At 42.6% G+C, this 72,089-nt stretch overlaps 4 protein-coding genes and 1 long non-coding RNA gene across 6 annotated transcripts; all 5 read right to left on the reverse strand.

Moving 5' to 3' along the window:
• Nucleotides 1-11,480: 11,480 nt before the first annotated feature.
• On the reverse strand, nt 11,481-12,515 carry LOC307001439 (gamma-crystallin M2-like). The gene is made up of 3 exons (XM_079617931.1): nt 12,393-12,515; nt 12,013-12,255; nt 11,481-11,813 (listed from the first exon to the last, which is right to left on the reverse strand). Exons 1-3 carry the CDS (start codon nt 12,399-12,401, stop codon nt 11,541-11,543), a joined length of 525 nt encoding a protein of 174 aa, XP_079474057.1. The 5' UTR covers nt 12,402-12,515; the 3' UTR covers nt 11,481-11,540.
• A 12,407-nt stretch (nt 12,516-24,922) lies between these two features.
• LOC307001786 (gamma-crystallin M2-like) lies at nt 24,923-25,890 on the reverse strand (the record flags this gene model as incomplete). Its single annotated transcript, XM_079618708.1, has 3 exons — nt 25,731-25,890; nt 25,383-25,625; nt 24,923-25,195 (listed from the first exon to the last, which is right to left on the reverse strand). Exons 1-3 carry the CDS (start codon nt 25,734-25,736, stop codon nt 24,923-24,925), a joined length of 522 nt encoding a protein of 173 aa, XP_079474834.1. The 5' UTR covers nt 25,737-25,890.
• A 5,549-nt stretch (nt 25,891-31,439) lies between these two features.
• LOC307001787 (gamma-crystallin M2-like) lies at nt 31,440-32,333 on the reverse strand (the record flags this gene model as incomplete). Its single annotated transcript, XM_079618709.1, has 3 exons — nt 32,248-32,333; nt 31,900-32,142; nt 31,440-31,712 (listed from the first exon to the last, which is right to left on the reverse strand). Exons 1-3 carry the CDS (start codon nt 32,251-32,253, stop codon nt 31,440-31,442), a joined length of 522 nt encoding a protein of 173 aa, XP_079474835.1. The 5' UTR covers nt 32,254-32,333.
• A 9,844-nt stretch (nt 32,334-42,177) lies between these two features.
• On the reverse strand, nt 42,178-46,128 carry LOC307001788. Of its 2 annotated transcripts, none has more exons than XR_013798324.1 (7): nt 45,995-46,128; nt 45,160-45,233; nt 43,991-44,218; nt 43,821-43,904; nt 43,452-43,670; nt 43,126-43,285; nt 42,178-43,037 (listed from the first exon to the last, which is right to left on the reverse strand). It is a non-coding gene; the product is annotated as an uncharacterized lncRNA (long non-coding RNA). The 2 variants fall into 2 exon arrangements; XR_013798325.1 differs by having other exon boundaries at nt 43,987-44,218.
• Nucleotides 46,129-64,223: 18,095 nt separating this feature from the next.
• On the reverse strand, nt 64,224-65,114 carry LOC307001784 (gamma-crystallin M2-like; the record flags this gene model as incomplete). Its single annotated transcript, XM_079618706.1, has 3 exons — nt 65,007-65,114; nt 64,680-64,922; nt 64,224-64,496 (listed from the first exon to the last, which is right to left on the reverse strand). Exons 1-3 carry the CDS (start codon nt 65,016-65,018, stop codon nt 64,224-64,226), a joined length of 528 nt encoding a protein of 175 aa, XP_079474832.1. The 5' UTR covers nt 65,019-65,114.
• Between the last annotated feature and the right edge of the window lie 6,975 nt (nt 65,115-72,089).

Raw genomic sequence — 72,089 nt, forward strand, 5'->3', positions numbered from 1 at the left:
CCATTTTGGATCTAAGACGTCTGAACAAAGCGCTAGCAAGGCGAAAGTTCAGAATGCTCACGACCAGAAAAATCCTCGCGCAGATTCGCCGAGGAGACTGGTTTATGGCGATAGATCTGAAAGACGCGTATTTTCACATACAAATTGCGTCACGTCACAGGCGATTTTTGAGATTCGCCTTCGAGGGCCGGGCATATCAGTACACAGTCCTGCCATTCGGCCTATCCCTAGCACCTCGTACATTTACAGTGTGCATGCGGCGCTGGCACCCCTGAGACTCCGAGGCATTCGAATTCTGAACTATTTGGACGATTGGCTGATTCTGGCTCAATCGCCTTCAGAACTCGCTCACCACAAGACACTAATACTCAATCACCTCGAGTGCTTAGGTCTGAGAGTCAATTGGGAGAAAAGTTCACTGTTTCCCAGTCAAAGGGTCTCCTTTTTAGGACTGGATCTGAACTCGCTGTCTATGACAGCACAGCTGTCATCACAGCGCAGGCAGGACACCCTGCAAATGGCGAAATCCTTCTGCAGCGGCCATTTAGTGCCGCTCAAGAGATTTCAGAAAATGCTAGGCCTCATGGCCTCAGCCTCAGCGGTACTGCAGCTGGGCCTGCTGCGCATGCGCCCACTGCAGTTCTGGTTGAAAGCGCGCGTACCGCGCCGAGCATGGTTGCACGGTCGTTATCGCCTCAAGGTCAATCAGGAATGCATTTCAGCCCTGACACCATGGAGAGCGTCAGACTGGTACCGGTCAGGTGTAAGCCTGGGGACTTCCTCGAGCCTGAAGGTGGTGTCCACGGACGCGTCCACCTCAGGCTGGGGAGCACTGCTCGACGGCAGACCGTTCTTTGGCCAGTGGCCAGAACGAGCCAAACTACCGCACATAAACTGCCTGGAAATGATGGCGGTGGACTTTGCGCTGAGGCGTTTTTGTCCCCGGATAAAAGGGCACCACGTCCTGGTCCGTTCGGACAACATGTCGGTAGTAGCCTACATAAACCGCCAGGGGGGCGTGAAATCCCGAAACCTATTCAGGTTAGCGGAACGCATACTGGTATGGGCCCAGCACAACCTGCGCTCGTTGAGAGCAATGCATGTGCCAGGCCACCTGAATGTAGGCCCAGACAGACTCTCACGGAACAATGTTCCGACGGGAGAGTGGTCTCTACACACACAGACAGTGCGTCTGCTGTGGAAAACGTTCGGCAGAGCGGAAATAGACCTGTTTGCAAACCAGGAAAACGCTCACTGCCCAGAATTTTTTTCGAAGAGCACGAACGCGCTGGCCAGTGTCTGGCCCCGCCGTCCGCTCTATGCTTTTCCCCCTGTCTCACTCCTGCCTCAAGTGCTGGAGCGGATCAAGGAAAGCGGATGCTCGGTGCTACTAGTCGCTCCATACTGGACGAATCAACCCAGGTTCCCAGTTTTGATGTGACTGAAGAGTACTGCCCCGTGGCCGGTTCCAGTGAGGAGAGACCTCCTCTCGCAGGCCAAGGGCTCGATTTTGCATCCTCGCCCGGAGCTCTGGTCCCTACACGTATGGGCCATAAACGGGTACCCGCTAACCTCCCAAAGGGAGTGTTAGACACGATCGAACAGGCTAGGGCTCCGTTCTACTAGACGGCTCTACGCTTCCAAATGGTCGGTGTTCTCTGGCTGGTGTTCAGACCAAGGTCTGTCACCGCTTCAGTGCGGGGAAACGGAGATTCTCTCCTTCCTCCAGGAACTGTTGGATAAGGGAAGAACCCCATCCACGCTCAAAGTCTATGTGGCTGCCATATCAGCGTTCGTTAATCCAACGCTTGGCCATTCACTGGGCAGAAACGACCTGGTGGTCCGTTTCCTTAGAGGAGCCAGGAGGTTAAACCCTCCAAGGCCTCCTTCAGTCCCCGTTTGGGACCTTTCTACAGTGTTGAACGCTATGAAAGGGGCCCCTTTCGAGCCTATTCACTCAGTTGACATGAAACACCTGTCTTTCAAGACCGTGTTTCTTCTGGCTCTCGCTTCAGTGAAGCGTGTGGGGGATTTGCAAGCGCTCTCAGTTAGAGCTTCTTGTATGGAGTTCGGGCCAAACGACTCTGTAGTCGTGTTGAAACCGAAGCATGGGTACGTACCTAAGTCCCTCAACACACCGTTCAGGGCTCAGGTCATCTCCCTGTCGGCCCTGCCGGCCTCGGAGGACGGAAATAGCTCCCTTTGCCCGGTCAGGGCATTGAGAGCTTATGTGTCCCACTCTGCTGTTTTTCGACAGATGGAGCAGCTCTTTGTTTCGTTCAGTGGGCGCTCTAAAGGGCGAGCCGCGACGAAACAGAGTCTATCTCGATGGGTAGCGGATGCCATTGCGCTAGCCTACGCATCTAGAGGTTTGGAATGCCCCCTGGGCATCAGAGCACATTCTACGAGAGGCATGGCCTCTTCGTGGGCTTGGTATAGTGGAATCTCGCTACAAGATATCTGTATGGCGGCAGGCTGGGCCTCCCCGTCTACATTTATACGGTTCTATAACCTAGAGGTTCCTGCGCTGCAGGCTAAACTGCTCTCGGTCTAGAAGACTATGTTTTAGTGTTCCTGCCCCACGTTGCGGCCCAGGTCACTTCAATGTTTAAGCATCACTCACTGACATGGTGTCCCATGAGCATGCTATTACCCCTCATATATATATTTAATATTTTCATATATATGTTATTATGCCCTTAGAGGCACTACTATAAAGGGATGATGCTATTTTAGCCGCTCTCCCTATACTTCTTGGGGTAGGCACTTGTATGCCAGGGCGCGCGCGCCCTTAGGTGTCTGTGTCGGTCCAAGAGCACGCACGGCGTTTTACATGGGGTTCCCGTAGCGTTCTTTCGACGCAGTACGAGAGAACTCTACGTAAGAGAACGTACTCGGTTACTAACGTAACCTCGGTTCTCTCTAGGAGAGGGAACGAGTACTGCGTCTCATGCCGTGCGTGCCCACGCTGCGTCGCTTTCGTGACGAAAATCGGTGTGTTAGACAGCTATGCTCGTATTTATAGACCTAGGCCACGCCTGTTTCGGCGGGAGATGACGCAGAATGGGCGCGAAGCGCCCTCATTGGTCAGCGTCTCTGGCCTCGCATAGGCTGTGCTTTTCTGGCGGAGCAGCCAATGGGTGAGCGATATTGCTCCGCCTAGGGTTGTATGCTACAGAAAAGCGTTTTACATGTTTACAAAATTAAGGATTAATTTTTAGGCTTCAATCTCGACAAAGAAATACTTTCCCGTAGCGTTCTTTCGACGCAGTACTCGTTCCCTCTCCTAGAGAGAACCGAGGTTACGTTAGTAACCGAGTACGTTTTAATGATCAGTAATGTTTCATATTTTTTTAATGAAAACAAAAAGCAGGGCTGTGTTTTTTATTTCGTGTTGTTATAAATATATGCAGTGAAGATAATTAATGTATGCGTTGCCTGAACCATGTTTATATGACCATTCATTTGTTTAATATTTTTTTAAGTAAAAAAAAAAAAAAAAAAAAAGCTGTTTTGCTTTCTTTTAACAGAATCCTTAAAGGGATAGTTCAAGTTAAAATGAAAATTCTGTCATCATATAGCCTACTCACCCTCAAGTTTCAAACCTGTATGAATTTCTTTCTTCTGCTGAACACAAAGGAAGATATTTTGAAGAATATCAGTAACCAAACAGTTAACTGGTCCCATTGACTTCCATGGTAGGAAAAATAAATACTGTGGCGCTGACGCTGTTTATTCTCTGTTATAAATATGCTTACTTGATTCACTTATTGTTGGGGGGAGGTGTCCGGGAGGGAAATGGTTAAGGGGGAGGGGCTTAGGGAGAGGCGGGCGGTTTTTGAGATGAATCTGACAGGGGGGAGAGAAAAGGGAGAGGAGAGACATCTCTGTTTTTGGGAACAGTTAGGACACCTCCTGATACCCGTGTTTTAGGTTGTACACGTTCAGGAAATAAACCTCAGCCGTTTGGTGCTTATAAACCGGATCCTCGTCTGCTGTCTGATTCTCTGGGAAAGTGCACGACGTCACACTGGTGTCAGAAGTGGGACATTAAAACCACAGCTTTCTACTCGTGATTCCCAGAAGACGATGGAGAATAAGCCGGTAAGATCGCTTCAATTATCCGCTGAGAAGTTAGAGCAGAACAGGGGAGAGCCCCGGCATGGGCGGGATGAGCGTAATCCCGAGGGAAAGCATCTAACGTTACGAGACGGAAGAAATGAGCTGATTAGCACACTATCGCCCAATAATCCTTTTCTGCCGCTTTTGCTGAACGAATGTGATCAAGAATATTCACTTAAAACTAGACCACAGACCCCCGCACCCTGTTTTATCATGTCTCGTGCTTTTGGTGAACATGATTTCATAGCGAGCACTCCGATCGCGGGAGGTCGCGGGCGCGGCCGGTCGGCTGACCCGGAAACGGAAATCAGCGAGGATCAAAACATCCGGTCTGTCTCGCGAATTGCGGAGAGAGAAGCTGGTAAACAGAGATGCTGTGTATGGGTCAAAGCGGATGAAGCCCTTTCTTTCAATCCTGAAGATTCAAGCTACAGTTATAATTATCCACAAACGAGCCATATGCATGTCAAAGAGGGGATTTTTGGAGAGAGATACAGCGCCGTTGGTAGCCGAGCTAATCCATTTGTTTTACCAGAACAGATTAATAAACCTTATTCAATCGCTCCCTCTTACAACGTTCAGTGGCCAACTGCACTGCCATATAACTTCCCCCACCAAATGAGCTGTGTCCACAAGCACTCTGACTTACCAATAATGAGTAATAGGAGACAAACAATGGAAACTCAGCCAGTGTGGGACATGTGTCCAACCTTATCAGCAACCTCTCCTTGCTGGCCCTTAGAATCTCCAGCCAGAGAACCCATACCCACTGGCTGCTCCTTTTCTAACCGGCCAATGCAGTCCGTCACACTCATGCCTGACCGGGGGTCTTGTAAAACCCGTAGCTGTCTGAAATTGGGGCGCTATGATGGTCATTCTTCTTATGAGGCGTTCCGGAAGAAGTTTGAGCTGGTGGCCAAGGCTAATGGCTGGGACGAAGCCGAGAGAGTGGGCCAACTCGCAGCGGCTTTAGATGGCGATGCACAACAGGTACTGCTGGATGTCCAGGGAAGTCAGGTGTATAGTGTTCACGCGTTGCATCAGGCTTTGTCTCGCCGCTTTGGGGACATTACACCCCCGCTGGCCTTACGGCAGCAGTTTCAGGAGCGGATTCGTCAACCAAAAGAACCCTTGGGTGTGTTTATGGCTGACCTGCGACACTTAGCCCATCGCAGCTACCCAACGTTCAGCGAAAGCGTGAGGGATGCATTGGTTCTGGACGCGTTTGTACGGGGATTGACCCCAGATCGGTTGCGACAGCAAGTACGAATAGCTCAGCCATCTAACTTTGACGAAGCCCTTGATCAAGCGCAGGTTATAGAGGGGATATTGGATGAACGGCTCAGCGGAACGTTAAGCAACAATAATGTTGGCCGCCCCAGGGTTTTTGCTGCATGTTCCGGGGAACAGACTCACCCGCAAACGGTTAAGGTGAATACGTCCGAGAGGGAACCTATGATTTGTTGGCGCTGTGGAAAAACAGGTCATTTGCGCCGGGAATGTGCGACCCTGGATGTGGCTGGGTCCACTATGCCGTCGGGAAATGGTCAGGGGCCGGAGTAGAGGGAGGTGCTCTCGGCCCATCAGCCATTTCAGAACCTCCCTGTGGATCGTCTGTTGCGTTGGTTAGTCCAGTAGAGTGCTGCCGAATTGAGGCCAAAGTGGATGGACAACTAGTGCGGGCCTTGTTGGATACTGGCTCTACAGTCACCATTATTCATCCTAAATTCTTGACAAGGAGGGTCCTTCAGCCAGCTCGTTTTCCCCTGGTCACTGTCATGGGTGAGAAAGCAACTTTGATGGGCCGTTGTGAGGCGGAAATCTGTGTGGAGGGACACAGTACAGTTATGTGGGTTTGGGCCGCTGAGATTCCAGAATATTGTCTCCTGGGTATCGATTTCCTACACCAGGCAGCTGCGGTTTTGGACTTGAGGGCAGCGACCCTAACGCTAGCTGGAAAATGTTCGGTGCCAATTCACTTTAATTCTATATGGATGGGTCCTCAGTCGCACTACGTGGGTCGTCTGAATCCTGGCTCACAAGCACAGGGAGTCCCGGGTCCAAACTCTTCAATTTTGTCACCAACGTCACAGTCTGTAGAGACACCATGGTCTGGCTCTGCAGTCGGGCTTCCCACCATTCCACCCCCAGCCGTCTCTGATGGTGGGAACTGCAGTCAAGTTGAGGAGAGCCCAGTTTTGATGCAAGCAGCAAAAGCTGTTTGGGAGAGAAGTAGTGAGGGTTTGGAAGAACTGCAGAAGCAGAAATTATGGCGAGTGATGAAACGCCATGATAACCTCTTTGCTGCCTCAGCCAGTGATGTCGGGCAGACGAAGTTGGTACAACATTGTATAAACACGGGGGATGCACCACCCATCCGGCAACGTGCGCGGCGGTTACCTCCCATAAGGCAGTCGGCTGCAGATCACTGCCTAGAAGAGATGAAAGCTTCGGGAATTATAGAGCCATCGGAAAGCCCGTGGGCCTCGCCGGTGGTATTGGTCCCCAAGAAGGACGGTGGCTGGCGTTTCTGTGTCGACTTCAGACGCTTGAATGAAGTGACTGTCAAGGACTCCTACCCGCTTCCGCGGGTTGATGAGTCTCTGGATCGGATCACTGGGTCCAGGTGGTTCTCTTCACTAGATCTGCGTAGCGGGTATTGGCAGGTCCCTCTCAGTGCTGATGCGAGACCAAAGACTGCCTTCACGACAGGGACAGGCCTCTGGCAGTTCAAGACTATGCCCTTTGGTCTGTGCAACGCTCCGGCAACCTTTGAGCGGCTGATGGAGCGGGTACTCCAGGGTATTCCAAGAGAGGTGTGTCTGGTTTATTTAGACGACATTTTAGTGCATGGAAAAGACTTTGAATCGGCCTTGAGTGCTCTCGATCTAGTCATGACCAGAATAGCCCAGGCTGGCCTGAAATTGCACCCGGAGAAGTGCCAGTTGATGCAGAAAGCCGTGACCTTCTTGGGCCATTATGTGAGCGCGGCAGGGGTGGCCACTGATGACCAGAAGACAGCAGCTGTTCGCGATTGGCCGGTCCCGTGCAGCCTTAGGCAGTTGCGAGCTTTCCTAGGACTAGCGTCGTATTACCGGAAATTCGTCCCTGGGTTCGCCACTGTTGCTGCTCCCCTCCATGAGTTGACAAAGAAATCACAGCGGTTCCAGTGGGGGCAAGAACAGCAGCAGGCTTTTGAAAGCCTGAAGGAGGCTTTGTGTCATATGCCCGTCTTGGCCACCCCAGACCCTAGATTGCCATTCATCCTGGATACAGACGCCAGCAATGTAGGTCTGGGTGCGGTTCTCTCCCAGGAGGGGGAAAAGGGAGAGAGAGTGATTGCCTACTATAGTCGGGCCTTCAACAGGGCGGAGCGTAATTACTGTGTGACCCGACGAGAACTCTTAGCCGTGGTGGAGGCAGTGAGCCATTTCAGACATCACGTCTGTGGTCTTCATTTCGTGATCCGAACAGATCATGCTTCCCTACGTTGGTTGTTGTCTTTCCGGGAGCCAGAGGGACAGGTGGCACGGTGGATAGAACGCCTGCAGGAGTTCCAGTTCACCATTCAGCATCGCAAGGGAGAAAATCACCAGAATGCGGATGGGTTGTCAAGACGCACCTGTATGGCATCCTGCCCACAATATGAGCGACTGGCTGGATATGTGATGCAGGGACCGGCTGACACGAAACCGGAGACGGGGATGGAGGCGTCTTGTTGTGCAGTGCTGCCTGATTCAAATGTAGCATGGGCCGCTGAGCAGCGCAAGGACCCCGAGCTCCAAGTAGTTATCGACTGGGTGGAAGCCGGGAGGAGGCCTACGTGGGAAGAGGTCATGGCTTTTGGACCAGTGGTGAGGGGGTTGTGGTCTATGCGGGATGGCCTGGCATTGAACTTGGGATTGCTGCAGAGAGGATTCGTGGAACCTGTGACAGGCGTAACCAGGTGGCAGACAGTAGTGCCTAAGTCCTGTCACCGCTCGGTTCTGGAAGCAATGCATGGACAACCGGGGGTAGGACATTTTGGAGTAAACAAAACATTAAAACGAGTTCGGCAAGAGTTCTATTGGCACACCTGCCGTAGGGATGTGGAGTCATTCTGTCGTCGGTGTGATGCCTGCACTGCTAAAAAAGGTCCGACGGGCCGGTCTCATGCCCCGCTACAACAACGGCTGGTAGGCTGTCCCATGGATCGTGTGGCCGTAGATGTCCTAGGACCGTTTCCACAGACCCCTCGAGGAAATCGATTTGTGGTAGTCGCAATGGACTACTTTACAAAATGGCCAGAGGCCTATGCTGTTCCCAACCAGGAGGCGGGGACAGTGGCGGATGTCCTTTTGGAAGGTCTGTTTGCTCGCTTTGGGGTTCCCTCTGAGATGCATACGGATCAGGGGAGGAACTTTGAGTCACATGTGTTCTCTGAGTTCTGTCGGCAGTTGGGTATCCGGAAGACAAGGACAACTCCCCTACACCCTCAGAGTGATGGGTTAGTAGAGAGGTACAATCGAACACTGGCCACTCAGCTAGCCTTGTGTGTGAGCCAGGATCAAAAGGACTGGGATCTTCAGTTGCCGATGGTCTTGCTTGCAAGTCGGAGTGCGGTGCAGGAGACCACCGGATGTACGCCAGCTCTCCTCATGCTGGGCAGAGAATTGCGAACCCCATCCCCCCTGCTGATGGGTCAACCACCAGATGCACCAAAGGCCCCGCCCGGGTTGGAGTATGCCCATCAGCTACAGGACCGGCTGCAGTCAGTCCATGAGTTTGCTCGTCGTCAGGCTTTGCAGGCGGGTATACGCCAAAAACGGGCATATGACCATCATTGTACAGGACGTGATTTTAATGATGGGGAGCTGGTATGGGTCTTTAGTCCGAAGAGGAAAAAGGGACGTTCACCTAAGCTGGATTCTGCCTGGGTAGGACCCTGTTACGTAGTGAAGAGGCTGGGAGAGTCTGTTTATCGTGTGCGGAAGAGGCCTGGGGGACAAGCTGTGGTGTTACACCGGGACAGGATGGCTCCATATTTGGGAGAACGGCAACCCTTCAAGAGCAGAGGACAATGGCAGACCGCTGGGGCGACCCACCCTGCGGACGGAGGAGCTGGAGACGCAGCGTCGGACAAGGGGTGGGGAACTTCAGCGGGCTGTGAAGAGGGTGACCTTTTGACCCAGGCTCCTGGGGGCACTCTGGATACTCTCGGAGGAGCTGGAGACGCAGCGCCGGGAGGGTCTGGAGTTCTTCTGGGGCGGTCTGGGTTGGGGGCGCCTGAAGATCGCACCATGAGCACTGATCATCGTTCGAACGGCAGCAAACATCGCAATGGAAGCCAACGTATCACCCCAGAGGTGGAGTACCGGTCGACTACCCCCTTGAGGCCTAGACTACCTGCCAGTGAGCCGCAACAGACCCCAAGAGCGAGGATGGGATCACGACTTCGGCCCAGAGAGGCACTTCGGGTGCCCCAGCATTTCATGGATTTCACCTTCCTCGGGGACGAGGAAACTTGAGGAGGGGGCAATGTGGCGCTGACGCTGTTTATTCTCTGTTATAAATATGCTTACTTGATTCACTTATTGTTGGGGGGAGGTGTCCGGGAGGGAAATGGTTAAGGGGGAGGGGCTTAGGGAGAGGCGGGCGGTTTTTGAGATGAATCTGACAGGGGGGAGAGAAAAGGGAGAGGAGAGACATCTCTGTTTTTGGGAACAGTTAGGACACCTCCTGATACCCGTGTTTTAGGTTGTACACGTTCAGGAAATAAACCTCAGCCGTTTGGTGCTTATAAACCGGATCCTCGTCTGCTGTCTGATTCTCTGGGAAAGTGCACGACGTCACAATACTATGGAAGTCAATGGGACCAGTTAACTGTTTGGTTAACGACATTCTTCAAAATATCTTTCTTTGTGTTCAGCAGAAGAAAGAAATTCATACAGGTTTGAAACAACTTGAGGGAGTATATGATGACAGAATTTTCATTTTAAAGTGAACTATCCCCTAGGGTATCGGTATCGGCTCCGATACTGCCATTTTGTCCGGATCGGTCAGACGAGGCTGATCCCAATCCGATATTGTGCGTATTCTGTCATGGTTAGTCCCACAAAAGGCACAAATACATTATAAAGCATTACAATTTTCTCGTGGATTATATTATAAATGTTGAGAAGCCATTCTATAGTCTAATATGAGCTAGAAAGGCATATTTAAGTCGTTAAATTCAAGTTCAGGTAAACTCTTCCCTCCGCTGCGGCTGTCATTCTCCCTTCAGCATCAAACAGCGCGTCGCGTTCGGTTACAACAGTCAACACGATGAAAAACTCTCTCCAAGATGATTCAATGTTAATATTATTATACTTGATCTGTAGATAAAGGTCTATGGTTTCGCATAAAATTACTTTATCTTGCTGGACTGTATGCTGGACTGTATGGCTGTACGAATCATGTTTCTACCGGGTGTCTCTCACAACACTGGAGTAGAGAGCACTGATTGATTCACGCGCACAGTAACTAAAATGTAAAACTGTTAAAAGACAAGACTGAATAAATTATTGCATAGATAGATAGTATTTAGATACTGTATAATACACTACGCATCAATGGGTCTTGACTCTGTCCTCAGTGCTTTGAACTGTTTACGGACTCGACGCGGCTGTGACTCATGTTGCTTCAAGCACACCATTCTGCATTTTTTTACTAAATGCTCAGATTTTATACAATTATTGTGCACTTGTGATTTTCTAGAGTAAATTTTACTGCTGAATTATCCACTAATCTAGTTTATAATAGCATTTTTTTAAATGATCATATATTTTTTTTCTGATTTGTTGTTTTTCTTTATAATGAAGTTGTCTGTATTAAGTAGCCTAGGTCGTGTTCAACACACAAAATAGTGATTATCAGTTCATCACAGATTCACACTTATAGAAATTCTACTTGATAAAAAAAACTGCACTGGTATTGGTATCCATAATCCCTAATATATTGTATTATTATTATTAGTTCAAGAATAAAATAAAAATATCGGATTGATATCGGTATCGGCAAATAGCCAAAGCTGCGGCATCGGTATCGGTATCGGAAGTAAAAAAGTGGTATCGGGACATTAACCACAATTGTTAAACTGTACTCTAAAAATTCTTGTTTTCCTGTATTTCTTGATACATGTGCCCACTTTTTGACTTGAAGGTAGTTATTTAATTTTTTTCTTAAGGGTTGCTGTTTCGGAATAAGCATGCCAATTATGCATTAAACTTTACTCCCTCTAATTGTATGTAAGTGTGAACTTGTGAAATAACATTTTGTGATTGTGAATTATCTCATGAGGCATTTTTGTGGGAATACAAATATTAATGACACTGAAAGAGTTTCATGAAATTGTTTGTTTTATTTTTATAGAGAAATTAATTAATCATAATGCTAAAACACTAATACATGGAATCCATGATGCGCCTCATGCTCATGAATCTCATGCCACCCATATTGCTGAAGCTCCTGTACTCTCCAGGCCTGAAGTAGGACATCTTGCCTCTGTAGTTGGGCTGATCATACATGAGCCAGTGGCCGTCCATCACATGACAGGACTGGCAGTGAGACATGCGGTAACGGTCCATAAGGTTGTCACAGTCATCCATCATCTCGTGCATCTGACCCATGAAGTTCTCCCTCTCGTAGATCCTCATTCTGTAGGATCCCCTGTGCTGTTGTGGAAGAGAAGTAATTTAAGTTTATCAGTTTTTACAGTAAACAACATCTAAAACAGTGTAGTTATGCCTCTTTGTAGATCACCATTGTGAAATGATCCTCTTTAAAAAAAGATTTAATCTAAAAAAATTTTTTTTTACAGTAATTACCCCAAGTTGATTTATTATGGACACGTTAAAATGCTATATAACTCACCATTGGGATCATACGGCAAGACCTGATGCAGTTGCTCATTCCAAACATAGACATGTAGTCAGCATACTCGCCCCTTTTAAAGAAATACTGATTTCCCATGTAGTTGGGATGATCATACATCATCCAGCACCCACTCTCTACTCTGCAAGAGTGACAGCGGTTCATGTAGGAGGAGAAGTCACCACTGTCGCCCATACACTCATAAGAGCGACCCTGGAAGTTCCTGTCCTCGTAGAAGATGACCTGAAAATTAGTCAAAAATTGTGTTAATTGGTTGTTAATGTATCCTGAAAGAATATTTGGAATTTGGCAACATTACAATTTATGTTTAAGGTGCTATATAACAATTTATAATGTAAATCAAAATGTTAAGAACGTACTTTGCCCATGATGACAGTCTGTCAACTGTTAACAAGTTGATATGGCTCCAATGCACTGCTCTTTGCGCTTGGCTACCTTTATATACCTGTCCCAGTTCAAAGACTGTATGTCCCCTATTGTATATGAATGCCTGACCCAGCATTGCAGTGCACTGGCCTTTTACGTAGTCAACTGTGTTCTACACGTGACTAGATCATGCTTTCCACCTGTTTCAATGGTTCCTTTTTTATTCCTTTTTTTCCCCAACAAGAATGATGGGAATGTTTTCACCGTTTTCCCCAATTCATTTTAAAATGCTTTTTGGCACAGAATTGGTTATTTTGAATGAATTTATTTGGAGGAAATGGAATCATCCAAAATATCTAGAGCTTAGTATCTGAGCTCTGTCATATTTTCATAATCCAATTACTAGTAATATCAAAATTCATTCAAAATTTCGTTACAGTCATGGAACTTAAAAGGGATGCAATAAGTGAAATTAGATATTGCCAATCTGTGTTGCATATTCCAGGATCCACCAATATGAATTATTAAAGGGTAAGTTCGGTATTTTACACTTAAAGCCCTGTTTACAGATCGTATCTGATGAAATAGAACGGTTAAAATTAAAATTTGGACACATGCTCCTGTCCCGAGAATTTTAGGTTTAGTTCGCTTCCCCCCCACACCCCCACAATGGTTGTCTATGTGCACTGGAAGATTCCTTCCTAAAACACATTAAACTTTCGTTTACAAAGACGTGAAACTCACCGAGTGGTCAGGGGTGTTCACTGGTATGTGCACTCAAAAATCGCTGAAAAAGATGTATTCCAACAGGTTTTATCGTAGTTTTTGTCCAACTCCATTAAGTTGTATTGGATTCGCTGTGTGAGGTAACGTTACAGTATTACTCCGCCGCGGGAAACGGAAATGGGGTTGTTTGTATGCTTTTTGTAGTCTTATGTAGTCGCGGACGCGGTATCGTAGGCTAAGCTATCTAAACATTTTTACAAGATCGAAGCTATCTGTGTCAACTTAGAAATGGATTCCGAGACATTTATATGGGAGGATGACGGTTTTGAGATCGATTTTGATGGATAGGGTTATAGGTTTGAGCCTGAATATTCAGAGGAGGAATTTCTGCAAAGAAAGGCAGAGTTTGAACGGCAGTTGACAACGGAGTCCAGTGTTACGCCTGTTGCCGAAGCTGCTGCTGTCTAAGGCTTACAGGCACTTGGTGGTGTTCCTTTTGCCACGAATCTTCCCGCAATTCGGAACTGCACAAATTCGCCACATTATTAGCTGTCTGTTTGTAATGCTTTCAATGAAGACAGCGATCTTCTGCTTCTTCTGTGTATATGCCCGTGGTTTGCTTGCAATTGGAAAAGGTGCATTATCGCCACCAACTGAGCTGGAGTGTCTATTATTCAATCTCTCAACGGAAGAATCACGGGTGTGACGCGTTTGGCAAAATAGGTCCACAAAAGCTAAATAAACCTAAAATTCTCAGGACAGCAGCATGTGTCCAAATTTTTATCTTAACCGTTCTATTTCATCAGATACGATCTGTAAACAGGGCTTTAAGTGTAAAATACCGAACTTGTCCTTTAAGCTGGAATGACAATTTGTCCCTGCCTATGGTCTGTTTTTAAAATGATACATTTATGTTTTGGTAGTCACGGTATAACACAGTAGAGAGTAACAGGAACATATTGAAATAGAAAGATGGAATATTATCTGGAAATTACACTGATTGTTCTCAAATCCATCATAGTCTAGAACACCATGACTCAGTTAGTGAACGTATACCATTGTTGAGCTTAAAATATCTTGATTTTTGTACTTTCGTTTACATAACAAATTGGGTAGAGTATGGACAAAACCCAATGTTCTTAAGTAAAAATTACATTTAAAGGGGTGGTATAATGCCTTTTCACAAGATGTAAAACAAGTCTTTGATGTCCCCAGAGTGTGTATGTGAAGTTTTAGCTCAAAATACCCCACAGATATTTTTATAGCATGTTAAAAAAATGTTTGTGTGTGTCCCTTTAAATGCAAATGAGCTGCTGCTCCCAGCACAGTGGGCGGAGCTACAACAGTTTGTGTCCTTTTACCTCACACAGACATGCACTGAAAATTTCAATGTTTATGTTCAAACCGGAGTCAGACAATGATGGAGAGACTCAAGAAGAAGTGACAACATGTAGAAGCAACAGGCCATTTCCGAATGGTTAGTTGATGAATTTATGTAGCTTATTGTGTAGTTATCTTCTAGTCATTGATTAGCATATTCTGTCATGATAATCTATAAATCGTGGGCAGGGTTTATGTCAATTTTAGGGTTCGTAATGTCACTAACCCGGGAGGAATGTTGTGTAGTCCCTACCAGCCATTTGTTGTAGTCCTTAAAAAAACAATTTCTTTAAAAGCAAATATCTCCCTTTGCTTTGAACTTTGAGCGTTGTAACTTTGCAGATGTTGTTTATGCTCAAACAGCAAAAAAGTTAGAAAAGTGAAATAATCAACCACCCCTTTAAAGAGATAGTTCACTGACTCAAACATTCTCTAAACAAAATTACACCCCACTGACTTTCATTAAATGGACAAAAATATATATTTTTCAAATGATCTTGGTCATAAGAAAATCATAGGATTCGGAATAATGTTGGGTAAATTACAAAATATGCATTTTCGAGTGAACTGCCCATTTAAGATAGTATTTTAAATATTGTTCCCTATCAAGGGAACTCCCGCTGCGTTTACGCAATGGGAACACTTCCAAGTGTCTCGTCATGAAGCACATGTATAATCAGTCCAATGAATGAGCGGGACGTCAGGTGACGTCATAGACCAGGAAACTATAAATCACCCCTGAACGCAGAGCGTGACAGCTTCTGTTTCTTCAGCGAAGCGCTCTCTGTGTGAATGAGATATATCCAGGCAGCTGCAGACCCGCAGCACCACCAGTTTCAGAACCCCAGCGCCAGAACCCCAGCGCCAGAACCGGAAGTGAGGGAGTTAATGAGACAAGCAATACAAGTCTACAATAACTACAAATTAATTTAATATATATTCCTTCTGGAGATGCCGAATGTTTTGTTCAAATATTTGACTTGCTGTATCCACATTATAATAGATATAGGATCTACAGATGTACACTAGGCTACTCTGCATTGTGAAAAGCCAGTGTCAAGGTCCAGCACACTTCTGAATGATTGGTGCCAGTTTTCATAATTAATTTAACAATGTGTCACTTTACAATAGTTTGTGGCATTTTCTCTCATGCTAGTTTACAATTATTAGAAATACCTGATTGGTAAGTGTCAATTTGTGGTGCACAAACAACATACTCCTGCTTGTAGTACCACTTTAATAAGAACATTTTACTAAAATAGCTAAATAGTTTCTATATTCTTGTATAGTTACAAATTACAGCTTAACTCCTATATACAAATATAAATAAATGTGTTATCATAACAACTGTATTTACAATATGTAGGTAAATACATTGTCAAAATTATTATAAAAAAATAACCATAGTAAATATAAATGCATACAACGGACCACGATAGTAAAAATATGGTGAAGCCCAATGTTTCTGTACCCTAATGTATCATTATAACATACGTATAAATATGACGTTTCGTGTGTAATAAAAGCATACCGTTTCATGTCTAAGCAAATTACGCTCTAAAACGTTAGGTGGCGTTACTCGGTTTAGAACGTAAGCTCCGCCCCTCACTTCCGGTTCTGGCGCTGGTGTTAGAACGTAAGCTCCGCCCCTTTCTTCCGGTTCTGGCGCTGGGGTTCTGAAACTAGTGTTGCTGCGGGTCTGCAGCTGGATACTATAGGAGAGAATCGGTCTGATTCTGTCTGTCTTATTTATTGTTGTCTGTCAAGTTGCAATATATATTTTATGGCAAAAAAAAGAGCAAACAAGCGTTGTGTTGTTCCCTGCCCACGTTATTTTACGAGCGGACACACACACACATCAGCTTGTTTGGGAGTGGAGCATGTTAACAGTCAGTTCTCGAGGGGACTGCCTGTGAGCATTGCTAGAAGCTGTCCGTGAGGACGCTCTGTCTGCTCCCGCCGGCCGTTCTTCGAGGATGACGGTTCGGTTCGCGCTCCTCGAGGTGCGGGTCCCGCTGTTGCCGAGGCGCGGCGGGGACTCGTTTCGTGGGGTTCGCAAACGGATCTGACAGCGGGGGTTGAGACGGGCGCGCCCTATCTCGGCTCTCATCTGCCAGATCCAGTGGCTTTTCTCGGGGAGAAGCACGCGCTGCGTTTCTCCTCCCCGCGATGAGACACTCATGCTGCGATTTCCAGTTCCGAGGAACTGGTATCGTTTATGTTTTGTTAAGAAAGAGAGAACAAAACAATAAAGAATATATATATAAAAAATAAGTTTGCTCATAACTCTGTTGAATAAAGAGGAGCTTATAAAAGGAGGTTTTATCTAGTGCTGTTGCTAAGTTAAATATTTACTGGCCAGCCAACATTATGAGAGAGAGAATATAATGATAAAAAATCTGAGAGTGAGAATATAATGAATATAAACTCTATATCTCAGCCTCCTCGTCGGGGATTGCCCCCCCCCCCCCCCCCTATCTGCACACTGAGGTGTCGAGATCGTGGAATAAACCGGTTTCTATTTATGTGTTTTAAATCCCCAAACTTCTACTATAGTAATTCTATGGGTATTTAGTATCATGGTATGACAGAGCCTCGGGTTAAAGAGACGCTTGCAAGCTATCTCTCTCCTGAGTCGGCGTCATTATAACCCTGACGCTACCCACCAGCCATCATAAATAATAGATCAATATTATTAAGCAGCGCTGGTTGGTAAAGTATATATATATATATATATTTATATATAAGGGCATGGATGAATGTGAGGATGTCAGCGCTGACGCTATTCCAGAATTGCGTCGCGCAACAGACAAACTATACCGGGGAGGGACGGTTTCGAGAAATCGTTTTTCCTCGGCGTCCTCTGGAGGGCGACTCTCTGAGGAGGGTTGCAGCGCTGCCAGTTCGGTTGTTTCCTGCTGGTGGCCACGGAGTGATATAAGTTTTCTGATGTAAAGAAAAATAATATAAAACATGTCTGTTCTTCTGAACTCAGCGCTTTCAAATAAACGAAGGAATAAACTATTCAGCGGCGTTCCAGAGGTTTCTTCCTCACCGATCTAATGTTCCTGAGACTGCTGGGAAGCAGTCTCAACCTACTAAAGCTCCTCGCAGCATAAAGTGCTGCAAAAAGAAAGAAAAGAAGCCTGACACCGAGGCTGCAGGCTTCTGAGGATGGTCCCCTCCGGGGTAGGGCGGTTTTGAGAAATCGTTTCTTCTCGGCGCCCTCTGGGGTGCAACTCTCTGAGGAGGGTCGCAGCGCTGCCAGTTCGGTTGTTCCCTGCCGGTCCTCCGTTCAGGGCACCGAGGTGTCAGCGTCCCCAAACGATCCTCCGAGGAGGGTCGTAGAGTGGTCAGTTCGGTTTCCCTGCCGGTTCGCCGTTTCAGGGTACCGAGGTGCCTGCTTTTTCCAACGATCCTCCGAGGAGGGTCGTTGGAACTAGGAGTTAGAGGTAGGCAAGATCTGAGGACTGTCGTTATCTCTAATAAAACTTGGACAAGAAGTCCTGACGCTGAGGCTATCAGGCTTCTGAAGGTTCCTCCGGGGCAGGGACGGTTTTGAGAAATCGTTTCTCCTCGGCGACCTCTGGGGTGCGACTCTTTGAGGAGGGTCGCAGCGCTGCCAGTTCGGTTGTTCCCTGCCGGTTCGCCGTTCAGGGCACCGAGGTGTCAGCGTCCCCATACGATCCTCCGAGGAGGGTCGTAGAACGGTCAGTTCGGTTGTTTCCTGCCGGTTCGCCGCTTCAGGGCACCGAAGTGACTGTTCAACCAAATCCAGAGGCCAGTCTCCAGAGACTGGTGCCCTTAGCAGAATTTCTGGCAGCGTGGTTACTACTGCCACATATTTCTCAGTGGGTCCTGCTCACTATAGAAGGGTTTCAGAATTCAGTTCGGTTCTCGTCCGCCCAGATTTCTAGGGGTCCTCCCCACAGTGGTGGACCTCGAGCAGGCTCTGGTTATGGAGCAGGAAGTGCTGACACTTTTGCAAAAGGAGCTATAGAAGGGGTTCCTCCTCCCAGCAGACAGTCAGGGTTTTTCAGCCGTTACTTCATTGTTCCGAAAGAGGATGAAGGGTTGCGTCCTATTCTAGATCTGCGTCAATTAAACGGCAGGTTTCAGAATCTCAAGTTCAAAGTATGCTTAGGCTAATATAATTGTGCACAGATTCAGTCCGAGGACCGGTTTGTCACAATAGACTTGAAGGACACTTACTTATATATCTATCCTCATCACAGGAGGTTCCTGAGGTTTGCTTTCAGGGGCGAAGCATACCAGTATCGGGTTCTTCCATTCGGCCTATTTTTATCACCCCGCATCTTTACAATATGCGTGGATGCAGCTCTGACTCCTCTGAGACTCCAGGGCATTCACGTATTATATTATATCGACGGTTGGTTGATCCTAGCTCAATCTGAGCATATGGCAGTTCGGCATCGAGATGCCGTCCTGTTTTATTTAAGATGTTGGAGTTGCAACTCAACACCAAGAAGAGTGTGCTCCTCCCAGCTCAGAGGACCACTTTTCTAGGTGTGCTATAACGATTCGCCGTAAATGGCGTAAAACTAGGCCAGTCACTCACTGTGAAGCAGTTACAGACTGTTGGGTCTCATGGCAGCTGCGTCCAATGTATATACTTTTGGCCTTCTGTACATGAGACCCCTGCAGTGGTGGCTCAGGACCAAGGGATTTTCTCCGAGGGGAAATCCGTTTTCACATGATCAAGGTCACGCAGCTATGCCTACGTGCCTCGGTCATGTGGAAGAACCTTGGTTCCTCGCCCAGGCCCAGTGTTGGGGGCTTCCTGTCGACGCATAATGCTATCGACAGATGTTTCCCTCACAAGTGGGGGGTGATCATGAGTGGTCACTCGGCAAAGGGTCTTTGGCAGGACCATCTTCCTTTTTGCACATAATTGGCTAGAAGTGATGGCTGGTATTCCGATTATCTCAATACTTCCTGTCAGACCCGAGAGGTCACCATGTGCCTGTCCTTTCGGACAACACACTGATGGTCTCGTATATCAGAGCAGATATCCTGTTGAGGCAGGGGCTGAGGCCCGGGAATGGACACTTCACCCCGAGGTGGTGGAGCTCCTTTGGGAGAACTTCGGTAAACTCAGTCTACCTTTTTGCATCGTTTATACTACGCATTGCCCTTTGTGGTTCTCCCTGATGCATCCAGCTCCGCTTGGACTGGATACGATGTACTAGGTGTGGTTGAGGCTACACCTGTACGCATTTCCCGATATCTTTGCTCCCGGGAGTTCTGGAGAGGGTTTGCCGGGTAGGGGCTCATCTATTATTAGTAGCCCCATTCTGGCCGGCCCGAGAGTGTTTCTCAGACCTACTGTCCCTTCTAGATGGCTCTCCCATAGAGATTCCGTTCAGGAGGGACTTAGCGTCCCAATCAGGGACACAATATTTCACCCTCTTCCGGAGTTATGGATACTGTGGGCTCGGCCTCTGAGGGGGCCCAGCTCATAGATTCAGGTCTCTCGACCGAGGTCGTGGAGACCATACTCCAGTCTAGAGCTCCCTCCACGAGAATACTGAATATGCATTGAAATAGAAACTGTTCTCTGCCTGGTGCGGAGAACACCTTCTGAATCTTGTTATCTGCCCTGATGGTACAATACTTGATTTCTGCAATTAATGTTTCTTTGCTGGGTTATCTCTGAGGAGAGATCCTTAATTTCGTTTTCTCCGTGGTACATGAGGCTGAGGCCTGCACATACTTGGATTTACACCTGGTAGGGTGATAGTCTTTCTTCACCCCAGGCCGGGTTGTATTCCTAGGTCCCTTCTAAAATTGCGGGTCATTTGTGCTGCAGGCCTTCTGTCCTCCACCTAATACCCCAGATCAGGAAAAACTTAATCTGTTATGCCCTGTCCGGGCTTTGGATGCTTATGTCCACAGAGCTGCCCTGTGGCGTATATAAGAGCAATTATTTGTTTGCTTTGGGTTAACTAGTTAGGTTGCCCTGCATCTAAACAGATAATGAGCAAGCGAGTAGTTGAGGCTATCTCACTTGCTTATGAAGCGGTCGGACAGCCTTCACCTTGGCTGTCCGGGCCCATTCTACGAGGAGTATGGCTGCCTCTATGGCTCTAATTTCGGGAGTTTCCCTTCACGACATTTGTGATGCGGCAGGCTGGCCCTCGCCGCATACATTTGTCAAATTTTATGACTTAGACCTCTCCACTCCTGGGGCTAAGTTGCTTGCTTCTAGTGTACGCAAGGTCTTCACACAGAACGGGCACTTGTCATTATGGCGTAGTGGGTATGGGGTTCCCATTGCGTAAACGCAGCGGGAGTTCCCTTGATAGGGAACGTCCCTGGTTACGTATGTAACCTTAGTTCCCTGAGAGGGAACGAAACGCTGAGTTCGCCTGCCATACTTCCTGCATGCCCTGATCGACTTGCTTCAGGCTTTTCAGAAGCTGTCACGCTCTGCGTTCAGGGGTGATTTATAGTTTCCTGGTCTATGACGTCACCTGACGTCCCGCTCATTCATTGGACTGATTATACATGTGCTTCATGACGAGACACTTGGAAGTGTTCCCATTGCGTAAACGCAGCGTTTCGTTTCCTCTCAGGGAACTAAGGTTACATACGTAACCAGAGACGTTTTTGTGATATAGTGTTCAAATGTGTAGTCTATTTGATGTAGTTCAGGCTGATGTTAGTTTGCATTTCAGTAGAGATTTGTTCTTGATAAAGGAGCACATAATTTACGTTGGACTGTTGATTTAAAATTATTCAACAGTCTGTGTAGTTTTTTAAATATACTAACAGCCATAGTCAGAGGGTGAACCAACTCTAGGGCAAGGCTACATGCGACTCCTCCTCAAAAACACATTTAAACAGAATGTCATGAAATAGTTTAGTGTAGCCTATCAATAACCTACACATCCCAGCACAAACGCTCTTGTTATTAAAGTGGTTATGTTCACAAACCACTATAATTTGAACAGGCAAGCATATGCGTGATTCTGCATGGCAGCCAGTTCGAATAATAAATATCTTAAAGCTAGGGTAGGTAATCCTGTTCAGAAACATTTTGTTTTATACTGGGTGAAATGGTCCTTCCATTCTGATAGTAGTCAATACATTATGTGTTCAGAAAAAGGAATGGAAAATATCTGACCCCTGTAGCAGCTGTAGGACAGTAAAAACTCTGACCAATCACTGCCATTCGGTGCGAATGTAAAGAACCAATCAGATCGTGCACTAATCACATGTCACCGTTTCCGGAAACATTTAGCTCACTACACCGACTAAGCAGGAGTGTGCGGCACAATGGCAGAAAAAATGCAGCCAAAACTACCAATACCAGCTTTGCTTGTAACTACTCGCCCTGACAAAAAGGCTAAAAAAAGAAAGTCTGAGGCAGAAAAGGCTGCAACGAAACTGGCACTTGATAAAGCCAGAGGACAAACTCGGGTCAACATTGGTTCAGCATTTGAACGGTGGAGACAACTAAGGAAGCTGAAGGGCCTAAAAAGCGATGCCGAGGTTGCGGTCTTTCTGCTGGACAGGTAATTATTTGTTTTGCTTCGGGGGGATTTGTTATTTCCATGATATATGTTACGTTAGGCAACGTAGTTACTGTTGTAGCTTGTATTAGCCCAATGCTAACAGTAGCTTCTCTGTCGGTGTAAGCCAGTTGCGTTACAGGTCGTAGGTACATACAGCTTAGCTGACTTTTAGGACATGACATTTTGAACATATTACACAGCCATACTCGCAAGTGTTGATGCCCATAATGTGCTGAAGTACTCGGCTTTCCTGTGACCTGCAGGTGACTCCAAATGTGGATGCGCGTTCATGTTTGTGGGGGGGCGTAGCTTTGGACGGAGCACTGACAGGAGGGGGCGGAGCTTAGAAGAGGTGCCACTTTCAAATCTGGCTAGCTCTCCAACATTACCTACCCTAGCTTTTTTAGTTTAGTTTAGTTTAGTTTAGTTAATAAAACTTTTGCTCAATACGTATTTGGTTCTGATTCTCTGCTTGCAACAAAGGTTATTTTACGATTTAGATTTTGACTACAGGCTCTTAGTAGTACTGTACAGCAAGAAAGACATTTCCCTCCACCATAAATTAACATTTCTTAGAATGAATAAACAATTAACACTGAGGGCCCTATTTTAACGATCTGAAACGCAAGTGTCAAAGTGCAAAGCGCAAGTAACTTTGTGGGCGGATCCCGGCGCTGTTGCTATTTTCCCGGCGGGAAAAATGACTCTTGCGCCCGACGCAAATCTAAAAGGGGTTGGTCTGAAGTAGCTTCATTATTCATAGGTGTGGTTTGGGCGTAACGTGAAATAAACCAATCAGAGCGTCCTCTCACATTCCCTTTAAGAGCCGGCGCGCTTGTTCCACGGCGGATTGCTATTATAACGGCGGATTTGCCGGCGCACGACAGGAGCGGTTCACAGCCGAGGAAACCGACGTTCTCGTCAGGACCGTAAAACACAGAGAAGTGACATTGGGGATGATGGGAGAAACCCACCCAAATTAGCTTCGGTTAAACAGGCGTACAATTTGGGTAGTAAATGTGTAGCCTAATCTAGATATATATATTTTTTTTATCTAGATAGATCTTTTTCACATCTTCACGGACACAATGATTTCCCTCGTGTGTTAATATTTTTCCTTGTAATAATGTATGATTTGCAAAAATTAAAACTGCTGCATCTGTTTATATTAGAGAATCAAAGTGGATGCGCGTTAACACACTACATTATGGACAAGCACGCGCCCTTAAAATACCATATCACTAATGCGCAACGCGCCACTGTCTTTAGACTGTTTTTTTCTTGGTCAATGGCGCAATTGCTTTCTAAAACTGGAAAATAGCACCATGGAAGTTTTGCGCCGGAACACGCCTCATCTTTGCGCTGAACCGCCCCCGCGAGCGCAAGTTCATTTCCTAATTTACCGACGTGCGTCTGTGGAGGGAAAAGTCCGCTGTGCGCGGGTGCAAAATAGGAATGATACATGCGTCGGTGTTCAAAGTCAATTGCGCTGGGTGCAAGATAGGGCCCTGAGTGTTCATGGGACAAACAGGTGGATTTATTGTAATATTAATTTTACTTATTATAATATATTATTATATATATTTATTTATATTATTATTTTACCAAATATTCATAATCCATTATCACAAGTTATAATTGATTATTAATCTTTCTTTAGAGCTAATTTGCTACAACGAACAATGACGTAGATTTTACCATATCAATCCGATCGCAAGTCTGATGATAAAACACTGAAAGAACTAGTCATTCAACCAGAACCTCCATCGCATTCGCAAGGACGACTCGATCAGGACGTTTCTCAGTGATACTGGCTTTAGCTTCACATTGTAGAGCACAGCGTCTACTCGGCATGATGCTATCTAGTGTCCACAGAAATCAGCTGAAGTGCTTGTGGGGTTCAAGTTTTCTCTGGTGTCTCCCCGCGCTATAAGAGTAAACGCATTAATTGTGTCCATCCGAGATATGTAGACAGTTCTAACATGACTCGCAAATGGACGTGTTCACATAAATTTCACCTGCTGCCAGAGCCAGGATTCGAACATGGGTCTCTGGCGCAAAAGCCTTAAGATTCCACCACAGAGCCACAGGGGGGAATGACGTAAGACAGTTAGCACTCAGTGAGTTTAGCTTCCGCATGGTCACGGCCCAGACAGGAAATGCAGAGGATGTGATGGTCTCCACCGATGGTCGTAGACCACGCCCATTCTGGCGGGCTCTGACGTGTCAGGGCGCGAAGTGCCGCAGCATAGCCAATGACCGCGCTCATGCTCATCTGTGTCTGCTGTGCAGCTACACTGCGTTTAAAAAAAAACAGCTTTAATATTCTCGAGAAACTGAGTTTTCCCATAGCGTAAGCTAGCCTTACGCAATACGGGAGACCACTCGAAAGGGAACATGCTTTGTTTTTCCCCCTGCTGTACCAAAGTTGTTCAGAAGCAAGAAGGTGCAGAGGAAATGCGGAATGGATATAAATAATATGACAAATTAACAATTTATTAAGATAAGATTTAGTCAGGACAATGTCACTTATCAAGCCCAAACCTCAGAGCTCGGTCTAGATTTATATCCCATGCAATGTTGGGTATTGGCCTTAAACAGTTGCTGTACATTTGGGTCTGGATCAATTTGTGGCTCATTCCTGTTATATTTATAATATGAATGATGGAGGAGAAAGGGAAAAGGAGCAGGAAAAGACAACAAACCAGGACAGGTCACTGTTGATGTTAGAGAACTGCACTCAAGGCTATGGCTCTGAGCCTTTCTAACTCATGAGGTGTGTGTGTTTTTTGGTGATTTACACATGTATATATTGGCAATAATGATTATTCAGACAGTTTTTTGTTGTAGAGTTATAATTTTATTGAAACATTTGAACACTAGTACCAGGAGTCCATGATACGCCTCATGCTCATGAATCTCATGCCATCCATATTGCTGAAGTTCCTGTACTCTCCAGGCCTGAAGTAGGACATCTTGCCTCTGTAGTGGGGCTGCTCATACATGAGCCAGTGGCCGTCCATCACATGACAGGACTGGCAGTGAGACATGTGGTAACGATCCATGAGGTTGTCACAGTCATCCATCATCTCGTACATCTGACCCATGAAGTTCTCCCTCTCGTAGATCCTCATTCTGTAGGATCCTCTGTGCTGTTGTGGATGAGAACTCAATTATATAAATTAATTAGGAAGAACCATTATCACATGTAGTCATAAGTCTAACTTCAACAACAATCTAGGTCTATCTCACACAGTTTACCATTCTGATTTCGAAATAAATTTAGGACTGTTGTCTAATGTCAGTTAATAAATACGTCGAGAGGTTCATGGGGCTCACCATAGAGATCATACGGCAGGACCTGATGCAGCTGCTCATTCCAAACATGGACATGCAATCAGAGTACTCGCCCCTTCTGAAGAAATACTGATTTCCCATGTAGTTGGGATGATCATACATCATCCAGCATCCGCTGTGCACTCTACAAGAGTGGCAGTGGCTCACATAGGAGGAGAAGTCACCACTGTCGCCAGTACAATCGTATGAGCGACCCTGGAAATTTCTTTCCTCATAAAAGGTGACCTGAAATTCATATAGTTAATCTCTTAGTGGTTTTAAGGGAGGAAAATACCACATTAAAGTAATTTGAGTTAAATTGTATGGATTGGGAGCTGTAATAAAGTTTACCTTCATGGTTGCGCTGTCTGATCCTCAGTATTTCCACAAAGGAGAAGCTGAAGCTGATTCTGGTTGTTGACCGACTGCTGTCACCCGTACCTTTATACTAGACCAAGACTAAAGACTACACAGCACCTATTGTTAGTCAATTCCTGACTGTGCAAGTTGGAATGGAGGCCATTCTAGCTAAAGCTTGGTATGAGATCTTAGTCCTTCCATTTTCAGGAATCTAGCATTTCTTGAGTTTCTAAATTTCAATTTTTTTTCTAAAAGTTTCTAATTTGATAAAATGACAAAAATTTAAATGCGGAACACTAAGCACATATTTAAACGAGGAGGTTCCATTGTTTTGTCTTGTTTTATATTCCTCCTTAATTTTTTTTTTCATTCTAATACACAAGACTTGGACCATGATGGATCCATTTCTAGTCCAACTGTAATTTGAGAGAAATTCCTTTGAGAACATTCGTGTGATTTTATTATGTACCTTCTGGATTCCATTTGAAGTTTTTGTTATGAACTTCATAACTTACTCTGTCTGTTCTAGGTTCACAACTTAATGGTCTAGATGTTTTTTTTTTAAAAGTTATTAGCTGTTGTGTGTAATCCTCATTTCTCTTTTGTCTTTATGTATTATTGTTCGGTCTACCTCCACCATTCGGCTAATGGTTTGTTTTTTGGCTCAAATTTCAAATTCAAAGCACATTATATCTAGCACTTGGGTTTAAACGTCTTGCCTTAAGCCCCACCATTGCTCGTTTTTGCATAGTGAAAAGTTCTCAGTATTTGCAATAGAATAACAGTTTAAAGTGAATAAACCTTAGATCCATTAGGGACCTTTCTGATGTCAATGATGTTGTAATAGTTATAAAAGACATTTTACCATTATCTGTTTTTTCTACCGATTGTTCTTAATCATTATGAAGTTTCTTAAGTATATTAATGCTCAAGGTGCTTGAGTGTTGAATGTTGAATTTAAATCACAGTTTATTAAACAATTGGAGATCAATATCATCAAACAAAATTTAAATGACTCAAAGTTGTAGCTGAATGGATTGCAAAAATCATCTTTCTTGGTTGAGAATTCAAAAGTATATGTACAGGGGTGCCCTTAGGATTTTCCTCAATGGTACGCAAAAGGGAAAATGTAGCCTAATCATAGGGGACTACGTCACAGCAGCTATTTGTATATATTTTGTCATCCTAATTGAACGTAATATTTCTCTGAATAGTTTTATTACCTCATCAGGCCTTTGAATCAATGAAGGTTTCTTGAACCTGTTGAATAAAATTCCTACCTACTGGCAAGAGCAGTTACTGTTCAACAGCAGGCTATATAAATGCCAGACACCTCATATATATATAATGGCCATAGCCATTCTGACCGCTCATACATTATTTGCATATCATTTCAATAAGCTATATCAAATCTAAGAATAAATGGATCTGTAATGTTAGGATAGGTAATAATAAACATCAGAACACTACATTTTAATTCTAATGTATGTAAAAATATATTAGTTAATCGACAACCACAGAACAGCTATTGTAATTACAGATACAAAGTCGAAATTTATAAATGTTCTATTATTTTCTTTGTAAAATTAAAACAAATGTATTCATCCTTTGATATTAGAATACAATAACTTACAAAAACATCGCCAATATGCATTTCAATGCATAGGTAAAACCTTTATGGGCAAATGAAACGTATATACCCAAAACTGGCCAAAACATGGGGAAAATAATATGAAAATATAATAAACTGGGAGAAAACAAACTGATTTTGTAACCAATATTTGTTTTAGTGAGCAAAAATATCATGCTGTAAAATTACAATGAAAATATCATGCTGTTAAATCATAATGAAAGTATTAGTAAGTAAGTAGTATAAGTAAGCGGGCAAACTTGGGTTGTTTTGGGGGAAAACAGAATGCATCAATCTCACTGACGCTTGTGGATCAGTTACTTAGTCAACACAGGTAATCTACCTTCCATATGCAGCTCCCACACACAACCTTATGACATTTGTCACAAGTGTCCTTTGTTTTGTTTTTCTTGCAGTCAGTTTCTCCGCAATTGGCAAAAAGGAGCAAATGATACACGGTCTGTAATGCATACGGTCAGTATGACTGTTATGGCCATTCAAGGAATTACTCAAAACTCTTTTGTGTCTTGTAATTAAAATAACAATGATAGAATAAAATATAGACACATTTAGGAAAAGTCAGTGTCCTATAGTTACATGGGTTTTATTTCAACAAAGTTATTATATTGCAAAATTTTAAAACAGTCAAAATGACTGCCTTGGTAGTTCTTGTGTTAAACACAGGATTTTTTATTAACATATACAGTATGATTAGTGATATACATGATGTAGAAATAACATATTGAAATGCTGTTGAAGTCAGGGTATGCAGAGTGTGTATACCTCTCTATTCTGACAAAATACGAGTTTTGCCAGCAATATATAATTAGTCAATTTGCATTATAGTACATGTTTTCTTTGGATGGCTCTTAAAAGCATGAAATACCCTTGTATGCAGTGAAAATGACTTTCCCTATGTGCTGCAAAGAGTTCTAAGAAAATGTAAGCTCAGTCCACTTTTACAGCATCGTTAAGGTTATAATTGTGCTCTTACAAACCATTTTAACTCAATCGTTCTGGGATTTAAAAAAAATTAAAATTGAAAGAGTTTGTGGCGGTGGAGGCGTGGTCTAGCGAGGTCTGCGACGGGAGAGAGAGTGGAGAAACGAGCGGCGGTAAGTGGGTCAAGTGCAAAATGACTGTGTCTCGTTGCAGTAATTGGCTTGGGGAGACCGTATTTAAGCCAGACTGGAACATGCAACAGAGAGAGAGGACTGGACCCGTGGGACCCGCCGTGGGACCCGCCGTGGGACCCGCCGTGGGACCCGCCGTGGGACCCGCCGTGGGACCCGCCGTGGGACCCGCCGTGGGACCCGCCGTGGGACCCGCCGTGGGACGAGAACTCTGGTTGAGAAAGACGAATGCTGCCGAGTAATTCGAATAGTTGAATGAGTATTGAGTATTGAGTATTGAGTTTGATGTGCATGTGGCACGATTGTGATTTGAGTTTATTTAATAAAATACCCACGATCCTCAGTCAGCCGACCCCGGTCTCCTTCCTTCTCACACTCACAAACAAGGGACTTTATTACAGAGTTGTTGGTAGCTTAGTGATGGTGACGTTGATTTTGTGGGACTGTGGTGTAGTTCGTTTATAGACTACCTTTAGCTTTTTACTTCTGGCGACTGCATTTAGGCTTCAAAATTTATTAAAGTTGTGTTAATCTGTTCATTTTGTAAAGCTGCCTTGAAACAAGTATTGTGAAAAGCGCTGACATTTTTTTATGTAAATAGAATTCAATTGAATAATTATCTTGATGGACAAAACGTGCAAGTATCATAAGCTTGTGTTGATCAATGAGCTTGTTTTTAGCGATAATCCAAAAGCCTATGGGAAAATTCTACTGGGTTTTTGTCAAGTGAATACATTTTTATCACTCACCATGGTGGCAACTCTTAGACAGATTGTAGCCTAAAGCTTTCAATGTGGATTGATGCTGGCAGACGTGGTGTGCTGCAAACTCAAACCAGATAACCAATCAAAAGCATCAAAATAGCATTGCTTTACTAAACTGCCTTTAAATGGCAGGAGGCATCGTGCACCTCAAAAAATCAAGGCAACAAATTAATATTATTCAACTTTTCCTAGCTTTTTACAGAAAATATTCAGATGTAACACCATTTGTAATTGTTAACATTTTCATAAGTAACTTTGTTTTAACTACATTTAATTTAATTTAATTTAATTACTTTTTTTCTTTTACTGTACCCGATTACAGTTACATTTATTTTGTAATTAAATAACAGTTACTTACTCCCCAACAATGCTTGGGCCCTACAAATCCAACAGCTGGAACTGTACTCTAGACTTTGCAATTCCTCTATGAGGAAGGTTTTTGAGTAGCATTTTTCATCAAGAACAACAACAACAACAACAACAAAACTATGTATTGAAACAATTTTAGCCTTCCTCATTAATTGTAAATGAGAAAGAATCCACTTTAAATGAGCTGTAAATGAGAAAAAAAAAAATCCTTTTCTAGTCTCATGAGCCAAAATTATGTTTTATTTGTTAGTATTTCATTTTATTTTTTTGTGATTGATTAGACGCTTTAGTGTACATCACATTTTTTTTTTATAGAATGCAGTGTGTTTGATATATCTTATATATCTTATATCTTTCTACTTGGTCGAGCCAACCCTGAGAGGTGGGACCTTTCTCAGACTTTAAATGGCCTCTACACAAGCCCTTCCCTCGCTTGGCCTTCTAGGTACATTTGCATAGCTGTCCTGCGTGGCCACACTAGGCCCCAGGGCAGCAGGCTTTTGTCCACAACAAGTCATGTGCTCATTCAGGAGAGAGAGGACTTTCTCAACCAGAACAGAATCAAAGGACAACATCAGGAGTGTGACACAATGTCTTCATTCAATGCAGAAGAATTCACTCGCAACTCCACTCTTACGACTTTCTCCTGTTTGCTCTGCGTGTCCTCACCGACCCACAATTTCCTTACTTGAGTAAAAGTACAGATACTACTGGTCAAATATTACTCCGTTACAAGTAAAAGTTGTAAAGACCGATTTTTACTTAAGTAAAAGTACAGAAGTACTCATTTTTAAAAGTACTTAAGTATAAAAGTAAAAGTAAATGTCAATGCATTGTTTTATTATTGTTGCATGTAATAACCAATTTACAGTACCATATGCCCCTGAATCTATGCCGGTCTACCCTCATATCAATATCACATTTATTTCTATAACACAGTTCCAGTCGTGGGATTGAATAAGTCACTCAATAGCGTCCACAATGGTTTCGGACATCCAAATGGCTGTTCCCAGTTTTTTGGCTTTTAGTATAATTATGTTAGCCTTGTTATCTATAAGCTAGTGTGCTCCAAAACAATGACAAAATTCGCATTTAGAAGACCAAACCCAACGTTGAAAATTAAAATCATGTTGATGTCAGAATCCAATGTCAGATTGACGTTAATCTCCAACGTTGGACAGACGTTGTATCGTGGTTGAAAATCGGTTGACGTCAGAAACCAACATCACTCGAGTTCTGACGTTAACCAGACTTTCATTTCCAACCAAAATGCAACCCAAATAATCCCTGACGTTACTACTTTCTACTCAAGGACCTTGACAGAAATGTAGTGGAGTAAAAAGTACGATATTTGTCTTTAAAATGTAGTTAAGTTAAAGTAAAAGTTTCCAGAAAAAATAATACTCAAGTAAAGTACAGATAGGCCTACTCAAAAAGTATACTTAAGTACAGTACTCAAGTACTCAAATCCTGACTGTCGAGAGGAGGGACTGGGGATGGTGGTGGGTAATTCGTCCTGAGAAACGCGATAGCTGCTGATAATATTGAAGGAGCTTATATATGTATACGGTGATAGGCGTCGTATTCCTATAGGTAGATGTGGATCAGCTGATAGTCAGCTGATGCGAGCTTGACTAACGTGACCTGCCAGAACTAATGCTACGCTTGATTTATGTTTGTGATTTAGTTAATAAAACTTGTGTGCAATACGTTTTTTACACATTACACATGTAAATATTGGCAATAATGATTATTCAGACAGTTTTATGTTGTAGATTTATCATTTTATTGAAACATTTGAACACTAGTACCAGGAATCCATGATACGCCTCATGCTCATGAATCTCATGCCATCCATATTGCTGAAGTTCCTGTACTCTCCAGGCCTGAAGTAGGACATCTTGCCTCTGTAGTGGGGCTGCTCATACATGAGCCAGTGGCCGTCCATCACATGACAGGACTGGCAGTGAGACATGTGGTAACGGTCCATGAGGTTGTCACAGTCATCCATCATCTCGTACATCTGACCCATGAAGTTCTCCCTTTCGTAGATCCTCATTCTGTAGGATCCTCTGTGCTGTTGTGGATGAGAAGTCAGTTATATCAATTAATTAGAAAGAGCCATTATCACATGTAGTCATAAGTCTAACTTCAACAACAATCTAGGTCTATCTCACACAGTTTACCATTCTGATTTCAAAATAAATTTAGGACTGTTGTCTAATGTCAGTTAATAAATACGTCGAGAGGTTCATGGGGCTCACCATAGAGATCATACGGCAGGACCTGATGCAGCTGCTCATTCCAAACATGGACATGCAATCAGAGTACTCGCCCCTTCTGAAGAAATACTGATTTCCCATGTAGTTGGGATGATCATACATCATCCAGCATCCGCTGTGCACTCTACAAGAGTGGCAGTGGCTCACATAGGAGGAGAAGTCACCACTGTCGCCAGTACAATCGTATGAGCGACCCTGGAAATTTCTTTCCTCATAAAAGGTGACCTGAAATTCATATAGTTAATCTCTTAGTGGTGTTAAGGGAGGAAAATACCACATTAAAGTAATTTGAGTTAAATTGTATGGATTGGGAGCTGTAATAAAGTTTACCTTCATGGTTGTGCTGTCTGATCCTCAGTAGTTCCACAAAGGAGAAGCTGAAACTGATTCTGGTTGTTGACTGACTGCTGTCACCCGTACCTTTATACTAGACCAAGACTAAAGACTACACAGCACCTATTGTAAGTCAATTCCTGACTGTGCAAGTTGGAATGGAGGCCATTCCAGCTAAAGCTTGGTATGTAGATCTTAGTCCTTTCATTTTCAGGAATCTAGCATTTCTTGAGTTTCTAAAAAAATGTTTTTTTTTTCAAATTTTTTTTTTAAAAACTTTATTTTTATTTATTTTTATTTTTTATGTTCCTTCTGGATTCAATTTGTAGTTTTCATTTGAAGTTCTTATTCTGTCTGTTCTGTTATTAGCTGCTGTGTGTAATTCTCTTTTGATTTTATGAATTATTGTTCGGTCTACCTCCATCATTTGGGTAATGGTTTGTTTTTTGACTCAAATTCAAATACATTATATCTAGCACTTGGGTTCAAACTTCTTGCCTTAAGCCTCACCATTGCTCTTTGGCATAGTGAAAAGCTCTCAGTTTTTGCAATAGAAGAACAATTTAAAGTGAATAAACCTTAGATCCATTAGGGACCTTTCTGATGCCAATGATGTTGTATTAGTTTTAAAAGGCAGACCTTTTACCATAATAGCTGAATGGATTGCAAAAATCATCTTTCTTGGTTGAGAATTCAAAAGTAGTCATGTACAGGGGTGCCCTTAGGATTTTCCTCAATGATACGCAAAAGGGAAAATGTAGCCTAATCATAGGGGACTACGTCACAGCAGCTATTTTTTTTACATTTTGTCATCCTAATTAAACTTAATATTTCACTGAAAAGTTGTATTACCTCATCAGACCTTTGAATCAATGACGGTTTGAACCCGTTTAATTAAATTCCTACCTACTGACAAGAGCAGTTACTGTTCAACAGCAGGCTATATAATTGCCAAACACATAATTTTTTTGTTTGTTTTTTTGTCTTTCATTTGCTGCTTTTAAACAGTTTTTATATGTGTTATACAGACATGTCTGACCATTACGCAACAGCTCACTGCTTATTAAGTGTCTTAGGTATGAGTGGCGAGTTCAACTTTTAAAAGTGTGCCTCAAGAGTTTTCCCATTGCACTGCACTGTATGCCACGTTTTTAAAAGTAACAATGTGTTCTATGTAAATGACCCTTTTGCTTATTCATCTCATCACAGTTAATTCTGTTTAAACACAGGATTTTTTATTAACATATTTTGATTAGTGATATACATGATGTAGAAATAACATATTGAAGTGCTGTTGAATTCGAATCAGGGTATGTAGAGTGTGTATACTCTCCGTACAGGCACCTCTTTATTCTGACAAAGTTATATTTTTTTTGCCAGCAATATATAATTAGTCAATTTGCAGCCCAAAAGATAAGGAGATGGCTGATGAGTAGGATGGGAATTGATAAGGATTTAACGATTCCGATTCCATTATCGATATTGCTTATCGATCCGATTCCTTATCGATTCTCTTATCGATTCTCATTGGGTGAGGGAATAAGTACAAATTTGTTTGTTTGTATTAACTCGCTTTAATATCTGATCAGAAGACACAGCACAGAGCACATACACAAATTATGTGTAGCAACCTCAGAACAAACCTAAAAGTATAGGTGAGCTACTTCTCAAAGTGAGTGTGTGTGTGAGTGAGCATGTGTGCGTTTGAGTGTGAGTAAGTGAGCGTGAGAGAGTGCGTGTGTGAGCGCGAGAGAGTGTATGTGTGCGCTAGTGAGTGAGCGAGAGTGTGTGCGTGAGCGCGAGATAGTGAGTGCTAGTGAGTGAGTGTGTGCGTGAGCGCGAGATAGTCTGTGAGCGCTAGTGAGTGAAGCCTTGTTTATACTTGACGCGTCCGCACCATAGACAGTATATAAACTGGACACAGCGACCCCATAGGTTTCAACGGAGAGCAGTGAAGTCAATTAGAAGCACTTACTTCCTGATCGCAAGGCGAACTGCGCAGGCTCAAACTGAGCTTGACGACGTAGATGTGACGTGAGCAACCTGTAGGTCTTCTAGTAGCTGTGCCGAGAGAAATCTGAATCATTCCCTTCCGAATCTCGCAGAGACGGAGAGCGTGGGTATTTGCTGTCCATGAGCTAGCAACGGGAGCAACTTTATCACTCTCTGTGGGCGTCTCCCTTGACTTTATGCCTCCACGTCCTCCCGATTGCTTGCGAGCTTCTCTGCCTGTCCATACGGTAATTTTTCGACTTGTGCGACAGAGTCGCGCGGGTATGACGCAATCGTTAGCCTGTTTTAACAAAAACTGCTTCTACGGGGCCATAACGTAAGATACAAGGTAATAGAGCCTTTTATACATTTTCGTGTTTCTTTAGAAATAAACAATGGACAAACGGTGTCTTTAAACGCCTCAGATGTAAAGTTATTCGCTGTCAAAGTGACGCCAAAATGAATGGGAGTCAATGGAATGCTAACAGCAGGTGGGGGTCCGCTAGCCAATGGCGGCGCCCAGGTCGGCTTCAATATCTTTCGGAACACTGCCCCCCTGGTCCGCACTAGCGCGAGTCTCCGCTGACTGCGCGCGCACCTCTCCAAACGGTCGAGGCGTTTATACTTGACGCGCTAGCCGTTGTACTATTCTTTGAAACTACAGGGGGCGACTCCAGTAATTGTCCTCTCTAAACCATCAGGAATCGGTGAGAAGAAGAAATATAAACACGTGACAATGTTTATTTTAGTTACCACCACCAATACAAAAATAATCGTGTAAAACCCAGTAAACCCTGAGATTATTACTTGTGACATTAGAACAAAATATGTAGGCTAGCCTATATGGGAATACATGTACGTATACAAATACATTAACGATCTCTTAAATATTTTCTAATTTCACTAAACATTTCATTAACTTTCGTGTACATTTGTATTAACCATGGACCTTTATGTTCATTAAAAAGGCTTTTTATGCTATTGTATGCTCATTTTTTTAAATGTAAGCAACTAATTTAGACGCGCAAACTGGGTGCTGGTGTGATGAGAAGGTCGTGCTCGGCCAGATTCGGCTCGAAGTCGTTCATCTTCGGATGCGGAGCCGCGCGCGCGCTGTTACAAAATCTGCTGTGCACACCGCCAGGCGAAATGGGCCTTTGCGCCGCTTTGCGCACCCAACGCGCGCGACCGCCCACACCGCAACGACGTAATTTTTGCCGCGCGCACCTTCGCGCTCGTGCGGACGCGTTGAGTATAAACAAGGCTTGAGTGTGTATGTGCGCGCGCGTGTGTGTGAGTGAGCATGTTTGTGTGAGTGAGTGAGCGCGAGAGAGTGTGTGTGCGCAAGTGTGTGTGTGTGCGGGCGCGCATGAGAGTGAGTGAGTGCGTATGTATGTGTGCGAGTAAATGTGTGTGAGACAGCACGCTGGTCGGAAAGCAACGTGGCATCCCGTTAAAGGCCTCATTATACTTCTGCGTCGAACTTCTGCCTCTGCCATGTTTGCCGCGTGCGTTCTGAATCAAAACAACGCAGCGCGTGTGTGACGTCATGACACATTTGCAACGTGCGGAACCGATACGCGGAATCGATAAGCAGGCATGCTAACGGTTCCAAGGAATTGATTCACTGGGCACCGGTTCTGAAGAAGAATCGGTTCTCGATTCCCATCCCTACTGATGAGGGTGAAGAGGATATACAACCCAAACCCTCACAGCCACACTGCACCGTGTATGTTAAGCTGTTGAGTGTTATGGAACGCGCTTCAACGAGGCTTCTAAAAAGAAGCTGTCGTTGGAGCATGTGAGGGAAGAGACCGCTCATGACAGATTTCACGAAGGGTTTCTTTCCAGCCATAAAGTTCCAGCTCTAGTGATCCTTCCATTCCTGATGGATCTACACAATGAGATTGGAAAGGCATGGAAGAATCCATATTCAACGCGCATTTATCGCCATCAGGGAACTATGCTGATGTTGAGGGGATGCACAAATATGGGTATGTGTCTGCTGACAGATTTGAAGCATTTCAATCTTTCACCCCAAGCGCTTCTTGCATCAAACTGAGGCTGAACCTATTATGAGTTATTCCTTCAATTTGGAACCCTCCTGTAGGTCTGCCGTCGGGTTTGGTAGTAAGTGCGCTCTTTCGTGCTCTTATGGTGATAGTCCTCCATTTTTGTGAATGTCGTTTAGGCCATCACTCTGTGGGCAGCAGGTTGAGCTCTGTAGGTCTTCTCTGTTTACGTGAGTTTTTGGTAAGGTTGAATGATAGGCCACGGTTCCCTGTTAGGAAGTATTAAGGGGGTGTTAAATATGGTTTTCATAGGATGCTGAAATTAAGAAGCAGTATGCTCAGGCCTCCGCCCTTTAGAGCTGAGTATTGTAGCTAGTTTATCCAACTATGATTTTTTTCTGCTGAGCCCCTTGAATAAAATCATTCAAGTCATAAGGTTGAATGTTGTAGGCCGCTTATTGTGGCCTCAATTTCCTTGGGTTTAGTAGAGAATTTAAGATATGTCTTGTAAAAATACAAGATAATAGGCCTCGACCCTGATACATTCCTCAGGGTCATGCTGATAGTTATTCAGTTAGTCCCCTTGATAGGGCCTCTATTTAGAGTACTTTGCTACCCATAGCTCGTAATATGATATCACCCTTCACCACCCAGGCTCAGGTAGAGACAGATAAGTTACTCCCTCCCTCTTGGGATGGTTGAGTATGCTCCCTTAGAGCCGAAGCACTGCCTGGGCTGATGCCCGTGACATTCGAAGATGTAGGCCTTACAGTAGGCCTCCCCGATAGTCCGGAAGCGTAAGATTGTACTCCCCTTGCTTTAAAGGGTCGATAGCACTTTGGCCGAGTACACTGCCTGTTGGCAATGTAAATCTTAGAGCTGGAGGCTCTCCCCTTATTAGGGTCCATTAAGAGTGCCCAGCCTCCACAGGGCTCTGAAGCACTGTGTAGATCCAGGATCGAGTAGAGTCACTTCCCTCGTTTGCAAGGGTTAGTAAGCGCTATGCTGAGTTCTACTCTCCAGGATGCCCGTCTCTATTATCTGGTCTGTGAGTGCTTACTGTTACTATCTGCAGTCCTCCCTATCAGGTGCCTCCACTAGTGAGGCAAATAGTGTTAGAGACTCTGTTTAGGGAACAAAGCAATGCCCGGGCTGACGTCCGTGAAAGTCGAAGCTGTAGGCCTTACAGTAGGCCTCCTCGATAATCCGGTAGCATAAGATTGTACTCCCCTTGCTTTAAAGGGTCAATAGCACTTTTGCCGAGTACACTGCCTGTTGGCAATGTGAAATAAGTATAACCAGACCCACAGAGATGTCTGTGATAGCACCTGACACAGAAGTCAGTCAAAACTTGCTCTGCTAACAGTCCCGCTATCAAGTAGTTAGGCCATGACAGGCCTCCTTGAAGGCGGATCCCCGACGAGTTGGATGCTTAGCATTGCACAGGCAAACTTAGCCCAGAGCCTGGTCAATACTTATCAGGTTTGAGTATAGTGTTCCAGAATCTATCTGAGGATCGTTCTGTATGAATTCTTGGCTCCCTAAGTCTGGTCGGAAGGTCGAAGGACTCTCACAAGGCCTCCCTGTAAGATCGGCCCTAGAGCTGGAAGTGCTTCCCTGATTAGTGTCCCTTTCAGAGTGCCCAGCCTCCAAAGGGCTCTGAAATAAATATAGAATAATTAGGGGGATAGGATATTTTTTCCAATTGGGGTGGGATGTATTTTAAAGGGGTCATGACATGAGAAACCAAATTTGCCTTGATCTTTTGGTATATAAGAGGTCTTTGTACCATTAAAACGTCCTGCAAGTTTCATAGCTTAAGACTTCCTCCCCATTATAAACGAATCATTTATTTAATCAAGCTCTAAATACAGCTCGTTCTGGATCCATGGTAAGAAGTGACGTCACGGTACGAAGTGACGTACCAGCGTTTGCATATGACCGCCTCCGGCAAAAGACAACTACGCTTTAAGCGCAAGGCAACTACGCTCATTTCGTATCGTTGTCGCGCCCGCGCGCTGCGCGCCTCACAAGTCTTCAGTCGACGGACAGCGAGTGGGTCTGTGTACAGGGAAATAACGATGCTGCAGATGTGCTGTTCCTGGCTGTGGACAAACAACATCTTTGAATACGCTGCGAAAGATCCAGACGTCAGGGAAAAATGGATGCACTTTATTTTTTGCGGACGTCTCAGTCACGGCAGTGTTAGTTTAAGCGTTTGTTCTATACATTTGAAGGATGACTGTTTTGAGAACAAATCCCAAAATTATGCTGCCTTTGCCAGAAAACTGTTGCTCAAAGATAAGTCCGTGCCGACTATTCTGGGCTCAACAACGACGACGCAAACTGTAAGTAATGTATTTAAAACTGTAGCGACATTTACCATCTTGTCGCCTAGAGGTGCTTGTAGGGCTATCTGACGCGTGACTCCAAACAAGACGCTTCCAGTCCAGTACTGCATTTATCTATTTTATTTGCCTCAGTTCTGATGCTCCAACACATTGTAATACACCAGTTTGCATGTCCTTACATGATCTTGACACGGTCAAAAATTGTCTGCTTCCCTCATTCATTACACCTGGCCTCTCTTGCTCTCTGGTTACCTATATACCAAGTAAATGCACACTCCACCCAGTGTCCCCCAGTGGAACTACAACAGACATTTAAATAGAGCATAATGGCTCTTACAAAAACTTTAAACTACTTTTTAAATACGCCGAATCCGCAAATGTTCTGGCTGGGGGCGTTAATAAATGATGCATAGGCACTGACGTTAGCCAATCATAACAGTGGGCGTTAACACTGAACTCTTAAAGGGGAAACACCCCCAAAACAGACTGTTTGAATCAGAGGATGAGAAACAGGGTGGGAAAAGGTCATAAATCACTACATTTTAAAAGTTTTTGTAAAAAAAATTATAGTAATACTATAATTCCACCTAAGGGAACATGACAGTAATAATAATAATAATAAAAAAAAAAAAAAACATGTCATGACCCCTTTAAATCGGTTGTGTTAAACAAGGGATACATTTGTGATTTTGTGTTTTAGAAAATATAAATGATTAAACAAGTTGTATAAAATCCGTTGTAAGAAGTGTTTGATGTTTTCAGGAAGCTAGAGACACATTCTACTGACCTTCACGTAGAGGTAATATTTCACCATTTAATTTTCATAAGTAATAAACCAAGATTTGCAAACTTGACATGACTTATTCCTTCTACCAGAAGACTTAATTACTTTAAGTTTTTCATTTACATTGAATCATTTAGCAGATGCTTTTATCCAAAGTGACTTACAAATGAGGAGAACAACAGAAGCAGCTGTTCTATGACCCTTCCCAGTTTAGTCTAGCGCAGTACATGTAAAAACATAATTTTTTATAGATATAGAAAAGAAGAGAAGGTGTTAGTATTAAAGGATCAAGTGTTGTGTTATAAATAAATACATTTATAGCATTTGATAAATGCTTATGAGGAGGATTCTATTTCTACTATCAACAATTGACCCTTCGCAGGGAGCTTGATTGACCGGTGATCTGACCAATCATACTTTGCCATCCGCCATTTTGTCCGACAAAGCAGTCAGGAGAGTTAGTAGACGGAGTGTACTGATGCTTTTCCGCTGTTAAAACAACATTCCTTCTTATGTTCTTTCATGTTTATTTGATGCTATAAATAAACTAGACGGAAGAGTTGATCGGTTCACGAGCAGCTTTAACTGATGCTCTTCAGCGATCTGTCAGGCACATTAAAGAGCCACAAAACGTAACCAAAAAATAGCAAAAGTAACCGAAAAGTAACCCGGTCTGTCCTGTCTGTCAGCGTGTTGTCAGTGTCCTCTCTGCTCCACGATGTATTTTTCACTGCGTGAGAACATGGTGTGGCGTGAGAGCGGCGTAGCTTGTCGGACATAGCGACAGTAACTAAGGGGGGCGGGTCTTTGCGAACAGTCAATTAAGAGAGTAATTTCAGATATGTAACATGGCTTTCTTACCAGTAACAATCACATGCATGAAATCAGAAATGAACCATTGTTGGTATGTTGGTATATTGTCTATTAACATTGTTGGTATATTGTCTATTATCATCGTTGGATATTGTCTGTTAACCATGGTTTGGATTGTACTCCTATTACATTGTTGGTAACAACTGCTGTCATAAAAACTAAATTGTTATTGTGGTAACGCCACCGTGATATATTATTTGTAAATAGTCTGAGAGCACAGTAAATATGAAGCCTAAATATCAATTACAAATGGTGATGCTGGGGTGGGATTAAATAAGTTGTCTTCTTCCCACTCCCTTTATATATATATATATATATATATATATATTGTGCTATTGCCTGGAATAAACGAATAAATAAAAAAATAAAAAATAACTTTGTCACTAGTAGTGAGAATCAAATTATCAATATTAAAAATGACAATTTTTACTAGCAATTCAATTGTTGATATCAAGAATAGGCATTTGCACTTGCAATTACTGATATAAAAAAGAATGGTAAAAAGATCCATATAGTAAGAAAAGAATTGTATTTCTAATATGTGAAATTGGAAACTAGTAAGAAACAAATTCTTGATATCAATTGAATTTGATTGGTAGCCTATGGTGACATTTAATTAGTGAAAATACAATTACAGATCAAGGGATAGTTTTTATTGGTTGAAATTTAATTCTTGATATCAAGAATCTGTATTTCTTCCAGTGTTGACGTCATTGTTCATATAAAGTAGTGGTTCTCAACGGGGAATCTTGGAAGCAAGATTTTTGAAAGGGGGGCTTTCAAGTGTTAATGGGGGGCGTTCACGAGTTTAAATATAACGCAAATGTTTGTTAATTTACTTTTATAAGCATTTATAGCATTTATAAGCATGCTTATTATTTATAAGCATTTTATTAAGCATTTAGTAATTTACTTGTAATAAACATTTTAAGTCGGCTATTTAAAAAGTGTTAGGACTATTTATATGTTAAATTATTTTTTAAAACATACGCGCAGAGTGTGACGTCATTGTGTGTGTCTATGGTGCGCGTAGAAAGAATTTGCCACCAGCCGCTCAAAAAAAAAAAAACTTTCGTCCACAGTCGCTCTACTCCTGACCGCAAGTCCACCGTCAGTGTTGTATAAGGTAGGTAGGCACTAGGTTTTTTTTGTTCATTTCTATTGCATTACGATTGAAAGCAGCCTATCAATCATTTCAAAAATATGTGCAGTCATGTTCGGGTGTGCGTATATGGCAAGCCGTTTTAGCATTTAAACCTTTGTCCTGACTATCTATAAATATATTTAAAGCTAGTAACAATTGTATTTTGACGAGTGATAATTATAATTCGCCTAGTCAGAATGACAATTAGAGATATCTGCAATTATAATTGCACTAGTAAGAAATCCGATTTGAGATATCTGTAATATATATTTGACTAGTCAAAACTCCATTTAAGATATCTGCAATGATGTCCCCAGATAGCAATGAGTCGGCGGACCACCGGCGGTGCTCCGGAGGCAGTAGAAGCGTCAGAATGGCGTAATCGCAAACACGTTTGCGGGCGCACCGCTGGCGGCAGCCGCTTTTTAAAAGCGGCAGCCGCCTTCCTACCGCCTTCGTTCCGCGGCCGGCCCGCAGGCCAACCGCCGTTCCGCCACCGTTATACCGAAGGCGGCCCTTCCGCGGCCCGTCGGAGGCAAGCGCTGTTTGAGCGATCTGCCGCCGCTTATTGAATATATATTTTTTATATTTATAGCATGCAGTTTTAACAAGGATAATGATTGATCAAACCAGACAAATTTACATTTGACGTTTTATTTCCACATTTCAAAGTACAGTAACTGTCATTGAAACAAAATTTGTAAGATCACTTAAATATAAATAATAAAATTATATATATATATATATAGACACGATAAAAAACATGCAGGTTTCCAAATAAATGTTGGTAAAAAAAAAAACAGCCTTGCCAGTAAATTATAGCACTTGCAATAATTGTTAATAATGTAAAGAGGTCAGCTCTAAGATGAAAAGAATTACAGTAAACATTATAACAAGTAATGAGGATATTTGGTACCAAAGAAAGTGCAGGATAGCAAATAAATCAAGATATAACATCACATTTTCAAGCCATTTCTAACAATAGGATAAGTGGTAGCCTAATAATTTAGAGTAAAGCTCTGGACTAGAATATACCATTATAATGGCATTGCTGACCTGGGGCACAAGATTTACACTGTGCTGCAATAAGATCTGTCTCTAGTATCTGTGATAAACAAAACTTGACGTGTATATATACATGTATAAAATGTATATATAAAAATACTAAGGTAAAAACAGTAGTAGAAAAGACCATTATAACTACAATGCTGACCTGAGGCACAAGCATTTGCAAGCTATATTTAACAATAGAATAGTTAAGCACGGTAACAAATGAAATAAGCAGCAAATAGTATTTAAAGTAATTGAGATCCTTGGTAATGCAGGGTCAGGGGGAGAATAAAAAAAATAAAAAAATAAAGTTAGTTCCACAGTGAACAGTGTGGATTGGGTGAGTAGTCTGGCGCTTCTTGATGTTACTGACTGCAGGACAACGAAAGAGTTACAGTTGTCAGTGATGCTGGGGTGTCAGTAGTCAGCCTAGGTTTAAGGGGTTGGCTGTGGGTCCCTCTCAGCTGTGCGGCGCCTTTTTCCGCCTTCACGGTCAGATGCTCCTTTCAGGTAACGCGTAACATTAACCTGGACCGCCTCATCAGTGGCATCCTGGGTTGCCGGGTTCTTCCGGATGGCCCCTGTAGAAAATACAGATGTGTCATGCCATTCAAATGGAATAAGGCCATACACATCTACTTAAATATAAAAAAAAAATATTCAACTTACTTTGAACAATGGTCTTCAGGAACAGGTCTCTAAAACATGCTTTATCCCCTACACCAGTCCAGGTTGTATTAATGGAAAGCGGATTAGAGAATATACTCTGAAGCATTCGCCACACTGTTGTCTTTAGGTCCCTCCCACATTAGATAGCCAAAAACCGAAGCTGAAAATCCAAAAAAGTGTTACAAATTACATTTTTCTGAAGCTTCTCATAATTAAATATAAAATGTGACAGGCTGTGGATTCAGACTGTAGAATATGCAGGGTACAATCTTAATTTGACTTTTTAGATTACCCTACGGCGTTATAAACGAAAGCAGCACACTTACAAATCGTTCCTGGAGCTCTTTATCCTGCCTCAAACTATCGTCAAGCAACGCCAAATTTTCCTGGGTGTCTAGGGGGAGTAACAGATCCCCTGGCAGAGATAACTCTCCAACAGACACATTGGCACTGAAATGTTGCAGCATAGTGTCCATTTTGTGGTCCATGTGGCACAACATCGCCAAACTCTCCAAGACGTCGCAGCATTAGGGTCTGATCTGCACCTACAGGGGTTCCCGGAATAATAGAATAAAATAGTTAGTCCTGGTCCCTCAACTACTAAACTATGACATTACTATCTAGGTCTACTACATGTACAGGTGGCCCCAGTGGGAATTAAACCAACAACTACAGGTGTTGTTTGCAAGTTGTACCTGATTGCCCAGTGCGAGCAAACGTCTTCAACATTGTCCCAACTTGCTTCACCTGCTCTTGAAGTGAGCCACTGTCATCCGAAGCTACAAATTTAAAGGCATATGATAGTTTTGAACCTACATCACACACAAAAAAGTAAAATTTAAGAAGAGTGGATGTTCTCACCTACTCGTGCATTGCTTTCCCTTAGAGCTTGGTTCTCCTCCCTCAGGGCTCGGTTTTCAGTCCGGAGTCTCTGGAAATCTACATAAAAAAATAAAAGGCACTATTTTCAATACTGTTAAAACACTGGCCATTAAGACATAGGCCTAGAATATACCTTCATAGCTGAAAACTTCATGGTGAACACAAGATGCCAGGGGAGTCCAAGGACCAATAACGGAGTGATTACTTTCCCCTATTGATAATCATTGACGTAAAAATATGTTCGAAGTTATTGCATACATTTAATGAATTGGACTTAAGGCCCAATCCCAATTCTACCCCTTTCCCCTTCGTCTACCCCTAACCCTTCGCCTTCCCCTTCCCCTTGACCCTTGAAACAGAGTGGCAAGGCATAGGGGTGAAAAATATTCCCCTAAGAAATGGGACACCACTACTACACCGTTACACGTCATTATACGTCGTCGCCTACGTCACAGGAGATGCGCCGATGTTTATCACAAACTTCCAAGATGCACAGGACTTGTTTTCTGTGGTGTTGTATTAACACGTTGGAGGTACAGACCTATGTTTGTCCTATTTTGACCTATTTATTTATTTACTGTGTTAAACTGTGTGAAATACGACATTGTGTGGCGTTCATGTGCGTTCAACTCATAAATACGATCTTTACGAGATGACTTGAACGCACCAGTAGCTTGTGTGCTTTGTTCGGGGGAGAGGAGATTTTTTTACAAACGTTTCTTTGAAGGAACTGACCGTAAATATGAACACAAGATTGAATGTAACATAAAGCAAATCATTATTTGTTGTTAAAATACTTATTAAAGTCAACAATTCTTACATTTATGGTCTAATTTTTTGCTCGGGCAGCCATTTTGCGTCTGTAGCCGGTGTATGCAGTGACACTTCTCATACCCCTTCGTTTGAAGTGTGGTCCCGAAAAATCTTCGTTTGAAGGGCTATCTGGCCCTTCCCCCTAGCCCTTCCCCTCAAACCAAAAGAGAATCGAGACAGCCCTACCCCTCCACGTGCACGAGCAAAACAGAGGGGAAGGGGTAAGTGAAGGGGTAAGGGGTAGAATTGGGATTGGCCCTAAATGTAACACTTAGTTTAGCGCAAAATCCTTCTCCTTTTGGCCCAGCAACTAGACATTGTGACTAACGAAGCATTTACCTTTAAAGCCAAAACGATTGTCCAACAGTAGGTCTCATGGGTGAAGATAACCAGTTATGCTCTGGTCAAGGTATCTGCAAGAAAATGTGAACAAAGCCGCATTGTTAACGTTAGGAATATACAGTAGCTATGCTGTGGGAGACAAAACTGATCAGCCAAACGTGGAACAGTGAAATTGTTAAAAAATAAAATGTATTCATTGAGTGTACGTTAGTGATTAAAGTGAAAACAGAATTGTCCTCAAACATAAAAAGTACAGAATTAGAAATCACAATAGCCTTAAATCCAGTACAGTAACACACAGCACAACACTTGCTAGCCACTGTAGCTACACGGTGAACTGAACTAGCCGCATATTTGTTCGGACAAAAAAATAAATTAAAAACACCTATATACATCATTCTGTTTTGTTAGAAAACACCAGAAGTTAAACTTAGTCTTTCTATATGTAAAATAGTAAAATTTCTACGTGTACTAGGCTAGCAACATTGCTTAACCTCAACAAAAGTTAAAAAACAGCATGTGCTAGCTAACACTTGCTAGCACCTCTAGCTAACGTTACTGGACTAGCAGCATTGTTCAGGCAAACAAAATAATTTAAATTACCTATACATCGTTATTTTTTATAAGAAAACACCAAAAGTTAAACTTAGATGCAACTTTAAAGCTTTGGCCACCTAACGTTACTGTAGCTAGTTATATTTCTACATGTAACGTTACTAGCAACATTGCGTAAACAAGGCTGAACAAAGATGACGTTACAGATTTTAAATATATAAACTAAAAACAATGTAAACATGCTATTGCGTTACACAAAAAGAAAACATGTACTTACTTAAACGATGGTAGTCGATGACTTTGCTAGTTAGCAAACTGCAGGCTGTAACGTAGTAAATACTGACAGTAACTCGCGATTGAGCGGCGACCTTCTTCTTCTTCTTCTTCTTCTTCTTCTTCTTCTTCTTCTTCTTTCCAATTTTACGGCGGTTGGCATCCAGCTTTTTGGTGCGAGCGGCGACCTGCTGCGAATGTGCTCGGGAGGAGCTAGCCTCAGTGGCTCCAGTGCGTCATCGACAGTAGGGGCGGGGCGGGGCCAGGAGCTATTTCACAAAACTATCAGCGCAGCTCTGAAGCCAGAGGAGAATTTAGAGTTTTTCCTTCCTTCAGGTCAAAACAGGGTTTTGATATTACCATGGTTGCACTTGCAAATGAATACAAATATATCAAGTAGGCCATACCTTTGGCCATGTTGCAGATGTATTTCACTGTTCACTGATTAGTCAGGCATTGGTAAAAAGTCTAACTTCATCAATTTATTCTGCTAAATTGTTCATACCATGAATGAAATATCTATTTTAAACCTAATCAGAATCAGAAAGTTATTTATTGCAAGTAAGTAAGTAACTTAAGTTTTACAAAATGAATTATTTTTGGTTTATTGGTGCATGTCTCAATTGTGCATAAATCAAAGAAATGTAAACAATTTTCACCTAAGAGCATAAAATAATTTGATATATTTTACATATAATCACTTCAGAGTTTCAACGTCATTTAAATGTAATTTCCTAAACCTTACCTTATGGAATCAAGAGTCAGGATTTAAACCCTAATGGCTTTGGAGCAAAAAAAAAAAAAAGCTATAATTTAGGCTATTATGATTTTATAATCGCTTCAAATGTGAAAAGTAGTTAAAATGCTGTCAGTTCCACTAACTCCCAACATGCGTTTGCAACATGGCTGGTCGATTTGAGAGTAGAAATCTGTATTTCAAAGCGGCTTGCCGCCAGCTGGCCGCGGTCCATTAGACGGAGGCAACCGCCAGAGAAAATGAAGCAGTCGGCCCGCCGGCTATTCGGCGGCGGCATCTCGCATAAAATGGGAGTGACGTATTCGGCGGCAAACGTTGTATCCCCGCCAGCGAGACGCACCTATAGCCGACAGCTTAGGGCCGGCGGCAAAAAGAAGCCGTGTGGATATTTTTTGCTATCTGGGTCATTGCTATTTTTAAAAGATGCGTCGTCTATCCGCAAAGGTAATTAGAGATATCTCTAATTCGATTACGACTAGTCACAATTATATTTGAAGATATCTGAATTGCACTTGCTCCTAGTCGAATCCCCTGTTGCGTGACGTGGAACTACATTTCCTCAGCACCGCCCAGAGTTCCTCCGCTCCTCCCTAGCAATAGACAATCACCCAATGCTTGACTGAATAAATTTATCCATTTATTAAGAATCAGTCTATATTTAATTTATTGAGTGAATACTTTATTTGTTCAGCTACAGTAGAAAGAAATTAAGCACTGTTTATTTTATTTGTCTCTTATAGTATTTGTCATTTTGTTTGTAATTTGCTTTTTTGCTTATTTTTAATAGCAAAGATCAAATTAAATTAAATATCTAGGCCTATATTGTAATTATAAAATTACATTTAAAAAAAATATTAAATAACTCGTTTCATGAAATAAGATTTTGGTCATCCCAAACCTGTTCAGAATTGTGAAAGGTTAGCAAATGTGATTTAATGATTGATAATAATGTCAATGTTGCAAACATCTTTGTAAGGACACTGGCATGTAATCAGTTATTTTATAAAGGAGAAGGAATGGTCAAAAAGCAGGGCAGGAACAGAGTTTTTTTTTTTATTAATTTATAAAACAATGAATTGTAAGTTCTGTCATATTTTTCAATTACTTTTACTGTTTTAGTTTTTTCCCATGGTATCGATTCAGTATTGGTATCGAGGTATTTTAGTCTGGTATCGTATCAAAGTCATCATTTTGGTATCGTGACAACACTATAACATACACAGTTACTTTTACAGTAATTTTATTACCTGAAAACCAGGTCAGGCCGTTCTGAGATTTTTTTTGGCGCGCTCCTCGAAGACAAAATGGTTAGAAAAGGCGGGGCTTAGCAAAGGGGTGGTTTGAGTACACAATTAAGATATCTATAAAATAATTTCGACTAGTCAGAATGTTCATTCAAGATATCTACACTGACATTCTTCCTAGTCACAAAGCTGAATGTAGATATCTCCAAAGAAAGATCCTCCCAGTCAAAAAGCAGACTGAGATATCTACAATTAAATTGAAGATATCTTTAAATGAGTTTTGACTAGGACGAGTTCCAATTCAAGATATCTCTAATTAAGTTTTGCCTAGTCAAAACTCCAGTTCAAGATATCTACAACTGTAATTTAACTAGTAATAAATTATTTAAAGATATCTACATATGTATTTTTGGATATCTTAAAAAACGATGAATTAAAGATATCTCCAATTTGATTATGACTAGACAAAACCCAGTTAGAGATATCTTGAACTGGAGTTTTGACTAGGCAAAACTTAATTAGAGATATCTCTAATTTAATTGCCACTAGTGCAATTATAATTTGAGATATCTCTAACTGGGTTTTGTCTAGTCATAATCAAATTGGAGATATCTTTAATTGGAATTTCTACTAGTCAAAACTCATTTGTAGATATCTGAAAATATTTTCCAATTGAAGTCAATGGAAGAATATGACTAGTCATAAAAGCATTGTAGATATCTGTAACGTATATTACGACTAGTCAAATTAACATTGTAGATATCTTCAATGCATTTTACGACTAGTCACAATCACATTGTAGATATCTTAATTGCAATTACGACAAGTCAAAATTGCAGAAGAGATATCTGGAACTGGAATTATGACTAGTCAAAACTGATTTATGACTAGTACGGGAAGGAGTATTTAATGCTAAAACGGCTTGCCATAGTGCGTATGCTGTTTAAATGAGTAGAACACTCATTCTTAAATGAGTAGAGAACTCTTAGTAGTTCTTTAAATGAGAACCATTTAAACGCTTGTTGGGATTCGCTTTTTTGAGAAGTTTTGACGAGTTTGACGAAAAATAACCAGCACCCCCAACCTAAAACATCTTCCCGCACCCCTGCCAAAGATCCAGGCAAGACAAGAATAAACATGTTTAGGCATACTTGCAAAATAATTGCCTAACATTCTAAAATCTGCCAGTTTAATGCGACATGTATGCATCGTTTCTTTTGCAACTACTCTATTATTTTTCCAGTCATAGACCAGCGCTCAAGCACTGACTAGAATTCAGCGCTGACAAGAATCACGCAACGGAATGGAAAGTTGACAAGCCATTAAAAGTATTGACTTAAGAAACACTTATATATTTTAAAATGTTTTCGATAAATCATGTTCCCATTCACTCCGGTGAATTCGGTGAACGAATTTTAAAATGAATTAAACTAAATTCTATTTATAAGGTAAAACTTTTACATTTTTAGGCATTAACTAATGCCAATGCATAATGCCAAAATGTTTTCTTTGTTCACCAAGTAATTTACTGTTCAGGCATTATCGTTAACTCGTAAGACAGTAAGGAGAAAATTATAATTTGATGAATAATTTAAATTTATTCTGTAATCACATTTTGGTGTTGTATTAATTCCGCCGTCAGATCTGAGCGTGAACCCCCCTAGAAGGCCAGATGTCCACCCACCATGACAATGCAGCTTATACATTGTTTTTTGGATTAATCACTATGTGTAGTATTGTTCAATTGTATTAATAAATGACAATCTTGTACTTATTTCAACTCTCACTCGTTCCTACTAACTCATTAGCCTACATGGCATTAGGGGACGGTCAGGGACCTGGATATTGGATAGGGGGCACTGGCCCAAAAAAGGTTGAGAACCACTGATATAAAGAATACAAACAATTTTACTAGTGGAAATGTATTTCCTGACATCAAAAATTGCCATTACAACACACTGTAAAGGTTTATAAAAAATAACTGGTCACAACAGGTAACATCTGGTCACACTGTAAAGGTTTATAAAAAAACTGTTTACAACAGGTAACATCTGGTCACACTGTAAAGGTTTATAAAAAATAACTGGTCACAACAGGTAACATCTGGTCACACTGTAAAGGTTTATAAAAAAAACTGTTTACAACAGGCAACATCTGGTCACACTGTAAAGGTTTATAAAAAAATAACGGTTTACAAAAGGTAAAATCTGGTCACAGTGTAAAGGTTTATACACATAACTATTCACAACAGGTAACATCTGGTCACACTGTAAAGGTTTATAAAAAAACTGTTTACAACAGGTAAAATCTGGTCACACTGTAAAGGTTTATAAAAATAACGGTTTACAACAGGTAAAATATGGTCACATTGTAAAGGTTTCTAAAAAATAACTGGTCACAACAGGTAACATCTGGTCACACTGTAAAGGTTTATAAAAAAACTGCTTACAACAGGTAACATCTGGTCACACTGTAAAGGTTTATAAAAAAAACAGTTTACAACAGGTAAAATCTGGTCACATTGTAAAGGTTTATAAAAATAACTATTCACAACAGGTAACATCTGGTTGGTGTATTAATTGGTAAGGTGCACACAGTTGTCCACTGCATCACTGACGCTCATCGGAGCATCTATGGAAATAATATAACCATAAACATTTTTACATTAGTACTTAAAATAGATCATGAGAATTAATTTATGATGGCACCCATACTTACACGGTATGGCTTACAACAGTGTGTGTGAGAGAGAGATGCATTAAAAACAAGACAGTATACACACAATCTCCTAACTCTACGTGGGTCAATATCAATATCTGAATGAGAGATGTAGCTAGCTGGCCTGCATTGACAATTTCTGTAACTTACAGGAATAATGTGAGCTATTGTAAGTGTCACGGATTGGCCAGGTTCTTCCACCACTATCACCCAGCGATCACAGTCACCTGAGTTTTAAAAAGACACACCTGCACCCCATCAATCACCACTGCTTCATAAGCACGCCTCACGCACCTCTCATTGTCCGGGTTCGTTAATTCGAAGCGGACTCATAGTGCTTCTCTCTGCGAGTTTCACTACTAAACTTACCTGTGTTTACTTACCAGTTCTCTACGACGATTCCAGTCTACCCCTGTCCGTCCAGATCTCATCTCGAGTGGTGTGCGAGCCGTAAGCCTGTCTGTCCCATCCAGTGGTGCGTGAGTGTGAGCTGTCAGCGGGTCATCCTCTTCATACGAAGATCGTATTCATTCTGAAGTCTCATCCCGCCATTCCTGCAAAAGAAACAACGATTATTCATTCACGTATTGCACTCAAGAACTCTGCACCTCTGAACTCTGATACTCACCTTATACTGCACGTTGAATCATCTTCACAATCTGCTGTTATAAATAAACATTACATCACTGCTTACCTGGTTGTCCGTCTGCTTCCGTAACAGTTAGCCCGGACCAAAAGACAGCGACAGCATGAGTGTTCCAGATCCCTTTCAAGAGCTGGTGGATTCATTGAAGAGGGTATTATTAACATCTTCTCCTGCCATGGCGACTTCCGCACCACCGGCGCCGCCGCCGGGCGCTTCTTCGGCCACCGCGTCTTCCAGTCCCATGGCCCGACCAGCGCCCTACTCTGGCGGGGCGGAGGAGTGCAACGGATTTTTGCTTCAATGCTCTCTCATATTCACCATGCAGCCCACCTTATATCCCACTGACCAGTCTAAAATGGCATTCATTACATCTCTTCTCACCGGCCCAGCTCTCCAATGGGCTGAAACGATTTGGAAGCAAGCTGGTCCCGCCATTAGTTCTATTCAAGCCTTTGTTTCCCACTTCAAAGAAGTATTCGACCGAACAGATGGAGAGATATCTGCCGGTGAGCAACTCTATCATTTGTCTCAAGGAAAGATGTCTACTCATGAATATGCCCTTCACTTTCGCACTCTAGCGGCAGCCAGTGGATGGAACGAGCGGTCTTTACTGACTGTAACGATATTCAGTAACATGTAATATATCCAGGTAGACACGAGGTGGCGATAGAGGATAATTTACTGTGTTAACACACGGGAAATGGGGAACAGGATATAGTGTGGTTGGATGGTTGTTTGATATAATAAATGACTAGCACAAGCTAGCTGTTCATCACAACAATGTGTAACGTTTATCATTGAAAAGGAATGAATATTACACTGACCACCTACCGGCTTGGTCTCACAGCTCAACTCCGTCTACAGCTGGCCGCCTTGGATGATAATATGGGGCTCGAAAAGTTCATTCTACAATCCATCAGGTGCTCAGACCGTATACAGTCTTATCAGTCCCATTCTAACTCTACTGCACTGCTTCGTCCATCTGAAACCGCCAGTCTTCCAGAACCAGAGCCCATGATAATAGAGTCTGGTAAACTTACCGCTGCTGAGCGACAGAGAAGGCTGACCCGGGGTCTCTGCATGTATTGTGGAGCCAGTGGGCATGTTCGGTTGAACTGTCCAACCCGTCCCATACGAACATCGGTGAGTGTATTCCATATTGATGAAGAAAAAATGCATCCACTCACCTCTTGTGTCCAGTTAACCACCCAAACATCCTCTGTTTCAGTTTCCGCTCTCATCGACTCCGGGTCAGCAGGAAATTTAATCTCGGGGACCCTCTGTCGCCAGCTCCAGCTCCGTACCGAAGCCTCGTCCAATGTTTACCAGATCCAACCCATAACCAAGTTCATCACTGCACGCCCACGTATTCACCGGAAATGTGAACCCATTACACTTCAAGTCGGAGCACTACACCAAGAGGATATCCAGCTGCTGGTTCTGGAGGGGGCCAATGCAGATATTATACTGGGGCGGCCGTGGCTGGTGAAGCATGATCCCATCATCTCTTGGGGCTCCGGGGAAGTGATGAAGTGGGGCAAGGACTGCTCACCAAGATGTTTTCCAGTTCTTCCACGTCCTGTTCTGAATCCTGTTCCAGTCTATGTCACATCAGTCGAAAGTCCACTCGAGAAACAGTCCACGAAGATTCCTGATATCTACTCATCTTTCCAAGACATCTTCTGCCCCAAGAGAGCTTCCCAGCTTCCACCTCATCGGCCATGGGACTGCGCCATAGACCTGATTCATGATGCTCCTTTGCCCAGAGGTAAGATCTACCCGTTGTCACTTCCTGAGACCAAGGCCATGGAGGAGTACATTCAAGAAGCTCTCGACCAAGGGTACATTCGGCATTCTACATCTCCCGCAGCATCCAGCTTCTTCTTTGTGGCCAAGAAGGATGGAGGGCTGCGGCCATGCATTGATTACCGTACCCTAAACCAAGGTACCGTCAAATTCAAATATCCCCTTCCTCTCGTCCCTGCGGCCCTCGAACAACTCCGTTCAGCGAACATCTTCACGAAGTTGGACCTCCGCAGCGCTTACAACCTGGTGAGAATACGAGAAGGGGATGAATGGAAGACCGCTTTTGTGACCCCTACTGGCCACTATGAATATCTGGTTATGCCCTATGGTCTGGTCAACGCACCTTCCGTGTTTCAAAACTTCATTCATGAGGTCCTCCAGGAGTTCTTGCATCGCTTCGTGGTCGTCTATATAGATGACATCCTCATCTACTCCCGGAGTGAAGTCGAACATCGCCACCATGTTGCGGAGGTCCTTCACACACTCAGAGCTCATCATCTCTTCCTGAAGGCCGAGAAATGTTCTTTTCGTCTCCCATCAGTTCAGTTCCTAGGATACCTCATTGACCGTCAGGGGGTCCGCATGGATGAGAGGAAGGTCACAGCTGTAACCACCTGGCCAGAACCCACCACGATCAAAGAACTCCAGAGATTCCTTGGTTTTGCCAACTTTTACAGACGTTTCATACGAGGTTACAGCATCATCACCACTCCACTCACCAACTTGCTCAAAGGTAAACCCAAAAGTCTCCTCTGGACTCCTGAAGCGGCCGCAGCCTTCCAATCCCTCAAATCTGCCTTCACACAAGCACCTCTCCTGACGCACCCAGATCCTGAGCTTCCTTTCGTCGTGGAGGTGGACGCCTCAAGCTCCGGAGTTGGAGCCGTCCTTTCTCAACTTCATGGGACACCGAAATTACTTCATCCATGTGCCTACTTCTCTCGGAAGCTCAGCCCGGCGGAGAGGAATTACGACATTGGCAACCGTGAACTCCTGGCCATCAAGCTCGCCCTGGATGAGTGGCGACATTGGCTGGAGGGTACCATCCACCCATTCCAAGTCATCACAGACCATAAAAATCTCCAGTACCTCCGTGATGCAAAACGTCTTTGTCCCCGTCAGGCCAGATGGTCATTATTCTTCTCGAGATTCCACTTCACCATTACCTACCGTCCTGGTCCTAAGAATGTTCGTGCCGATGGTTTGTCCAGACTACATGACTCTCCAGAGACTCCCGAGTTATCCACCAACATTCTACCGGAAGATATCGTCATTAGTCCCATTGAATGGTCTGCTCCTTCAGCTGTCGCCACTCCTGATCCTCGCTCCCCGCCGGGCTGTCCACCTGATCGACAGTTCATCCCTAGGACACAACGGGTAGATCTCATTCACACCATTCATACCTCTCTGGGCACTGGACATCCCGGGGCCAACAACACTCTCTTGCTGCTATCCGAGCGCTTCTGGTGGCCAGGTATGGCAAGGGATGTGAAAAGGTATGTTCAAGGCTGTAAGGAGTGTGCCATGTCCAAAAGTCCCAGACATCTTCCTGCAGGAAAGCTCCATCCCTTGCCAATTCCTAACCGCCCCTGGTCACACCTAGGAGTTGACTTCATGACCGATCTACCGTCATCGGATGGAAACACCTGCATCTTCGTCATCGTAGATCGATTCTCTAAGTTCTGCAGACTATTACCATTAAGAGGTCTTCCCACTGCCCTGGAAACTGCTGAACTTCTCTTCAATCATGTCTTTCCATATTATGGTATCCCAGAAGACATTGTGTCAGACAGGGGACCCCAGTTAATTTCCCGAGTATGGAAATCGTTTTTCAAGCTCCTAGGTGTGACAGTCAGCCTCTCCTCTGGCTACCACCCTCAGACCAATGGCCAGACGGAGAGGAAGATCCAGGAAGTGGGGCGGTTCCTCAGGACCTTCTGCAACAGCCCCCAGAACTCCTGGAACCAGTTTCTGGGCTGGGCGGAGTATACCCAAAATTCACTGCGGCAACCCACGACAGGCCTCACACCATTCCAGTGTGTTCTCGGATTCCAACCTCCTCTATTTCCCTGGGAGGGTAAACCATCTGAGGTCCCCGCAGTGGATTACTGGTTCCGGGAGAGCGAGAGAGTTTGGGACGAAGCTCACCATCATCTGCAGAGGGCAGTTCGCAGATCCAAAACAGTCGCTGACCGGAGGAGGATTTCGGGTCCAGTCTACGTTCCAGGAGACAAGGTTTGGCTATCCACTCGCGATATTCGTCTGCGACTGCCCTCCAAAAAACTGAGTCCCAGGTTTGTTGGCCCCTTTACCATCCTGGAACAGGTCAATCCCGTCACTTTCAAACTCCAGCTACCACCACAGTACAGAATTCATCCCACATTTCACGTCTCCTTGCTCAAACCCTTTCACGAACCTCTTGTTCCCTCCACAGAACCTGGCCATGAAGAGGAACCTCCTCCCCCTTTGATGCTGGAAGAAGGGTCCATCTACTCCGTTCGTGAAATCCTGCAGTCCCGACGTCGTGGTGGTCAACTGGAATATCTCGTCAATTGGGAAGGATAATGACCAGAGGAGAGATCATGGATCCCAAGAGTCGACATCCTAGATCCCACACTCATGGAAGAGTTCCATTCCAGTCATCCTCAGTACCCTGGACCTCGTGGACGAGGAAGACCACCACGGCGTCGGAGACTTCGGCCCTCGGGAGCGGGCCCTGGGGAGGGGGGTAGTGTCACGGATTGGCCAGGTTCTTCCACCACTATCACCCAGCGATCACAGTCACCTGAGTTTTAACAAGACACACCTGCACCCCATCAATCACCACTGCTTCATAAGCACACCTCACGCACCTCTCATTGTCCGGGCTCGTTAATTCGAAGCAGACTCATAGTGCTTCTCTCTGCGAGTTTCACTACTAAACTTACGTGTTTACTTACCAGTTCTCTACGACGATTCCAGTCTACCCCTGTCCGTCCAGATCTCATCTCGAGTGGTGTGCGAGCCGTAAGCCTGTCTGTCCCATCCAGTGGTGCGTGAGTGTGAGCTGTCAGCCGGTCATCCTCTTCATATGAAGATCGTATTCATTCTGAAGTCTCATCCCGCCATTCCTGCAAAAGAAACAACGATTATTCATTCACGTATTGCACTCAAGAACTCTGCACCTCTGAACTCTGATACTCACCTTATACTGCACGTTGAATCATCTTCACACTCTGCTGTTATAAATAAACATTACATCACTGCTTACCTGGTTGTCCGTCTGCTTCCGTAACAGTAAGACTGTAATATACCATAATATATTGTACTATTGTGAATATTCCTTTATATCATTAATCACAGACTTGGCATGATTGAACTGTCTCAGTAATTCAGATAATGGCTTTAATTTAGTAAAATACACCCAGTTTTTTTTCCTCCTTCATTTAATGATAATTATATGTATTCATCTGAATACCACACAATGATAGCATTTGCATGAAATGTAATGTTATATCTGCACTGCCCACATAGTTACACATACGGAATTGTTCTCATGGAAATGTTAATATAATAATATATGATAAATGAATATTCCTAAATTCATTCTTTATTTCAGACCCCTAGGTCCATAATATGACATATACAGATGGTACTCAACCAGAATGCCTATTACCGCCGCGCCAGCCACCGCGGCGAAACTACCGCGGCAAAAATAATCCAGTCGCATTGGCGCAGAGGGACATTGTGCAAAACAGCAGCTATTGACGTATTTTGAAATGTAAGCGGGGTTAATGTCAATTAACATATGAAATAGGCTACTATAGAACATTGTTTAGGACAGAAAAATAGAATCATAATTTAAAAATAGAGACGAGAACAATGTAGCCTTTATTTCATATTGTAGCCTACGCCTAGACGTCGGTGGGCGACATAAGCCTATTGCCCGTTGGGAGCAGCGTGATAAAAAAAATAAAAAATAATAATAACAAAAATAACAAACAAAAATAAATTGGGTGCAATAAAGCTGATTATTTGTTTACTATTCTATTGAGGAATGAGACGAATAATGAGCGCATCTCTGGAGAAACTGGGCATTTCTCAGTGAGTCAATTCATGGCCGAGTGGAAGAACGTATCGATCATTTGGATGACACGGGTTCAAATCCCGAACAAACATAAACTATTGTACATTTTATATTAGCCTATTAATGCATGTCATAGCCTATTATTAATGCAGACAATCAAACAAACTAAATTTTTTTTTATACAGGATAGCCTTTTTTTTTCCAGCAAATACACACCCGCAATTTTACCGCCGCGGGAACGGCGGCGGTAAAAGTCGTATTCTGGTTGAGTACCATCTGGGCAATGGCAAGATTCGTTGTATTTTGTTAACGGCTCCTTACTGATCTTAAATGTATTCATAGAACGGACTTCACAAATCTAACGTTAGGCTAACCAGCACATAGCTAACTTAAGTTAGCTTACCTGAATCTGACAACCTGTTCAGCACCCGGCGTGACTTCTTTACCAGAACATCTAAGGGTGTTCGTCAGTTGGCTGCCCGTCCATGAAACGGTACGAACACATATTAGGGTGCTTGGGTGGGTAATTCAAGTTCAGCGCCTTCCGCCATTGCCTCAGGTGCTCCTCGTCTTTAGGTGGTGGGTGTGAATTGTAAAGTGCACCACAACACTCCGACCACTTCACATTGTGTTTGTAACACCGTTGGTTAAAATGTTCTCTCCTCTTAATCCAATTGTTATGGCAGCCCCTAACTGAGCATATAATACTTTACATATTTTACAGTTACAGCTAACATTATAAAATTAAGTCTAGCAACTAGCGTAGGTCCCTCTCAGCCGGAAGTTGAAGTCCCTCTCAGCCGGAAATAAGATGACAAAACAAATGCAATGGCGTCACCCTTGTTGTCGTGGAAAATAAGGTGAATATATTACTATTTCTACCCCAAAAGAATCACTGTTTTATATGTGCTGTATTATTTTTATACTGTTAAAGCCCATTTTCATGATGCCTTGGGCCCAGTGTCGGGAAGGTCCCTCCAAATGTAATAGAGTGGTGCAGGTATGACATCACTTATAGGCCAAAACGCGGAAGCAAGTTAGCATTTTAGCACTTACGGTTCCGTCGTCCCGAAGTCAATGGGTTTTTTGAATGGGCTTTTGGTTAAATGGCTGAAATAAGGTATGTGGGTGAACACAAGCTCAAGATACTTTCACGTTTTATTCTACGACATAAAATACATCAATATTACCCCACTCGTGATTTTTTGGAAGCTGTTACGTGTCTTGAAAAAGTGGTTGCTAACAAGTGGCTAAATGGGACTACAGAGGCTGTCGGGGAGATTAAACGTTGTAACGTAAATGACTCGGACACTGGGTCCGTATGAATTAACTCAAATGATCTTATTGGGAATTTTAATAACTAATCATGAATATGATTAATATATTGCATATTACAGTTACATTAAATAATCGAAATTGAAAATGTATAGATTATATGAATATATGAATAATCGATCACAACGTCTTATAATTCCTCATTCATATATCAATAATCTTATTTCATTTCGATTATGAGATAACCTTTAAGGGAAATTAATGTAAGGATCAAATAGGTGTTTGTCCCGCAAAGACCATAAAAGATCACCCATCAACCTCTCAACAAAGCTATCCCTCCTTATAAACTCCAAGAAATATTAACCTTCCGGCCGGGAACATTAATTTTCCGGTGTTTATAAATTAAATCTACTCAATGTAGTAAATAATGAGCGCTGGTAGCTCGGGTCGTAAATCTCATTGACTTTGTGTTTTTACAAGCATTTACACAGAAACAGTCATATAATATGGTTTTAATAAATGCAAAACTACAGAATATACGGACTACACAATAAACACTGATTATATGTCTATGTACATAACTTACAGTTAAACAATACAAAACAAAACGAATAACAGATGAGAGAAGGAGAGTTGGAGAGAGAGAGAGAGAAAGTGAGAGAATGCTCTGATTTAGGATGAGAGCGACTTAGAGCAGAAACGCACACCTCGCACGCGGAGAGCGTATTCGGAGGTTTTGGCGTGCGGTTGGGAGAGAGGATAAGAGAGACCGAATGAGAGCGAGGGCAGGGGCGCGCGCTCGATTTGAGTGCGGGAGAGAGAGAGGGAGAGAGAGAAATAGATCACGAATGATCATAGAATAGCAAAATCACAGACCTTTGGAGGGCCAACAATGAAACAAACCTTAAAACATTAAAACTCGTGGGAGTTATACTTGCAAAGTTCGCTTGTGTGTGAGTCTGAGTCTGAGGGGAGTGCGCGTTCTCGTGCTGAGGCGCGTTCTCTCGTGAAGCCTCGGAGCAGGGCGCGTTCTCGTTTGTCCTCGGAGCAGGCAGATCGCGGGAGATTTGAAGGCTTCTTGAAAGTGAAGTTGCTGAGGAAATTCAGGCTTAGTTCGTTTGACTCTTAGGTGGAAACGAACAAAGGAGAATTTGAAAATGAAACAAAAGACTTGGATAAAGAAAATAAAAGGAGACGGAGACTCCAAAAGGAGTTCAGGATAGCAGACTGAGGAGATGATTTTTGATCTTAGATCAATAGGTGATCACACACCAGTGCTTTTACATGGAAAATCAATTAAGCAAGTATGTTCCTATAAGTACCTTGGTATCTACGTGGATAACACACTTAGTTGGGGGATTCACGTTGACTCAATTTGTTCTCGTGTGCAGCAAAGACTGTATTTTTTACGTAGACTCAGACTTTATGGAGTTGACCAGAAAATTATGTGGTTGTTTTATTCGGCAGTTATAGAGAGCATAGTTAGATATGGCATTACAGTTTGGTTTGGTAACCTTACAATCCAGGTAAAGTCGAAGCTTGCACGTTTGGTTAGAATAGCGATGAAGACCATCGGGAGAAAATAATTTTTGTCTCTTGAGTCATTATATGAACAATCGGTTCTGAGAGAAGCACATAAAATCGTGGTTGATCCATTGCATGTTCTGTACACTATGAATTGTTACCTTCTGGAAGACGATACAGATTTCCGATGTGTAGATACAACCGTTTTAAGAAGTCTTTTATCCCTTTTTCAATTAAATTGTTAAATGATGAATGATGTGTGTATGTGTGTGTATGTGTGTGTATATGAATTGTTATTTATTATACTAGTGTTTTTAATGTATGCATTTCAATGTTTCAATGTCAATGTAAACACCTTGAGTCCAACACAAATTTCCCCTTTGGGGACAATAAAGTGTATTTCATTCATTCATTCAGACTGTTCACATGACGAGGCCGGGATGAAGGCAGCAAGAGAGAGAGAGAGAGTAGAGCGTTTGGCTCTTTAAAGAATGTAGGGATCACGCCTTCTCTGGCGCGAGTGGCCTATCACCTTCAGTGAAACCCCCGGCTGTGTAGATTTATGACAGGGCTTTGGGATTAGTCATTTCTACGACTGAAAAGGATTCATATCGTAATAATCATATCATTGCAGTCTATTATCGAGATTCAACTCCGTTAGGTCTCAAGATTCAAAATGATACTAAACACATCATGTTCAGATTATATGAAAACAAAGTTACATTATTATGCATTAGTATAGGCATTTAAAGTTTGATTAATACATGTTAATATTGTAACCAGTCCCAAATCGGTCGTGACACAGAAATGGCGCCACAGAAAAATATCATATACATTTGGTAAAGTCTTAAATATGATTCCTTTGAAGAAATGTCCTTGTGTGTGTTTCTTGGTGTGAGGAATGTTGGTGTCATGTTACGTGTGTCGAAGTGTGTGTGTGTGTGTTGGAATGGGAGTTTGGGGGCTGGTTTCTTTGGAGATCCACAAAGATCTCTTGTCTGTTCAGGCAATGAATGAAGTGTTTGGAGAATCACGATTCACTAATGTGACAAGTAGCTGGCCGGATGTCATTGTCGCTACAACGTCATCACGCTGAAAAGGTAAGCTCAGTCCGCTTTTACAGCATCGTTAAGGTTATAATTGTGCTCTTACAAACCGTTTTAACTCAAACGTTCTGGGATTTTTTTTTTAGATACAAACTGAAAGAGTCGTTGGAAGCTTAGGGATGGTGACATTGAATTCGTGGGACTGTGGTGTTGTTTGTTTATAGCCCACCTTTAGCTTTTTACTTCTGGCGACTGCATTAAGGCTTCAAAATGTACAAAAGTTCAATTCAATTCAATTCAATTCAACTTTATTTCGCCATGTATACAGATACTAGGAATTTGGATTGGTCTTCTCCATGCAGGCAACACACAGTAAAACAGAAAAACAAAGACAAAAACACAAAACAGGACAGACAGAGACATTATGAGCAATAAGTTAATATGTGTGTAGAATCTAGATAGTGTTGTGTTAAATAAAAATAAAGTGCAATGAATTCCAGATTTAAGAGTCATTCAGGAGGGCTATTGCTTTGGGGAAAAAACTGTGGCGGTGGCGTGATGTTTTGGGCAGAAAGGCCCTGTACCGCTTTCCAGAGGGGAGAAGATTAAACAGACTATTGGCAGGATGAGAGGGGTCGGCCGCAATCTTCACAGCTCTGGTAATGGACCTGGAGCTGTACAGGTCCATGATGGGGGGCAGGGGGCAGCCGATGATCCGCTCTGCGGCCCGGACAACTCTTTGTAGCCTGGCCTTTGCACGGGCTGACGCAGAGGCAAACCAGACCTTGACGGAGGATGTTAGCACACTCTCAATGACCGCTCTGTAGAATTGTACCATGATGGGGGGACTGAGCAGTAGTCCTTTCAGGCGGCGGAGGAAGAATAGGCGCTGCTGGCCTTTCTTCACTATTTGGGAGATGTTTTTGTCCCATTTGAGTGTGTTGGTGATGGTTGTGCCCAGGAACTTAAAGTGCTCTACCCCAGTCACGGATGAATTGTTAATGACCAGAGGAGGATGAATCGGGGGCTTTTTGCGGAAGTCCACTATCATCTCCACCGTTTTATTGATATTAAGCTCCAAGTTACTGACTGCACACCAGGACTCTAGGAGACTGACCTCTCTGCGGTAGGCTGACTCGTCGTTGTTGGAGATGAGGCCTATTATGGTGGTGTAGTCCGCATATTTGATGGTTTTGACAGAAGGGTCTCCAGAGGTGCAGTCATTGGTGTACAATGAGAAGAGCAGGGGGGACAGCACACAACCCTGGGGGGGGGGGGGCACCGATGTTGACTGTGCGGGGCTGTGAGAGATGTGGGCCCAGCCTGACATACTGAGTCCTGTTGGTGAGAAAGTCTGTAATCCATGAGCAGAGGAGGGGGTGAATGTTCAGATGGGACAGTTTGCTGTGGAGGAGGTCGGGGATGATGGTGTTAAAGGCAGAGCTGTAATCCACTAACAGGAGTCTTGCGTATGTGTTCCGATTGTCCAGGTGTTGTAAAATAAAATGAAGTGCAATGTTGATTGCATCCTCAACTGAGCGGTTGGGTCTATATGCAAATTGAAGGGGGTCCATGAGGTTGTCGGTGGATACTTTGAGATAAGAGAGGACCAAGCGGTCAAATGCTTTCATGATTACAGAGGTGAGGGTGACCGGTCTGTAGTCATTCAAGCAGGAGATCTTGGGCTTTTTCGGCACCGGAATAATGATAGCAGATTTGAAGCAGGCAGGTACTCGGCATAGTTCTAATGACTGATTAAAAATGTCCGTAAACACTGGGGTCAGCTTGCTGGCACAGTGCTTGAGAGAAGCAGGTGACACCATGTCTGGTCTACACGCTTTCCTGATGTTCTGACCTTTGAGGAGCCTCCGAACCTCATGCTCCGCATTTTATAGCCCGTGGCAGATTGTAGGCCCTTCCAGACAGCTCTGATGTTCTAATCCCCGACCTGTTGTTCAATCCTGGCCTTGTACAGCCTCTTAGCATGCTGGATGGCTTTGCTGAGTGCGTATTTGGCCCTGGTGTAGCCTTGTCTCTGCTCCTGTGGGCCACCTCCTTCTCTCTCCTCCGTAGCCTTACTTCCTTATTGAACCATGGCTTACTATTCCCATAAATGACAATATTTTGTCTGGGAATGCAAAGTTCCTCACAGAAGTAGATGTAGGACGAGCATGTGTCTACATACTCATCAAAGTTATTGCATACCAATTTAATAGTTTCCCAGTCTGTAATGTCAAAACAGGCTTGTAGTGTTTCAATTGCAGCGGGTGTCCATTTCTGCACAACCCTTTTGAACGTTTTTTGTTTTTTGAGTAGAGACCGGTATGTGGGGATGAGTTTAATCACAGCATGATCGCCATTGCCTAGTGGTGCGCGCGCACAAGCACGATATGCCTCTTTGATGGAAGAATAGAAATGATCAAGAGTCCGTTCACCCCTGGTGGCACAGCGCACCAACTGATGGTTCGGAAGTTCAGATCTCAGATCAGTGTGGTTGAAATCACCCATGACAAATACAGTGGAGTTAGGGAACTTATTCTCAATTTCCGTGATATGATCAGCTAAAGTTGTGTTCATCTGTGATAATTGTAATGTGGACTCGTGCATTTTCTGTAAAGCTGCTTTGAAACTATGTGTAGCCTATTGTGAAGATCGCTGCGAAAAAAGTAAATTGAATTGAATTGAATAATTATCTTTTTTAACAATTTTTTAAATAATTAACTGTATACAGTAATTTAATTACAAAATAAATGTAATTGTAATCAGTTATAACTGATTACAATTACATTTATTTTGTAATTAAATTACTCCCCAACAATGCTTGGGCCCTATATATCCAACAGCTGGAACTGCACTCCAGACTTTGCACTTCCTCTATGAGGAAGATTTTTAGTAGCATTTTTTAACAACAACAACAACAAAACTATTTATTGAAACCATTTTAGCCTTCCTCATTTAATTATAAATGAGAAAGAATCCACTTTAAATGAGCTGTAAATGAGAAAGAATCCACTGTTCTGGTCTCATGAACCTAAGTTTTGTTCGATTTGTTTTGTGATTAGTTAGACATGCCAATATTAGTGGTAGTAAGGAAGTAGAAGCACAATGTTTAGTGTTATAGTTAAATTATTTTATTTCAACATTTTTAACACTAATACATGGAATCCATGATACGCCTCATGCTCATGAATCTCATGCCACCCATATTGCTGAAGCTCCTGTACTCTCCAGGCCTGAAGTAGGACATCTTGCCTCTGTAGTGGGGCTGCTCATACATGAGCCAGTGGCCTTCCATCACATGACAGGACTGGCAGTGAGACATGCGGTAACGGTCCATGACGTTGTCACAGTCATCCATCATCTCGTACATCTGACCCATGAAGTTATCCCTCTCGTAGATCCTCATTCTGTAGGAGCCCCTGTGCTGTTGTGGAAGATAAGTCCGTTGTAAATTTTAGCAATATTTAGCTAGTTTTAGCTAAATCAATATAGGAAATGTAAAACTACATTTAGAACAAGTTAGTAATGGATTGTCATTTTGAAAGGGTATTCATGCTGCAGGATTTAACATAACATTGGTCTAAATAAGTTTTACTTTTGAGCTCACCATGGGGATCATACGGCAGGACCTGATCGAGTTGCTCATCCCGAACATAGACATGTAGTCAGCGTACTCGCCCCTTTTAAAGAAATACTGATTTCCCATGTAGTTGGGATGATCATACATCATCCAGCACCCACTCTCTACTCTGCAAGAGTGACAGCGGTTCATGTGGGAGGAGAAGTCACCACTGTCGCCCATACACTCATAAGAGCGACCCTGGAAGTTCCTGTCCTCGTAAAAGATGACCTGAAAATGAATTAAATTTAAGTAATAAAAAAAAAAAAATCATTTGAATTTAACTTTGAAAATGTTTGCTGTAATGAAGTTTACCTTGCCCATCATGGTTGCGTTGTCTGATCCTCAGTAGTTCCACAAAGGAGAAGCTGAAACTGATTCTGGTTGTTGACTGACTGCTGTCACCCGTACCTTTATACTAGACCAAGACTAAAGACTACACAGCACCTATTGTTAGTCAGTTCCTGACTGTGCAAAACCGAAAAGAACTTATTCTAGCTAAAGTTTAGCATCTAGATGTTCGAGTTCACTTTTTTAAGGGTGTGTTCAGGTTGTTAAAAAAAAAAAATCTAATTTAAGGCTTTTTAATATTTTTTACAGACCTGGACAAATAAAATTAATAGCGTGTAGGTCTTTGTTTAACACACAAAACTATAAAATAACTATAAAAACAATGATTCAAAGTACTGTATAGTTAAAATTTTCACAAAAACAAAAAAATTATACACCTCATATTTTAGATTTAAAACTTCTTTTTTTAAAGGGATAAGTCAAAAATGATAAAGGATTATATATATTCATTAAAAACAAATACACACACACACACACACACACACACGTATATATATATATATATATATAAGTCATTATAGAATTCGGGGTACATTTCAAGTCTCCCAGATAAACCTTCTCTTATTTAAAAAAAAAAAAAAAAAAAAAACTTTTTTAATCAGTTTTAAATAATAACACAAATTATATTACACTATCACTAAAAGTAATGTTTTTTTTTGTGTTTACTCTATTAAGTTATATAAACAATTACATAGAATATATATATATATTTTATATTATTTGTAATTTAATTAATAAAAACCTGTCCCTACGTTCTGGTCAACTCTGTTACCTCTGTTATAAAACAAAAGAAAACCTCCAAAGCATTTGTAGAAAAATCATGTGACTTTGCACCAAGGAATGTCACTTCCTCTGGCGGTAAACTCTGGAAAGCAGTGAAGTATGTAATTCTTCTTATTAATTTGTACAAAATGTTTAGGATACACCAATATTACCGGTAGATTAATTATTTGTCAAATCTATTATTGTGATATTGCAGTGAATCTCTCATGCACTTTTTAAAAACTATAATATAGCGAAAACCCTTAAAATTCTGTTTTTAGACATGCCATGTGGTATATATTTTGAGGTTAACATTTTGAGCTAATGTCACAGGTCGGGGCGGGCCAAGCCAGACTGCACCCACCCCTGGAAACCGGGAACCACCTCGAGGAACGTGTCAAGGACCAGACAGACAAGGAAATAAAAAGAATGACAATACTTTATTGTATTAAAATTGGTCAATTGGATAAGTCCTAATTAAAACTTCTTCTTGTGGCCAGGGCAGTTCGAGCGTCGCTGGACCTCCTGGGATGGAGGGAGAGGAACGATCGTGGCGGGCCGGGGGCTCGTTGAAGGGGGGCCCAAGGGGGATCCTCGCGCCGTCCAGGTAGGTCACTGGAACAATATGACAAGGATTAACGGTGCGACAGTATATGAACACTCAGCTGGGGTACCTTCTTCTTTTCCGTTTTCAGGCCGATGCTTCCTATGGAGGACGTGTGGAGACCCCCAGATGGAGAGGACACTTGGAGCGAGACGCTCCACGTGGTTGGACACCACCGGTCTTTCTCCCACCAGGTCGAATCTTGTCTTCGGCCAGGGCTTGACTTCGCTCCAGGAAAAGCAGAAGGATGGTGCAGCGGTTGTTACGTTCGGCAAGAGAGGACTGAAGTTGGAGACAGATCAACAATTCACTCGGTGTAATAATTCACTCGTGTCACACACTCCCAAACTCTCAACACCACTTCAGTGTTAGTGCATATAAACAACGGATCCAATACTCCTCACTTGCGTCCTTCCCACCGCTGACGATATTCATTAGGTCCTCGCTGACAAATCCTTCACTCCTTCCTTTCTCGTCCTCAGCTTCGATCTTCACCACTCCACGTCCAGCTTCAATAAAAAGAACAACCCGCTGACAAACACAGTACCACACGGGAGGAGAACCACCCCAGGCGGGGAGGAGAACCACCCCAGGCGGGGAGGAGAACCACCACAGTCTGTTTCCTCTCTGCTTTTAAAGCCCCATCTGAATATGTGTCTCTCTCACAGCGTTCCCTGTGATTGCCCCACACCTGCTGTCACTCAGGCAATTGGCCTCGCTGCCATGGCAACAAATTCACTGTGCCTTCACCAGTTCTTAGTCCCGTTCAGGTTTTTGTCACCCCGTGACATATTTCTCTTCCTTAGCTTCGATCTTCGCCCTCCACAGCCCAACCTCAATAAAAAGAACAACCCGCTGACAAATACAGCACCACACGGGAGGAGAACCACCCCAGGCGGGGAGGAGAACCACCCTTCAGTCTCCTTCCTCTCTGTTTTAAAGCCCCATGTAGCTGCGTGTCCCACTCACAGCGCTCCCTGTAATTGATCCACACCTGCTGTCAATCGGGCAATTGGCCTTGCTGCCATGGCAACAGATTGGTAGTGCATAGAACGGATATGTCACTGGGGATTTCTCAATCAACTGCATTCGCAAGGGACTTAGTCCCATTCTGATTTTTGTCACCCCGTGACACTAAAGCACAAAATGGTGGAAAATCTCAACTCTGTTTATCGTCAACCCAATTTGTCTGTAACAGAGTTGACAGACTTTTCTGTTTGTACACTGTACAATGTTGTACTGTTAATACAATGCTCAGTATTAATATTTTAAATCTTACAAGTTTAAGATCAGCAAATATTGAAAATGTTGAATTTAAAGTGTATTCTATGAATCATATTTTTTGTTTTCTTTCTCTACTTGAAATGTACCCGAAATTCTGGAATAAGTCTATATATATATATATATATATATTAGGGGTGTCAATCGATGGCATTTTTTAAGCGTGATTAATCGTATGATTGGTCGCACATTTTTTATTTGTTCTAAATGTACCTTAAATTAATACTTTTCAAGTTTGTAATACTCTAATCATTATGGGAATGGATAAATATGGATGCTTTATGCAAATGTATGTTTATTATTGAAACCATATACATAGAGCATGAAGACGAGACATGTTTCAAAGGTCATAGAAGTTTTTCAAAGAACTTGTTCGTCTATTAGACACATGAAGAAAGAACAAAGAAAGACCAGGTTCCCATTACTTCTCTTTCTTTGCACTGAGCAATTTACTAAAACAAACATGTTTAGATTTTTGCATGACAGGGCAGCTCTTTTTATTTATAATTTATTATTACATTAGTTTGTCTCTCTCTGTGCCCATTTTGATTAAGCTAAATTCTCAATAAAACAGTTTTCATTGGTATATTTTACTGATTCTTTTGTCAAACAACGGAATGAAGATGAAATAGTGACTGAAATGCAACCCATTAAGACATAAGCTCTCCTTCCAAGGTGTTAATCTGCACAAAAATCCTGATAATCGAGCCGTCGTCTGATGCTGTGATATCGGCTTGCATGTAAAATCGCTAAAGGGGTCTGCAATGTCGCTAAATTGGCAACACTGTATCTCCATTTCTCCAACTAGGGGTTGGGCCACGTGTCAAATAGAAAATACGTGCTGCGTTAATCGCGCGTTAAAAAATTTGTGCCGTTAATATGATTGTGCGTTAACGCGTTATTAAAGATGCATGCAAGCTTCTTTGTTCTCTTGTTAATGTTCAGTAGTAGATTTAAATTTTAAAATGCATTACAACCTGGACTTGGACTTAAACTATTACTTGTCTGAGCCATGGCAAGCAGATGTTTCATTCATGAATCTTCTGGGGTCTGAGGAGGTTTTTGGGCCTTGGAGAAGTTTTACAATACTCTGACATTTGTGCTTTTTTTCAGTTGTTTATAAACATATATTAATGGATAAAGTCTGATTACACTGTGTTCAGCACAAACTCTGCTACAATAATATGTGAGCAGCAACATGTATGTACACGTTTGTAATTTTTAAAAGAAAATAACTTACTGTAGGCTATGCTGTATATTTCTTCAAAACCTAACGAAACCTACCAATTCACAAAATTAACGGAATGCATAGCTGATATAAATTTGGATGACTAGTAATTTCCTACTACTAAATTCAGAAAAAACAGAGATTCTAATTATTGGACAAAAAACTTCCACACGTAATAACCTAGAATACTGTCTAACACTTGATGGCTGCTCTGTTAAAGGTGGGGTATGTGATTTGCAAAACGGCCGGTAGATTTTGAAAATACACAACTCAAATGGTCCTACCTTCTTTCCTTTGACTCCACCCATTCAAAGAACATGGACCAATCAATGGTACGACCGATTGATTGACACACTTACTGTCCAATGATTCTAGGTGGTCTTGGAAATGATTGGCTGGTGTTTTTTGAGTCCTGCCTGCTCCACATATGATTAAATTGCTTAATTTTTATTTCAGTGCTTCTAACTCAGTGGCTGTAAGTGGGTTAGGAATAGGATTTTAAGTGATTTTGAAAAAATGGCCAAAAAAGAGGATTACATACCCCACCTTTAAGTCTTCGTCGTCGGTTAGGAACCTGGGTGTGCTCTTTGATACCAATCTTTCATTTGAAAGTCATGTGTCTAGTATCTGTAAAACCGCTTTCTTCCATCTTAAAAATATATCTAAATTACGTCATATGCTCTCAATGAATAATGCAGAACAATTAGTTCATGCGTTTATGACCTCAAGGCTAGATTATTGTAATGCTCTACTGGGTGGCTGCCCTGCACGCTTAATAAACAAACTACAGCTAGTTCAAAACGCAGCAGCTCGAGTTCTTACTAGAACCAGGAAGTATGACCATATTAGCCCTGTTCTGTCAACACTGCATTGGCTGCCTATTAAACATCGTATAAATTTTAAAATATTGCTGATCACTTACAAAGCACTAAATGGTTTAGCTCCGCAGTACTTGAGCGAGCTCTTAACGCATTATAATCCTTCACGTCTACTGCGATCTCAAAATTCCGGCCAGTTAATAATACCTAGAATATCAAAATCGACTGCTGGCGGTAGATCCTTTTCCTATTTAGCACCAAAACTTTGGAACAGTCTTCCTACCATTGTCCGGGAAGCAGACACACTCTGTCAGTTCAAATCTAGACTAAAAACACATCTCTTCGGCCTAGCGTACACATAACACATTATAGACTTATATAATTAGGCTGCATAGTTTAGAACAGCCGGGACCGGGAACACTTCCCGTAAATCCTGATGTACTTGGTACATCATAAGAAGGATGGCGTCTACGCTAATATAAGTCTCTCTGTCTATCCCGAGGTTTACTGCTGTCCACCGGAACCAGGCCGTATCCAGATCTGATGAAGGACCAGCGCCAGGACACGACGACGACGCTGACCTGAAGTGTCAACCAGTCTCTCCTCCTCTCCACTCCGACTTCAACCAACCTGAACTGGTCAAATACTCTGATTCATTCTGAACTTCATACACTGTTCACTCATTGGCCAGAGGAGAACTGGCCCTCGACTGAGCCTGGGTTCTCCCAAGGTTTTTTTCTCCATTCTGTCACCTGATGGAGTTTTGGTTCCTTGCCGCTGTTGCCTTACCTTCTGGCTTGCTTAGTTGGGGACATTTAATATTCAACAATATTATAGATCTGCCTTAAAGGTGGATGATGATGAAATTGTTTTTTTTTTTGTATTATTTTCATGTTATCACTGTGAAGCTGCTTTGATACAATCTGTATTGTAAAAAGCGCTATATAAATAAAGATGACTTGACTTGACTATGCATGGTTGTTGAAAAAACAAAAATTTTAAGTCACTGAAATAAGGCCATAAACCACATACTAAACATTTGTTCACAAGACTTTTCACTATGGATTTTTTACAAGGCCATATCCAAGGAGGTGTGAATGATCATGAATAATGATGTAATTTACACCTGAAGAGATAAAGACCCTCCCCTAATGGGCCCTATCAATGAGGAATATGCATGAGAGGGAACTACAAGAATGTATGTTAGGACAAAATAAATATATAGTTTGTTTGTATGTACTTTATTTACAACATAGTCAACTATATAATCCAAATATTAATAAGGGTCAAATGTCCTCATGATAGTCATACCTGGAAACAGAGCATGTTATAAGTGAACATCACATACCTGGCATTTCCAAGCAGTGGCGGCTGGTGGGTTTTAAAATAAAGGAGGCGCACACACAATTTTAGCGGAAGGATTTTTTAAACTACTTTAAAATGGCTTTTTTGGTCACTTATATACCTAAATATTTATAGAAAATGACACAGACATCAAGACAATAAAAATATAAGTTCACTCACCTAGTCCTAGCCTATCACTTAGCAAAAAATCCATCCTTCTTTCCTTTTAAATGTCTGTGTTAAAAGAGCACGTTCTGTCATTTAGTCAAGCTGATTGCTGTAGCATATATCCAACTTAGCCATGGGGTCTTCCTTTGTTTTAAATTTGTAGCTGTTGTTTGATTGGTAGTTTGGTAAATTTGTTTGCAATTAAATATTCAATATCTTAACTCTCCATAGTTACATCAGTGGTAGCAGTTAAAACCAATATCACGTAATTTACATCTTGTCGATGATTGGTTGATATACCAAGGGAAGCTAGCCTCCTCTGCCATGTTACTTTTCTCAACACTCCTAATCACTGAAAGTGAAATACTCAATGGTGATTGGCTGAATATTTATGACTACAATAGTGATTTCTCGCTATAAATTACATCATAAGTGGAAAACATTGATAAAAAATATACATTTACACACAAACTGATGACCAGCCGCAACTTTCAGACGTCATTTTTGATCTTCAACTTTGTAGGGCAGGGATTCCCAAACGTTTTTTTCAGCCAAGCTTGACCTAAAACATTTACTTGAAGTTCTCCTGAGATCAATAAAGTCAATATTTCAATAAATTTAGCATCACACTTTGATGTTCACAGTTCTCTGATATTGGTTAATGGGGACATGACATGGATGCTGTCACGTTGTGGGTTTGTTCATGTCATGTTTCTGTCTTGTCATGTGATCCTGCCATGTGTTCCCTTGTCTTTGTCATGTTGTCATTGGTTCATTGTTGCAGGTCAAGTATTCTGTAACGTAGGGATCCACTGGAGGCAAGTTTGTAGAACCCAAGTGCA

Source organism: Phoxinus phoxinus (genome assembly GCF_949152265.1).
Source record: "Phoxinus phoxinus genome assembly, chromosome: 7".
In the NCBI taxonomy this organism is placed as follows: Eukaryota; Metazoa; Chordata; class Actinopteri; order Cypriniformes; family Leuciscidae; genus Phoxinus; species Phoxinus phoxinus.

Coding starts and splice junctions, on each gene's coding strand:
- LOC307001439 (XM_079617931.1), bottom strand. Junction 11,814..12,012: donor CTTGCCGTATGATCCCAATG/GTGAGTTATATA, acceptor CTTCCACAACAG/CACAGGGGATCCTACAGAAT.